The 72,089-nt window shown below is 38.3% G+C and overlaps 2 protein-coding genes, 1 non-coding gene and 1 pseudogene across 3 annotated transcripts; 1 reads left to right on the top strand and 3 right to left on the bottom strand.

Moving 5' to 3' along the window:
* Positions 1-664, bottom strand: part of LOC131217529 (pyrophosphate-energized vacuolar membrane proton pump-like) — a 7,510-nt pseudogene extending 6,846 nt beyond the window's left edge.
* Positions 665-17,587: 16,923 nt separating this feature from the next.
* LOC131217844 (small nucleolar RNA R71) lies at positions 17,588-17,694 on the bottom strand. The gene has a single exon (XR_009157432.1). It is a non-coding gene; the product is annotated as a small nucleolar RNA R71 (small nucleolar RNA).
* A 10,203-nt stretch (positions 17,695-27,897) lies between these two features.
* LOC131258393 (jasmonate-induced oxygenase 4-like) lies at positions 27,898-44,986 on the top strand. The gene is made up of 4 exons (XM_058259708.1): positions 27,898-28,179; positions 42,394-42,638; positions 44,044-44,371; positions 44,608-44,986. The coding sequence occupies exons 1-4, from the start codon at positions 27,946-27,948 to the stop codon at positions 44,854-44,856; spliced, it is 1,056 nt and encodes a 351-aa protein (XP_058115691.1). The 5' UTR covers positions 27,898-27,945; the 3' UTR covers positions 44,857-44,986.
* A 1,974-nt stretch (positions 44,987-46,960) lies between these two features.
* Positions 46,961-56,185, bottom strand: LOC131258391 (pyrophosphate-energized vacuolar membrane proton pump-like). Its single transcript, XM_058259706.1, has 8 exons — positions 55,802-56,185; positions 52,837-53,411; positions 52,366-52,745; positions 52,204-52,290; positions 51,782-52,112; positions 50,293-50,703; positions 50,076-50,135; positions 46,961-47,405 (listed from the first exon to the last, which is right to left on the bottom strand). Exons 1-8 carry the CDS (start codon positions 56,052-56,054, stop codon positions 47,199-47,201), a joined length of 2,304 nt encoding a protein of 767 aa, XP_058115689.1. The 5' UTR covers positions 56,055-56,185; the 3' UTR covers positions 46,961-47,198.
* Positions 56,186-72,089: the final 15,904 nt, after the last annotated feature.

The raw sequence follows: 72,089 nt of genomic DNA, 5'->3' as shown, positions 1-72,089 counted from the left end.
ATTAACTCACACATGAAATCCATAATCAGATAGCTATGAATTATTGAATGAGAAACATCAGCATAATCCACCACAGGTGTGTGGTAATGATCACATGGTAATGCCAACACCACAATTGTGGCAGTAACGACCTGTGTGGACCACACCAAGATGTGTTCATTATGTTGAGTCCGACCATCAGTTGCTCCCCCCTGACGTTTGACTAGGGGCACAAAAATCATCACAATGGTCACTATTCGTTGCGCTGGGCCCCATCTGAGTTTCCAAAATGGCCTGGCTTTCTTTTGAGGCGTCCCTTCAACTAGGATGGATGCATCAGATGAATGGAATGGATGGAATATACACCACACATTAGTTGCTCTCCATGTGACCAGTGGTCAGTGTCCCCTCCCATCTGTTCCCCATTCTATGGCCAACCTGAGCCGTGGATTGCCCTAATTTTAGTGCTCAAGGCCCAATAGGGGAGGGTATTGCTGATGGTTGGAATGGATGTCTATGAACACAGCACGATGGGGCCCACACATGTCACCTCACAATTATGGTGGTACCATTACCATGTGATTATTACCTGTGTGTGTGTATGCAGATGACCAAACTAAGGGAGAACTAATATAATCAGCTAATTCTGAACAATAGTTACAATAAAAACACATGTACATTAAAAGTTGTTGAATAGTGTAAAACTGGCTATGAGAAACCAATCTTTTGAGACTTAGAAAAGAAAAAAAACGGTACAGATATGAGCTTAATGCATTCGTCGAAGTTAACAAGCACTCTTAACTCCATACATCTTGTACATCTGGTATATGTACAAGATCCTAAGAAACCAATCTTTTGCAACTTAGAAAAAAAGTCAACAAGCACTCTAGCTCCATACATCTGGCACATGTACAAGATCCACTGTTCATCCCTTTTTCAATAAATATTTGGACTAAAGAGGAAAGAGGATATGCAAAACGGTCAGCCTATCAGGCCTACCATAGAAGAGCCATACCCCAAAGTCGCACCACTCAGTCAATCCTAGCAGCTGGCTGGAGGTCTTTGGCTGATTTAACACTGACATTTGCCAGACTCTCCTAACTATCCATTTGTAATCATCAAAAGTCTAATACAATCAGTGTGATTTTCATGGCACAACTCATCCATGGTAGGGTTGTGTAAATGAACAGTCAGTCCTATCCGCATAGCAACAACACAAATCTTGGACACGAATGCCATAAGCATGAATATACTGTTAATCGCTTGATAAGAAATTTGGATACAAGATTACTTATCTAAAATAAAACATGGGTACATGATTCCACAACCCAACAGAGCAGAGCTCAAAATAAAATAAAATAATCATTTAAACAATATTGAAGCTAACAGCTCAGTATGGTGGTGGCCCTTTTTTTTAAGTAACATGGTAGCGGCGATCATTACAATTGCTAGTACTGCTACCATCCTTTAGGGATTCCCCAAAGACCAACAATCCACTGTTTGAAACTTGTGGCTCCACAGAGGTTGGGCTTAGATAATGATAACGGCAAGCAAAATACATTTGGCTATGTAGGCCTCACATCGCATGGCCTTGGTATGGCCAATAGCATTCATGCCTTGCATCGTATAGCCTTGGTACGGCTGATAGTATTCATGGACTTACCAACATATTTCTACATTACTTTGATACTGCATACTTGGAACTTGCCCTACGCATACACTTACACTACCCTCTAAGCTTTTGTAAGGTTATGCATGACCATTGCGTGCAGGTGACGTTGGATCGTAGCAGCGCTGAGGCAGGAGCGCGCATCAGATTATTTTGGAGTCTTTTAATCACCTTGTATTTCCCTTTCAGCATTGTACTTAAAGTTTTTGATATAGTGGATATGTGGTGATGTTGTTTTGTGACTTGGTTATGCTTGTGGTTATGCTCCATTAAATAAATCATACTGAAAATCCTCCTTGAAGGATCCCAGGATCAGAATCTGGCATATGAGTACTGGGAGTCAAGAATTGGGCACTACGGAGGCTGTCGGTGCCGGATTCGGCGATCGAAAATTTTGTGAGCCCATTTTCCGAGTTTGGGGCGTGACACTTAGTTTAAGAGATAAAGAAACCATCAAGTTGCTGTTTTAATTCCAACCCTATGAAATAATTCAATTCCCTAACCATGCTCATTTTGAACTTAGACTTCATAAGATCTGTAAACTCAACAGTCATGTTAGCACAGGTAGATCCATATATAATATCATCAATATATATTTGCACTATTAAAATGTGATCATTATGTTTCTTTACAAACAATGTCTTATCAACACTTCTCATTATAAAGTTATGACTTAGTAAAAACTTAGTCAACTTTTCGTATCATACCCTGGGAGCTTGTAACCATAAAGGGCCTTTTTTAGGCGGTATACATGATCAGCATTCTTAGGGTCTTTAAAACCCGTTGGTTGATCAACATACACTTCTTCATGTAAATCGTCATTTAAAAAAGCACTCTTTACATCCATTTGATATATTTTGAACTTTCTAAAGCATGCAATGGATTTTAATATTCTAATTGATTCAAGACGAGCTACTGGAGCAAAGGTTTCATCATAAATTGATGCCTTCAAGTTGAGTATACCCCTATACAACCAGCCTAACCATATTTCTAATAATATTACCAAGTTCATCAGACTTATTTTAAAAAATCTATTTTGTTTCGATAATGTGTTTATCTTTAGGTGTAGGAACTAAGTACCAAACATCATTTCTAACAAATTGATTGAGCTCTTCTTGCATCACAACTATCCAATTTTCGTCAGTAAGAGTTTCTTTTATGTTAGCCGGTTCTATCTAAGATGTAAAGCATACGTAATTACACATATCTTCCAGTTGTTTATGAGTGCGCATACCAGTGAGAGGGTTTTCAAGAATCTGATAAGTTGGATGGTCTTTAAAAGTCCCCAATTCAGAGTTATTTTGACTTGATGAAGAGTCTGGTTTATCAATTAGAAGAACTTCATCATTTTCTGAACTTGAGACATGTGTATTTAAGTGATCGTCAATAATCACATTAATAGACTCTTGAATTACACCAGTCCTCTTGTTAAGAACTCAACATGCTCGACTATTCAGAACATACCCTAAAAATATTCCTTCATCACTTTTGGTGTCAAACTTACCTAGATTTTCTCGGTCACGGAAAATGTAGCACTTGCTACCAAAAACTCGAAAGTATTTGACAGTAGGCTTTTTATCAAAACATATTTCATAAGCCGTTTTACCATTTGATTTTCTAATATAAACACGATTAATTATATAACAAGCAGTATTTACGGCTTTGGCCCAAAGATTTTTAGGGAGCTTCATACTATTTAACATTACATTTGTCATTTCTTGAAGTACTCTATTTTTTCTTTCTACTATACCATTTTGTTGTGGTGTTTTGGGTGCAAAGAATTCATGTAATATTCCCTGATCACTGCAAAACTTATCAAAACTGCTATTCTCAAATTCTGATCCATGATCATTACAGATCTTACAGAGTTGAGATCCTTTTTTCGTTTAGATATGTTTAAGTACCCTTTTTACTTCATCGAGAGTTTCTGATTTGTCCCTTAAGAAGACTACCCACGTAATCTGGTAAAGTCATCAACAATTACCAGTATGTACTTCTTGCCTCCTCGACTCTCCGTTCTGGTTGGTTTAATAAGATTCATGTGGAGAAGTTCCAGTGGTTTAGATGTGGCATTAGAGTTCACCTTTTTGTGAGTACTCCTGGTTTGTTTGTTGATCTGGCATTCACCACATATTTTGTCTATTTTCTGTATTTTGGGTAAGCCTCTTACCAACTCTCTTTTGCTCAATCTATACAAGTTGCAGTAATGAACATGTCCAAGGTGTTTATGTCATAACTCAGTTTCATCGGTATGGACCATGTAGCACGATAGATTAGATGAGCTTGAATCACTCATAATGTTAGTAATTTTCAGACATTCTACGACCAGTTAATATTACAGAACAATTTTTATTTAGAATTTCATACCCTTGGTTAGTAAATTTTACACTATGATTATTATCGCATATTTGGGAGATGCTTAATAAGTTGTGTTTAACCCTTCTACATATAAAACATTCTCAAACAAAGGAAGGTTAAAGAGTTGAACCATACCTTGGCCAACAATTTTGCAGTTGCTACCATCACCAAATGTGATTGAACCATCAGTCATATCTTTAAGATTGGTGAATAAACCTTTGTCACCAGTCATGTGTCTAGAGCATCCACTATCTAGGTACCACTTTGAATGGCTTGTAGGTTTGAAAGTAGTGTGGGCAACAAAACAAGTAACGTTAGGAACCCATTTCATCACAATCTTGGGTTTAAGAGTATAGTTGGTCTTCTTATGTTTGTAATTATTATAAGACTGACCTACTAAGTTAGATTTTAAGAGCTCCTTAAGTAAATCAATAATTTTCTCAGCTAAAGGATTCCGATTCCGATTTTTATAGTTGATATGGTTGCTTTTAGGTTTTAAGGTTTGAAAAGTCTTATCATTTTTAGAATAGTTTTTATTCAGACTTTTTTCTTTTGAGTTTGAAGACTCCCTTTTCACAAATTTAGGTGGAGTATTCTTATATTTGGGAGGAATACTTTTATCGTAGCCCAATCTAGATCGATCGCCACATTTTCTGGATCCGGATAAGAGTTTTTCTAACTTAGGATCACCTTGGGCATACCTCCAAGTGTCTTTTAAACTCAAAAGTGAAGAGACTTCAAGTTTTAGCTTTTCATTTTCAGATTTTAAGTTTTCAACTTGAGAGGTTTTGAAATCTAAAGTCACACTTAGTTTTTTCAAAACAATCTGAAATGTGAGATTTTTCTAAAATAAGATTATCAAAATTTTCTTTAAGTTTTAAAAACTTTTCTTTCTAAAGTTTTAGTTTTATAGCAATTTTGCAACTTTCCTTGTATAGGGCATTATAAGCATCTTGAAGGTTTTCTTCATTTTCATGATCATTATTTAGATTTTCTTCACTAGTTAAATCATCATTATCTGAAAAAGTGAACTTGGCTAGAGTCATAAAGGCTTTTACTTCATTATCCGACTCGGTTTTAGAATCTTCTGACTCAAAAGAGGCTTCAGAGCAGGAAGATTCATCCCAAGTAGCCAACATACCTTTCTTTTTCGGTTTGTCCTTTTTAGGACACTTGTTTGCTAAATGCCCATATTCATGGCATTTGTAACATTGACTGTCTTTTAAAGATTTCCAGGTTTTAGATTTAGATCTTTTCTTTTCATTAGGTTTTTGTAAATCAACCCTCTTTTTACTTTTAAAAAACTTATAAAACTTTTTACCTAAAAGGGCCATATCATATTCAGAATTTTCTAAATCAGAATTACTACTATTTTCTTGAGAAATACATTTAGAAGATTTAAGAGCGATGGATTTACCATTAGGAGCTTTAAAGTTTAACTCATAGGTCTGTAATGAGCCAACTAATTCTTCTACCCTCATATTATCCGTATCACAAAGTTCCTGAATCGCAGTCACCTTTGAATTAAACCGTTCAGGCAGTGAGCGTAGTATCTTTACACAGACTTTACTTTCTGGGATTCTATCACCGAGTCTCCACATAGAGTTAACAATGTCATTCAATCTTGTATAGAAGTCCATGAAAGTTTCACTTTCTTCCATATGTATTTTCTCAAATTTGGTTGTGAGGATTTGAACTTTAGATTTTTTGACAATTGTTGTTCCCTTGTGTGTCATTTCTAAAATATCACAGGCTTGCTTTACAGTATCACAGGATATAACTTTTTTGAATTCATTCAGTGATAGTGCGCAAGTAATTGCATTTAGAGCCTTTGCATTGGCACTACTCTCACTTTTCTAAAGAGTGGTCCAAGATAAATAAGGTGTGACTTTCATAGTTTTGGATCTGTCAGTACCAGTTACTTTTGTGATAGGAGGGGTCCAATTAGTCACTATCGCTTGCCACATACTCTTATCCATAAATTTTAAGAAAATCCCCATCCTAGCTTTCCAATAGGCATAATTGGAGTCATCAAATGGTTGAAGCCTAGTGACTAAAAGGCTATCAAAATTTGACATCTTACAAAGCTCAAATCGATTAACTCAAGAAATTAATTCAAAAGAAATATAATTAAAACGAGCTATTAGGATATGATACCACTTGAAAAGGCCGAGCTAAGAGTCCTAGAGGGGGGGTGAATAGGACTATGCCAAATTAAAAATTAAATACTAAATTTAAACAAATACAAATAAAGATAGCAATTAAACAATCCACAATGCAGAAACATAAAACAACCTCAAGTGTACAAGTATTGAGAGGCTGATACAGATGTTGTTCTAAGGACAACCTTACACCAAAAACTAATGGCTTATGGTAGGACAACTTGATTCCAAGAACGGTCTGTGTATCAAAATCTCAAACCGATACAGAGGAATAAAGAAATAAATAGCAAAGGAAATAACTAAGCTATTACAACATTCCCACACTTGTATAAAAGAAATTACAACATTCTCCACAAATGCATAAAGGGAAATTACAACATCCATAAAATGAAATATTTAATCAATCACCACAAGACCAAAAAATATAGTAGTTCGCTTGTGTGTACACCAACTATTTAGAAAAATAGCCACACAACTACCCACTCCTAATATCCTCACACAGTGGATATTAGCGTTCACTATGAAAATAGGTTTTTCAAGGTTTACCTAAAACCCTCACAATTGTGTCTTTCAAGTGGGCTTACACAATTCAAAAACCCCACACTCTGAGTTTTCTGGATCACCTCAGATAAACCAAAACAGAGATTTTTCTAGCACAGTCTCAAAAACCAAAACAGAAATTTACAAAAAAGTAAATAGACTTATCTGGATATTCTCCTTTGATGCAACCCCGTAGAACCAAATCGGAGTTGAAGTGTAGCATAGAAGTTCAATGTCCACACTCAATTATGAAATGGTTCTAAGTTCTAAATGATTTTTAAATTAAATCAAGTTGGGCTAGCTCGATTTGATTTTAATTCCAAGAAATGGGAATACTTCAATCCCTCTTTTAAATATAATTGGAATGCAGATTACAAAATCAAATACAAAAAGCTAATTAAAGAGAATATGAAATGAGTATTAAATAGCTTAAGAATATCACTAACTTATCTCTCAGAGTGGTGTATTGATTTTGCTTGAATTGGATATCAAACTCTGAATTTCGTGCTCTATTTATAAGTACAGAAATTGCATCTACAAATGGTCCTGAGGTCGGCACGACTGGTCGAAGGACTAACAAACTTTTAAAAATTTGGGCGCAATCAGATCACACCGTTACACAACTGGTCGAAGGACCTGCTTGACCGGTCGAGCGGCCTCTACGATCGGTCGAGTCCTGTCCATGACTGGTCATGTGGAACTCAAATTAGTTGCTGGACTTTGAGTCGAGCCTGCAGGACTGGTCGAGCACTGTTCACACGACCGGTCGAGCAGTCTCCAGGACTGGTCGAGGCAATAACAAAAAATCTTGAAAATAAGTATCAGTCTTAGGACTGGTCGAGGATTTTTTGGACTGGTCGAGCCAGTGCTAGGACTAGTCGAACTTAGTCTAAGACTAGTTGAAAAACAAACTATGCACTTATAAAATGACCCAATTAAATTATGTATTCAAAATGACCTATCTTATGGTCAATCTAGGGTCATTCATACCTTATAAGTAATGTATGAACATTGAATCTTCTTTTGCTTCGGTTGATAGTCGTTCTTTAAAGTTCACGATGCTTGACATGAAGCTTGAACTTGAGACTTTTGAAGCTTGAATATGACTAACATTGAAGCTTGAGCTTGAGGTTCAAAGTAAAGAACTTTGTCTTGACTTGGACGAAGCTTTTAAAACTTGAACTATTGAAGCTTGAAAGATTGAATTCACACTTGGTGTCGTACTTGAACATGAACATGTAATCTTGCATTTGAAGTTCTTGAAGTAAAGACCTTTGATCTTGTACATGAGATGCAATGTCTTAAACTTGTAGATGAGCTACACAAGACATAGATTCCAAGAGGTATTGGCACTACAAGATTTGACAATCAAAGGAGCTAGAAAATATAACACTTACAACTCCAAACACCATTTTCTCCAAAGCTGAGAACCGCTTATCATGCTTTTCTAGCTTATCCTCTATTCAAGTCATTCACGCAATGTCGCCCCAACCCTATCTTGATGAAATTTGAATCGTTGGGTCTGTGCGGAATCTGTTGGAGTTGGAACTGGTTGAGGCTCTTGTGGATCTCCTCCTGTTGGCATTGCTCCTTCTTCTATCTCTTCTTCTCCATGAATTTCTTCCTAAGGTTGGCCTTCCGTATATGGATGAAACTTAAGGTCCTTCTTTCAAATATTGACCTTGTTGAAATGTTGTAGTGGACGGTCAGGATCATCTGTTGTGGGAAGACCGATTTTATCGCATAACATGTGAATGATGTGAGGAAAAGGCAGGTGGACTTCTCTAGACATGTGGATGACACTCGCCAACTAGTGAAGAATTAAAGTAGGCAAACATAACTTGATACCAGTTGCAACACAGTACATGACCATGACCATGAACCCAGTAAGATCGGATCTATTCGTTCCTCTAGGGTATGCATTTGTGGAGAAAATTTTGTGAATGACTCGGTACTTAGAGATCATATATTTGGGTTTTAATGCATTCCCTTGGTACCACGAGATATCTCTTTCCTGGCATAAGAATTTTTTTTTATCCTAGAGCAAGTGATTGGGTCCTCAAAATCAAGATCAGACATGCCGACTGGAGACAAGGTAAGACTGAAAATATTGGCAATGGATTCCGTAGTAATTTCAACGCTATCATCCCCGACAGTGACAGTAATGGATGGTGGATCTAGAACTGGAGAATGACAATATGCAAGAAAATGGTAGGTCCTGTCATCATGACACAGACCTCCGAAGTCTAAAATGGGCAGTCAATCGATCGCATCCAATAGGGGTCCAAATTGAAGGGTTTGATGCACTCCCTGTTAACCCTTCATTCAAGCACCAGGCACCTTCCAATGTATTTTTTAAGAATATGTGGTGGAGGCCCTACAACAGCAGGTGGGGATGCTGGTGCAGCAACCGGAGCCTCACCACGTGACATTTATCGAGTAGTGGTGCTCCGTTGGCATGTTGAGGACATCTGAACCGATGCCTTAGCCCTATCCTTTGGGGTTAGGGATTTCTACCTGGTAGTTCTAGAGGATTTCCCTATGACAGGTGCTTTTCCTTTGTCTTTACTCATTTGGACAACCAACGACTAAAAAGGAATGATAGAGGAAAGGATTTTGATAAAAGATTGAAAGCTATGAGCACCCACAAGAGATTTCCCAACTAAAATTTGTCAACCAATCTAGAAAGACACAAAATACTAAAGTATACCTTGAGGGATCAAGAGGATGTGTAAGAAATTACTGGTTTTAAGTGATGATAAACTGCTTACTACGGAAAGGGGATAAGAATGACTGGAGAAGATGAACCATAAAGAGAGAAGTAAAACGTAGATTTTTCCCGCTCACCCACTTTTTTATCGGGCGAAAAACTTCGATATCATCAAAGTTGGATTTGATGATATCGACATGTCTCATTCAATTTTATCGAAAAGGAGTTAGATAACTGACAATTCGGACCGATGTTTCTGATTCTGAGAGGTCGTCGATGATATCGATTTGTTTTCGATAATAACGACAACTCATTTGATATGACGACTAACTTATCGAGGATAAGAGTAAGCCATTTTATCTCCAGACTTCGATATGCATATCATAAAGCATTTTCATATCAGCTTATATACACAACAAAATTTGTACAAAAAGTTGTGACACTAAAATTATAAACATCAGCCATGCTTATATACAAAAAGAGTTTTTGAGGTATAGAAACCTCAGATATGTCATGATAATTGTTATGAATGCATCATTTCACACATCCACCTAGGTCTAGATGCCATGACTGGGACTTGTTTTTCATACTCAATTGTTACTGGGCATATAGATCAACCTTTCCATTACCTTTAATGACATAGCAGTGGTCATTGGTGTGAAAACCCTCCATAACTGGTTTTTCTGATAAGTCCAGGATCTTGCACTTTAGCTTGTCAAATGTAACCACATGCTTGTTGTCACATATTTGAGAAATGCTTAGAAGGTTATGTGTTAGACCTTTTACATTTAGGCATTCTCATTTTTTAGCATCTCTAATCCAACGATATTTCCATGCCCTAATACTTTAGCGGTGTTTCCATCTCCAAAGGTGACTACCCCATTTTGTGGCAAGTTTTCGTGAGGATGGTTCTTTTATTTTGCAAGGAACTTGTTTGGGTATATTGGGTAACTGAATCACTTTTCCTTGTTTCATCAATTCATTTGTTTTCTGATTCAATTAAGCCACCTGACTTAGTAGTTCCCCCATTTTCTTGGTCATTTAAGGTGGAGATGGAAATGTCTTACTTTGGGTATGAACCTTGGTGGACTTTTAACATTTTGCACAGTTCTTCCGGTTAGTTTATATTTACAGTTTAAACTGGAATCAGGATGAGTCCAATCAAAGGTATGACATTAAAATTTGTAATGTCCTGAATCTCCACATAAGTGACAAATAGGAGTAACCCTCATATTACTTCCTGAAGCAGCTGTTTTCTTAGTTGTTGTTGCTACAGAGGTGGGAATTGGTTTGAAGTTTTCATATCCGAATTCCTTTTTGTCCTTTTGTGGTCTCCCCATTCCCAGAAGTTTTTCTAATTTTTCACTGCTTTGGGAGAATTTCTAACTCAACTCAACAGATTTTTTGGATTTTTCTGCATCAAACATGAGTGTGTGATTTTCATTCTTAAGACGCATGTTTTCATCTTTCAATAACTCAATCTGTTTGTTTAGTTTCACTGATCAGATTTCAGAAATGAATTAATTCTTTCAAGCTTATCATTATCTGAGTGGTATTGCTGGAGATCATTAATTATGTGTGTATTGGTCTCTAAAGTTTTATCTAGATCCATTTGCAGTACTTTATTCTGATTTTCACTAATCCCAAGTCTTTTAAGAATGTTGATGCTATGTATGTAAAGTTGATTATAGGCATCCTGTAATTTATCCTTTTCTTCTTCTTCTTTCTTTGTTTCCTCATCATCAGATGGAGAAGATCCCGTGGCTTGAGGTTCTTTGATTTTCTCAGTCTCTATGGGATTGTTGGAGGATGTAGAGGCCATAAGGATTTTCAAGGATTTTTTGTCTCCATCACTCTCTGAATCACTGAAGTCTGAGTTTAATTCTTCAGTGTCATCCCAAGTGCCAACCATGGCCTTTCCTTTAGTTTTTCTATTAGTGCATTCAGTGGACAAATGTCCAAATTTCCTACAATTGTTACACTGAGGTTCTCTAGACTTTTTGGAAGGTTTGCCTAGATTGTGCTTGTTGTCCATCTGTTTGCCTCTGTATGGCCGGCCACGATTTTTGTTGAAAATTTTTTTGAACCTTTAAGGTAAGAGAGCTACTTCATCATCCTTATTATCCTTTCACTTTCCTCTTCCTCACAAGTAGTGTGCTTTGAAGTTTTGAGGACAGTATTTTTGGGTTTAGGAGTTTGCTTGAAGTGTAGTTCAAATGTTTTTAGGGAACCTACTAGTTCTTCTACTTTCATTTCTTCCTTGTTTCTACACTCTTCAATGGTTGTAACTTTTGAGTTGAACTATTCCGGTAAGGATCTCAGAATTTTCCTATAGATTTTTGAGATTGGAACTTTTCTCCTAATCCACCCATGGAATTGTAAATAATGTTCAGTTTTGTGAAGAATTTCATGAAGGTCTCATGCTCTTCCATTCTGAGATTTTCAAACTAAGATGTTAGGAGCTGCAATTTGGATCTTTTTACTGTGCTGGTTACCTAATGAGTTGTTTCTAACAAGTCCCACGCTTCTTTAGAAGTTCCACACATACTGATCTGATTAAATACTTCTTGAGACATAGCACAGTAAATAACATTCATTGCTTTAGCTTCAGCGGTTTGCTTTTCTTTATCAAATGCAGTCCACATTTCTTTAGATTTTGGTTTGGAGATAGTTGTGCCATTTTCAAGTACCACTTGATTGATTGGGGCACATATCCATTTTCAACAATGTCTCAAACATCATGATCCAAAGATCTTAGAAAGTAATGCATCCTAGTCTTCCAGTAAGCATAGTTTGACCCATCAAATATAGGAGATCTAGTTACAGATGAGCCCTCTCCTTTGGCCATATTTCCAACTTCAGTCAAGATCACTCTCTAGGTGATTAAGCCCTTAAGAGAGACCCTCTCTGATACCAATTTAAATTACAGTAATGACCACTCTAGTAGAAGTAAAAATAGGTCAAAGTGTCCTAGAGGGGGGTGAATAGGACTTTATCAATTTTATGATGATTTAAAATCCCATTATCATAATCCTGATTGAACAAACAACTATCAAAATGACCCCAATTTAACTTTAATGGCTTCTAAGACAAATAGAGGATCCAAACATAGGATATCTAGTATTTAAACAGTATGCGATCTTAGTCTATGATGTATGAACGATGCGACTGTGTATGTGTGTGGGATGTGATTCTTATCAGTTTTAAATTATCATGTTAGCATGCTTTATATGAGTGTTCAAAGTAAATACAAATAGTAAAGTGAAAATTCAATCCCAAATATAATCGTTTATAGTGGTTCAGCTACGTGCCTATTCCACTTTCGATGGACACACTCAACCCTTGAGTATACCAGATCTCACTAATGGAGGTTTTAAATCAAGTTCACCTCTACCTTCACAACCTACACAAGGTCGACTCTAAGACCTACATAAGGAACCTAGACATGTCTCCACGACACACAAGTTTAAGCCCCATACAGGAGAAAGGGTCAATACACAGCACCCAGGTTTTATGCCCTAAATAATAACAAAGGCTCCACATAAGGAACCTACGGTATTAAGCCACACAAGCCAAGGATCCACACACGAACCCTAATGTTTATGCCCTACATAAGACCAAAGGTCAACACATAGTACCTAAGTTTTATGCCCTACACAAGAGTAAAGGATCCACATAATGAACCTAACTTTTACGCCACATAGGCCAAAGACTTACACTAAGGACCTAAGTTTATGCCCTATATAAGAGCAATGGTCAACACACAACACCCACACGTACTCTCCCATCGAAGGCATCCTATGTGGACTTGAAAGGGGTGAGAAGTACCTTTGACCCGAACCTACAAAAGGAATGATCAAAAGGGTCTCTGGACTCTAATGACTAACAGATAAGTAGGTGAGCCTCGTTCAGCACGTTGATGAAGATCTTCTCCTTGTTGATGAAGATTTTTCAGCCCTCTTGATCCACAACACTCAAAGATGTACCAATAAAGGTGACGGGTTGGGTCAAGGTTATCTCGGAATCTACTCTAATAAATATTACCTATTAAAGCAATGGAGAGATTCCAAGGTCTTAGGCATTCAAGGGATCCCAGCTCAATGATTTTCCATTAAGGCGGTAGCTGGATGATCCTTGAGTACGGAAGTTCATTCCCTAATCCACTCTAAATAATATCAATGATGAGGGTGGATTGAAGCATGAACTCTCATGAGAAAAAGGCTGAGGGAAGATGATATGTAGTTAGTCTCTCAAAGCTCTCTCTCTTTTTCTCAATACATCAACTAAGAACTAGCTCTCCTTAAATTGATAAAAAGATCCAACGATAATAAAGATGTCAGATTCTGACAGAGTTTGATATCATCGGGCCTGCTTTGATGTCATCGAAAGTATACTTTCGATTATATCGAAACAAGGTTCGATGATACGAACTCCACTAAAGAATATCCCTGGAACTTTCTACGAGGATCGCTGCAATCGAGTGTGCATCGATGTCATTGGAGTTTGAATTCTGATTTCATCGACAGTCTATTCGATACATCGATCATTTCCACATGATTTTCAGAAGAGCTTACTGAACAAAAATTGATCAATTTCGATGATATCGAACATATATCGATTTCATCGATTTTTTAGTTACGATCATATCGAGACATCATCGATTCCTCAGTCATTCCCATATGGTTTACCTTATAAGATTGTTGGAATAGTTTTGTCGAGATTCGATCGTATCAATATACTTTCGACATCATTGAGATTTGAAATTCGATGATATCGATTAGCGTTTCGAGTCCTCGATCTTTCTAGGTGATTTTCCTTTTAGGCTTACTGGACAAAACCTAACCAAATTCGATGATATCGAACTCATCTCGATATCATCGAAGTTTGAATTCAGATGATATCGAAGATGGTTCGATTACTTGAGAAATGTCAGGACATTTTCAAAAAGTTGTTGGACAAAGCTCAAGGTAATTCGATATTATCGATTCTCATTCGATTTTATCGATATTTGAATGTCGATATCATCAAAATGTTTTTCAAATTATCAAACATATTATCCAAAATACTTTATGGTTGCTAGACATAGAACGGCCTAATTCGATGATATTGAGTAGTTGTCGATATCATCAATCCTGAGTGTTCGATGCCATTGTTGAGTACTCGATATCATCGAATACAATCTGTAACACTTGGAAGATTTTCCTATTTTGAAATTTAAGTTTACAAACATATGATCCTAGGTTGTTTTAATGTTTTTAAACGCTTCATATACCTGAGTGTTTTGGGCCATGGGATGTGAGCCTTAATTTACCTTTGACAAGTTCGGAGTGTACATCCAGTTGAAGTAGACGTTTGATGATCTTCACATGGGGCCCACTTGTCTTACAGACTCAATCCTCACACTAATTAACTAACCAGGGCACTTTCACTCAAGGCATCAGGGAGATATTCCTTCTCCGCCTCAGCCTCAGCCCAGAAAGCCTCTTGAACCTTTATGACCGCCTACAGCTTGTAGGCCTTGATAGTATGGTCGGTCTTAGCTGTGCACAGTTGACATTTGGCCTCCTTGACCTAACCCATTAGGTCGATCACAAGTTGACGGACCATAAGGGCGCCAAGGGCCTCCTACAATAGAAAAAAATTCGAGGACTGAGGAGGAAAATAAGAAAAGAAGAAATTGTGTGACATACCAATGATAGATATACCTTGATAGCGGTGGTTGTCATCATCCTAAGGAGGCGGTCTGGACACATCCCTAACAGGGCGCTCACCTCCTCTTCAGACACTAAGCCCGACTATTGAATGTCAAATATTATATATTTTTCCTTGTACCTCTTGGTTTTATGAACATGATAATGCTTAATTATATATTTTATATATGTTTGTATTGCGAGGTGATTCTGATAAGCATGGATTTGATGCTCAAGAATTACCAAAGCAAAGGATGGATCTTAGTAGACCAAGAATGAAGAATTCACATACCAGAGATCCAAGGAAACTAAGTACAAAGGATGAAGAAAGGGCTCAAAAGATTTCAAAATCCAGAGCAGAAAACAAGACAATTCGGTCCGACCGAGCCCAAGTTCGGTCCAACCGAAATCACACAAAATAGTCCATCAACTAACGATGAAATTCAGAGCTAATTCAGTTCGACCGAAGGATAATTCAGTCAGACTGAACCCAAGTTTGGTCCAATCGAATGAAGGATTCGGTGTGACCGAAAGTACACAAAAAGCTCTAGTGAATAACCATGAATTTTGGAGTTAATTCAGTTCAATCGAGAATTAATTCGGTCCGACTGAATCCAAGCTCAGTGTGACTGAAATCGGGCAAATACTAAGACCGAATCTTATCATGATTCGAACTTGACTTCGGTTCGACCAAAGGTGACTTTGGTCTGACCGATGCATAACGTGATTGCGTAAATTCGAGGCGATTTTAAGGTCGGTTTGCAGAAATTCCAAGGCAGTGCGAAAGATAGTGTTTCACAACTATAAATAAGAGTCCCTAAGATAACCCAAACCATCTTCTAGGGTTTGGAAAGGGAGAGAAAGCCTAGGTGGAGCGCTGACAACGTTCTTCCACTTCGATTTCTTCATGGTTCTAGTAGATCTTTATAGTTTTTTTTTTGTTTTTCTTCTAGGATGTTAGTTTTCTCAGGCTAATCTCTTAATTAAAGCTAAGGGATGAAACCTATAGTTTATTTTGATGTTTAGTTCACTTTGATTTAACTATATGTTGAACTTCCTTTAAGTTTTGGTTTGAATTAAGATATATTTCCAGTTTTCTTTGATTTTTTATAACTAAAATTGTAGTAGATGTTGTGAAAGCTCTTAATATCATCTTATTGACTTTAGAATTGTGTGATGTGTAGAAGTCGTTGTTCACCATCATCTCCTAGGCATGGTAGGATATTGAATCTCATACCATCATTGCAATTAGATGGATATTTACGAACCAAATTAATGAAAAGTTCAGATTGTGTTTTAACTACTCCATCATTCAATAGCATATGATAGGACTTCGATTTCAATTGAGTTATTATTGAATCAAGTAAATTAATGTTGAGATTACTATAGGTGGATTCCTGGATCCTTAGACTTTTTATCTTTATTTTTTAAAACATTTTTCTAAATCACTGGATTAAAAACATATACCAACGAAATTAGATTTAAATTAGTTCTAAACCGTGTTCTCCATTCCCTGTGGATTTGACCTCGTTCTCATCGAGTTATTATTACATCGCGACCCTGCACTTGGGGTTGTCAACAAGTTTTTAGCGCCGTTGCCGGGGAGTGGCGTTGAACATGATTAGGTTTAGGTTTTCTAGCTTTGATTTTTATTTTAGGTTAGATTTTTCTTGTTTTCTAGAATTTTCTAATCTAGGTTATTTTTTAGGATTTTTTAGTTTTTAAAATTTGTTTATAGGATTCGTCTAATTTTTTCTCCTCTCTTTCCTCTTCTAACATTACTAACATAGTTTGATTGTTATCTTGTAAGATCCTTAATTTTAGTTATTCTCTTTTGGTAACTTCTTCCCTCTACTTGCCTTTCATACTTGTTGTAGGAATTAGGAAATAAAATTAAAATTTGGGGTGGTTCATGCCCAAGTAGGTAAGGGACCATACTTTAAGACTTTTGACAGAAGGAGGTTTGGTTGAAAAATCCATCGACGAGTTAGAAAACCCCCAAATATTCCTAAAATATCAGCTAAGAGCATAGCTCAAGAACATTATGTTGATGAAGATCATGTGCATCACACACTACCTTTTAGGACGTTGCGTGATGAGAATAAAGTGCATCAAGTTCCACCAGTTCGAACTTTACAAGATTATTTACAGCTGGTGAGAACAAGTACACCTTCCCGCATAATTCTCCCAATCAATACAAGAAACGTGGACTTCAAACCTGAGATGATCCAATTACTTCCTAAGCTTCATGTACTTGATTCAGAAAATCTATATATGCATATTAAAGAATTTGAAGAGATCGTTACAACCATACATTTTAATGATGTTCTTTCTGATACAATTAGCCTTAAATTATTTCCATTCTCTCTAAAAAAATGTCAAATCATGGTTTCATTCATTAAGGCTTAGATCCATTGGCACATGGGCAAAGATGAGCTAAGAGTTTCTTAAAAAGTTCTTCCCGGCTTATAAAACCAACGCTCTTAGAAGGGAAATAATGAACTTCTCCCAAAAAAACAATGAGACCTTCTTTGAATGTTGAGAACGGTTCAAAGACTTACTTCTCACTTGCCCACACCATGGTTACGAAACTTGGCGAATAATTGATCTTTTTTATGACAGACTTAGTCTGAACATATGCCAATTCGTACAAATGATGTGTAATAGAGAGTTCATGGATAAGAAACCAGAAGATGCCTGGGATTACTTTAATATGCTAGCTAAAAATGCCCAATCATGAGACACATCAAATCAAGCTAGTAATCCCAAGGAAGTGTCACTAGAGATAGGAGTACATGTACTCAAGGAGGAGGATTATATTAATGTACGGTTGGCAATTCTCATACAAAAAATTGAGGATTTTGAATCTAGGAAGGAATCAACTCAGTCCAAAACAGTCATTGAAACCATATGTGAAAATTATGAGAGCGTTGTACACCTAATTAAAGATTGACCTACAATCCCAACTTTTCAAGAGGTGTTTCACATTCAAGCAGATACTACAAATGTGTATCAATGACTACTTAATGCACCAAATTCTGACACGCACACTCTTGATCGGTGGAACTTTAGTTGGAGAAGTGAACCAACTACAAATGTAACCAATTATCCACAAGGGCCATCTAGTGGACCTCCACCCATGAGAACCCTTGAGGGTACATTAGATGCATTTAGGCAAGGGCAACTACAGGCTATGAATGAACTTAAAACTTCGATTGAAAGACTTGAGACACAACTAAATGTTCGGGAGATCGGGACCTTTCCGACCTAGCCTCAACCTAATCCAAAAGGACAATTTGAGATAAGTGATCTCAACTCTTCAACTCAACATGTGGAACATGTTAAAGCCATCACTACCCTAAGAAGTGAAAATGAAATAGATAAGGAGATTCCGAAGAAGGTTGAGAAAACTAAGGAGTCTAAAAATTCAAAGGATGGTGGTGAATCTAGAAATGCTCCATATAACAAAGAGCCATCGCAGGGATATAAACTCGTGGTCTCATTTCCCCAACGTTTCATCACATCAAAAAGGTCAAGTGAGAATCAGGATATTTTAAAGGTTTTTCAACAAGTCAAGATCAACATCCCCTTGTTGGATGCAATTAAACAGTTCCAATCTTACGTTAAATTCTTAAAAGATCTGTGTGTAACAAAGCAAAAGATGAACGTACACAAGAAGCATTTTTTACTAAACAGGTGAGCGTCATAATCAATCAAAACACTCCCCTAAAATATAAGGATCTTGGAAGCCCCATGATCTCATGTGTGATAGAAAACTTCAAGGTTAATAGAGCACTTCTAAACCTTGGGGCAAGTGTTAACCTAATACTATACTTGGTATATGAACAGTTAGGCCTTTGTAAGTTAAAACCCACCAAAACAACATTACAACTAGCTGACCGCTCGACTATAATACTGAGAGGTATGATAGAAGATGTGTTGGTCCAAGTTGATAGATTCTACTATCAGGTAGATTTCATCATCTAGGACACACACTCAGTTCTAAATGTGGGCACTCAAATTCCTATAATATTAGGCCGTCCATTCCTGGCCATTACCAATGCCATCATAAATTGCCCGAATGGAATAATGAAAATATCTTTTGGGAATATGACTATAAAATTCAATGTATTTCATTTACACAAACCACAAGAGGATGAAGACCTGATCCATGAGATAAACTTGATTGATACATTTGAAGATGATGAGCCTCTTTCAACAGAAACTCCTGAATCTCTGGAAGTCTACTTGGCACACTTTACGGATTCAAACAATCTTATGATACAAGACATATTGAATGCCTTGTGAGATTATGTCATGATGCCTAATATTGGCTAGGAAGTTGATAACACTCATTCCACTAACATTGAATTCTTACCATTTCATGTGGAGGAGATGCTTTCTGAATTGAAGTCTATGACTTCAGATTTTAAAGAGACAACTGCAAACAAATTTTCTGTTATTCAATTGTTTATGGTCTCTTATTCACTGCAGCTTACTAACATTGAATATTTTTCTACTACAGGTGAAACATACACTATTTGGACACTTAAAGACGTAAAGAATAAATTCTTTAATGCGGTGCTTAGATTTCTCTAGCCGATGACAGTCCAGGACATCCAAACTTACTCTAAAGTAGGTTCCTGGATGATCTTGTTGAAAACTTTGTTAAGAAATCTATTGAGATATTTGCCAGAGGAAGAACCGTTGCCTTTGGATAATCGTTAGATTAGGATTAGATTTCTTACTTTCCTAGGATTAAGATAATTATTTTAATTTTTGTTTAGTCCTCTTGCTAACCTATTTACATGTTGAGAACTTTGAAAAAGCTTCAATTCTACTTCTTCAGGTATTATCTTCCCGTCACTTCCTTTTTTTTTTCATTGTCTCATGTGCATTGCATGCTCATATCTTTTACATTAAGGACAATGTAGATTTTAGGCTTGGGGTGTGGATTAGGTAAACTAATCAATATTTTCTTAGTCTTTGAGCAAAAATTTTAAAATTTTTTAATTTTTCAAATCAAAAACCTATTCGGTAAACAAAAGTTAGAGTAGTTAAGAATGTATTAAGTATGATGATAAGACAAAGATTGAATTTTGAATTATTGGAGTTTGATCAACCAAATAGACTATCGTCTAAGTTCTTACATTTAAATTGATTAGGAGGATGTTTGAATATCATGTTAATTTAAATCACAAGACATGAAGAATTTGCTTTCTTGGATGATGCTAGAATTGCTAAGTGTTAGTATGAGTATCATTGATAGATGTTGAGAATTAAGTCTGAAGAATTTTATCCACCTTAAAAGATGAAAAGAACCAGTTAAAAAATAACGAGATGGACAAAAGGTCATGTATGATGAAAAGATTGGAAAAGTTTGAAAAAAAAATGAAAATTCTAAAAAGAATAAAGATGAAAAAAATCTGAAAAGAATGAATGAATAAAAGTGACCGTCGAAATAAAATCAAAAACTGAAAAAAGAAGAAGAGGGGGATAAATTTGGAATCAATACTTGGTATTTCAATTAGTCTTGAGATGATAAGCATGGCTAACATTATGAAATAATAGTATGTTATGGAAAGTAAATGGAACTCACTAAGTACAATGGAAAAACTTGATATATGAACTTATGCTCTTAAAGGATTGATAAAGAACCTTTTTGATTGATTTCTCAGGTAATTCAGCTCCAGGTTTTCAATGTTTCACTCTCACATCTTTGGATTGTACTCATTCATACTTGATTGCATAAAATATTATTTTCTGAAAATAATTTGAACATTGATATTGAGGATTCCTTCACGCATGTTTTGCTCGAGACTAGCAAAATGCCGGTTGGGGAGTGTGTTGAGTGTCAAATATTATATATTTTTCCTCATTTACCTCTTGGTTTTATGGACAAGATAATGCTTAATAGTATATTTTATATATGTTTGTATTATAAGGTGAGTCTAAGAGCTTGGAATGAAAAGAATGTTAAAAGCATGGATTTGGTGGTCAAGAATAACCAAAGTAAAGAATGGATCTTTGGAGACTAAGATTGGAGATTTTAAGACCCTTAGATTAAAAAAAAAAACCAAGTTGATAAGGAAGTGTAGAAATTCACAGAATCTGAGCTTCCATGTCATCGAAGGTTGTTCAAAGACACTGAAACTAGTCTTCGATGACATCGAACACTGTTAGATGACGTCAAAGAAATATAGGAAAATGAGTTTAGTTGCCGAAAAAAATTGGATACATTCTTTGATGACATCGAAGAATTACGCAGAATTTACGCAGAGTGCGTAAATTTGAGGCGGTTTTGTGAATCCGTGCGGACAAGGCTATAAATATGGGTTTCCTAAGGACTTCTAAGGATATCTAGGGTTTCAAGAAGTAGAGCAAAAGAGTTGAGCAACCTCCTAAGAGTTTTTCTTACTTTATTTCCTATTTTTAATACTTTCTTTTAGGGTTTTAGATCCAATCACGTCTATGGTTGGCTAAACCTCTTAGCTAGGGCTAAGAAGTGAAGCTTGTAGCGTGTTTGGATGACTTTCTTGCTTTAATTCTTGTTCTTAATGAACCTCATTGATTTCTAATTTGATTTTAAAGGAATATTTTCAGTTTTTTATGATTTATTGTGACTCAAATTACAATAGATGTTATGATAGCTTTGGATATCTTCTTTTCCTGTGTTGAGATTGTGAGATTGGTAAATCTTGTTGTTCACCATCGTCTCCTAGGCATGGTAGGGTGATGAAATCCATTCTAATCCTCACAATTATCCTCCATTGAGAATTAGGTCAATGAAAGTTTAAATTTGATTTAAATTAGAATATCTTCCAATTGGAAAGCATAATATTCTAATTCCAATTGCGTTCCTTGAGTCAAGTAAGGCAACATCCTGATATCGATAAGTGGATCCTTGGCACCCTAGTTCCCACCTTTGAATCCTTAAGTTTTAATCAACAACATTCATAATTACCCCCTCTTATTCTAGATTTAGGTTTAGATCTTCTTCTAATTCTAGTTCCAATTGTTTTCAGAATATGTACAAGTTTAGTCCCGATGGATTTGACCTCAATCTCACCGAGATTATTACTACATCGTAACCCTACACTTGGGGTTATGAATAAGTTGTTGGCATCATTGCCGGGGACTAAGGATACGTTTTTCTGAAATTGATTATTTTTTGAATTAGTTAAAGATTAGAGTTAACTTTTTGTTCTGCTTCTAGGATAGGATTTTTTTCTGAAATTGTTTTTAGAAACTAATATTGTTTTTTGTTTTGTAGGATTGTAACATAGCAACTCTTATTCGGTAATTTTTTTCCAACTCTCTCTCTCTCTCTCTCTTATTTATTTTAGTTTTTCTGGTTTTCTTTTTAGGTTTAGTTGGTTAGTTACTTAAAGGCTGAGAGTGTTTCATGCTCAAGTGGGTTTGTAATAAAAGCATGGATTCGATACTCAAGAATTACCAAGGTAAATGACGGATCTTAGGAGACCAAGAATGAAGAATTCACATGCCAAAGATTTGAGGAAACCAAATACAAAGGATGAAAAAATGGCTCGAAAGATTTGAAAATCTATAGCAGAAAATAAGACAATTAAACATTTACGGGAGCCGTTAAAAGTTTTTAATAGTGCAATGCTTAATCTCCACTGATTTCTACAGTATGGTCCACTTGATAGTTGGGTTTTTTTTTTAATTATTTACCAAATCCACTAAAATGATGTAGAAAAATGGATGGAGAGTGGATGCAGAATACATACATCAAGGTGGGCCCTATGGTAAGGGGCAGGATCGTCCTCGGCTTGGTAGTGGGTGCACCAAAATTCGGGGTCGAGCATAACTCACTCCCGAGTTCCAAAACATCACTTATGCAACATATTTAATGATGGATGTATGTTGTCAGTATTAGTGCATAAAACATGGAATAGATTAAGCCAAAGTGCAGATATAATTCATGGATAAGTGAAGAAAGCAAGCGGAAGACTTAAAGAAATATATGTGTGTACATGTGCAAATCCTTGAAATACACATACCAGGTTGAAATGTAAGTGTTGCTATCAAAATTACAAGTATCAATTTACATCATTTAATTCCCAAAAGAAATCCCAGAATCCGCGCATTCGAACAAGGCTCACTAGAACCCATGCATAAAAGAGAAAGCACCTCATCATCATCCATCTCTGCTCTACCTTAGAAGTCGCATCAACATCGAGTCGGTGGGTGTTTAAACACCGCCAACGTGGGAGTGAGTGATCAACTCGGTGGAACAATAAAGCACAGTTAACATGTTATCAATTCAATCAAGCGGTAATGATAAAGCGAACAATCAAACATGTCCTAAGTACTCTTGTTAATGCAAGGATGTATGTAAAATGATGCGTGCCCTCACACGTACACCCTCAGCGTCTTCATCTTATGTTACGCATGACATCGCCTCAAAGTGCGCCACATCTTTAAAGCACATGCAAATGCGTGCATGAACATGATTACCAAGTTGTTATTAGTCCTTTTCATATAAGATTGGGAAGCTAAGATACCTTCCTCATATCATCATGATCTATTCTAGGGTCGTCACCCTAGACATCTTATACGATCATATGGTTGAAAGGGCTCATCACCAATCAATGCACGCCTATCATACCTTCGCTACTACACTAAGGCTTGTCACCTCAATGCGGTATCCAGGCATGCTGTCTCATACCACCATGTCCGGCTCATGAGTCTTAGCGGATCAAGGTACCATGGTTATCAGGATGTCATCGGTAAGTTCGGTGTCCATACATGGTGAACATACATCGGACAATGTTACTTGACGAACTCGACTCACGTTGGGTTGAACAACATAGTGCGCAAACACTCCTCGTGGCCAAACCACCGCCGACAACTCTAATACGACTCAAGGTTCGTCTAATACGCCCTACGTGGCGAAAACAACCTCAGCCACAAGTAAATTACCGATTTCCTGGACTAATGCATAGTCCCACACACATTCCACTACAACAGATATTCATATCTACAATTTAGAATAGTAATAGAACAACGACTCAAATCATATGGTATGTAAGCATTTGAAGAATATTAACTTAACTTCGATTTAAGCATAAGTAAGACTTGAAATTAAACAACAAGGAATGTAACTTGCATGAAGGAAATCATACACACTAGTGGGAGAGTTGAGAATCGCTTCTCAACGCCCATACTAGGTTGATATATCACACTTTAGATCATTTAGACATTTCTACAAACACTTAGAATACATAACACAACATACATAACGTATGTTGAAATACACACATTTGGACAATTCCTTTTACCAAGGAGTTACCGCACATACAATAAGCATAAGTACACGACAATTAATCATGGCAATCACATGTTCATATTTTATACGCATACGGTACTTCATACATACACATAGAATACACAAATCTCAATAAATCACATGCATATCAGGAACGCAACATAAACATAACATTTGGCATGTGAAATCTCATCCATAGCAAGAATAAACCATTAACTGGCATTGAAAGCCTTGAAAACCATAACCTATACACTTAAAGTCCGCACCTTAAGCCAGAAAAGAACCGCCGAGCTGATTTAGACGAGTTGTCTTCGTCAACGGCGACAGAATAACCTAAAACAGGAAGAGAAATGAGCTACAACAACACAAAGACTATTCTAAGCTCTAACACAGATTAGGGTTAGGTTAACTTACCCAAGGATGAACTCAGAATCGCCGGAATAATGATTCTAAAGTGGAGGTTTAAGGATGAAGAAGAACAGGAAAGAATCTAAGACGATTCACCAACTTCTCTCTCACTTTCTCTCTCTTTTCCTCTCTCTTTCTTAGCTAGGGTTAGGAAATTCGTATGGAAAAGAGAGCTAGGGTTTTAAGGTCTATAAATAGGCCTAACATTGATGAAAATAACCCCAGGGCCAAGGTATACTTAGGGTATAACCAAACCGGCCTCTCACGATCCAACGAAGCACTTAGGTGGGCTTATTACCACGAAAGGTAGGACTTAAGCTCACTAACCCTATGGCGGACCACACCCAATTCAGAATCTCGATCAGTCCACAAGCACAAGGACATGATTGGGCCATGGCTCGCAAGTGACACGACTTAGATTTCATAAAATCTTATTAAATTTTCAACCGTTCTCACACTCTTCACTCCGAACTCAATCAAATCGACCGAGAACATCACCGGACTTGATTTTTGAGGTGATTGACCGCAACAACCCTCCAATCCGTGGATTTAGCGATGAATTTTTAACATCGTTAACTAATCTACAACTTTAGAGCCATGATCGAATTTAAAGTGATTGATGCGAATTTCACAAGCAATCGAGTATAGCGCTAATTACCCCAAAAACAACTACTAGGGAAAGAAAAGCACAAAATTTTTAGGGTAGTGGGTGCACCAAACTCGTTCCTGTACTCATGCAGCAATACTCAACTAGGGCACTTATACGTGGGAAGATAAGTACAAGCCATTATTTTTTATTTTCATGATCCATTCCATCTATTGAAATTTACTGTTAATATTATGAAATTCTTAAAAAATCGAGGTGGATCAAAAGATCAATTGGACCAAACCGGCCATATTACTTTTAATGATCTGAAAATTACACACTGTTAAGACTTAGTATCACTCAAATCCGCCGCATTTTTATATCTATATCCTAAAAGAAGATGAGAAAATGGATAGACGGTGCCGATCACTCAAATTAATGAAGATGGGCCCATTTCAAACTTCAAAGTGGAACAGAGATTCCAGGGGTATGCCTGTAACTTGATAACATAACGAGGTATTTTACTCTCTGAATTGCAGTTCTTAACCGTATGATTTTCTGGGTGAAAAGACAATAATGGCCTTTGTATTTTAACGTAAACTTACCAACACCTGTATTTGTATCCCGTTGTGCAAGGTTAAATGTGAAAATTGAGGCTGCCGAACTTAGGGCAGAAAGTCCCGCGGTTTGGGTTAGGTTGGGTTGGGTTGGGTTGGGTTGGTGCTCAACCCTAGCCCAACCCAAGGTTCCTATACCTCAACCCTAACCCAACCCAATCCAACCCAACCATGGGTTGGGAATTCTCAACCCAACCTTGGGTTGGGACCCCAACCCAAGCGGGCTTGGTCAGGTTAGCGGGGTAGATACATGCTAACATTTTTATTATTATAATAACTTATTTTATTTCAATACACATCTTATTTTTTGTACATATGATTTTATTAAGTATACATGTAGTAATGTAATAAGATAAAATATAAGACAACTACTCTTTTAAAAGTCATGTTGTGTAGTATGCAACCTATTTGGAAGAGAGAAATCTAGCATATCATGTTAGCTTGAGTCATCGGAAATGGGGTGGACCAATGAAACCCGAGGGCAGTGAAATTTTCCATGCCTTCAACACGGATGATCCACACTCAATTATAATTTATAAGAAACTCATTTATCGATCAGTTTGGGTTGGATCGGGCGACCTAATACACCTAAGCCCACGCAAACTTCATCATATTAGTGTTTTTTTTTTTGTTAGCTTGTTAGTACACCCACTGTCAATTCACACTTCACTATTAGCCACCCCCACTAGGGAATCGACACCAAGACCTCGGTGTTGAAACGGGTATCTTTCACTTCAGTCAGCCACTTGAGCTATAGATCAGGGTTTATATAGCCCAAGTATGAGACCAAATCCAGTAGATCCTGTCCGAGCCCAACCCAATGTCGGTTCGGTCATGGGTTAGCCAGGTTGAACCCGCCCGACTTTCAGCCCCCGGCAGAACTCTGCAAAGGCTGTTGATGACAATTTCATGCAATTAGCTAAGCATCCAAACCGTTCAACGGAGTCACCCCTACAATGAAAATCGGACACATCAAAAATAAGAAAGATCCAATGGACTCAGAGGCCAAACTGTAGAAATAACGGAGGGTTCTTCTGATTATTCGATTGGCCTGGATTTTATATTCTTGGAGTGTCTTATTTTCGTGGTGATGCAACGCTTCTGGACGGGTTTGGCACCAAACGCACACCATGACGGGGACACGGATCAGGTGCTGTTGCCAACACGAACCCCGGAATGGTGTGTCCATGTGTTGGGCACTGGAACCCAACTTTGTATATTTTTTTTATATCCACACCGTCCATCCACTTTCAGCCTTCATTTTAGGGCATAAATCCAAAAAATGAAGAACATCCAAAGCTCAAGTGAACCACACCACAGGAAAAAGTGGCGATTGAACGCCCACCATTAAGAACTTCACGGGGCTACAAAAGTTTTGGAACAATCTGATATTTAAATTTTTCCTTCATCCAGGTCTGAGTGACCTTATCAATAGATTCGATGAGAAATAAACATTACAGTGGGCCTTAGAAAGGTTTCAACGGTGGGTGTCATTTTCCCCACTGTTTCCTGTAATGTGGTAATCTTGCGCTTCAGATCTGCTTCATTTTTGGGTTCATATGGTAAAATGATCTGGAAAATTGGATGGACGGCATAGATATAAAACATATACATCACGTTGGGCCCCACAGCGCCCAACACATCAACACCACCGCTGGGGGTGGTGTTGGCAACACCACCTGATCCCCGTCACCATGGTGAGCCACTCACGTAACTAGTAGCACGAAATTCTCATCTAACAGCCGTCTACTAGGATGGCCCAATTCAAAGTGGGACGCTATATTTCTTTCATAAATGATAAGAAACTCACACCAACGTAACAATCCCATTGAAGTCAACAAAAGTATCTCTTGGAGCGAGCGACCGATGTTTCTTAGGTGCTTTTCTATTTAAGATAACTCTCCCTTATCCTTTATTTCTCTGATTCAACGGTCATGGCTTCTTACGGTGTTGTGGAGAATATGTTTGTCCAAGAGCTTGCCAGGAATGGACAAGATCCACCCCTTCCATACATCGCAAGGGAAGATGACAGACCAACGAATGTTTCTTCTCCGGCTTCTCCCATCCCAGCCGTAGATCTTGAGTTGCTTTTCTCCTCGGATGGTGATTCACAGACGAGTGAGATGTACAAGCTGAGATCTGCTCTCCATTCGTGGGGCTTGTTTCAGGTAAAAACACACACACACACAATTTTTTAACCTCATGTGCTTTGCTGGCCCCCACACTCAGCACACGTGCCAACCTAGGTGTTATGTGGAACATCTGGCCCGTCCATAACGTGGCCCACGCTTTGATCTACTCATCCGGTACCGAACACGTGTGCACGCAGTGAGTTTAGATCATGAGCAAGTCTTGTTGAAGTTGAACTGTTTATAGTCATCATAAGTGTCCTACGAGATTATCATAAGCCTGGTTTGTTAGTATGTCATCTTAGTGCGGTAGATGCAATCTTGCGCACGGTTCGGACCATGTCCTGCTGTGGGTCCGAACCTTATGCCAGGGGGGTGACATGGGCCTGGGTTTGGACTGGGCGTTGGACAGAATTGGGCTCTAATCATTTTAGTCTGACACATAAAGGCCCGAATTAATGTCTAGACAAGTTGTATTTTACAAATACCCGCTCCAATCATTGGTTAGGCAACAAATGCATGTTTCATGTAGATTGTTGGTTTCCATTTTTCTAAATCTCTATTTCTTTCTACTTGTGTGGCCCACTTGACCAACATACGGATTATGAGCATTCATCTCAAGAAATAGGGACTTGATTAATTTTTGGGCTAGGTTGGGTAGGGTCGGGTTGATTGGGGCCCAACCAATTTTTTGGGCTTGGGCTTCAGAGACGATTAGGTGAGACCCTGGCCTCACCCAAGACGGTGCGGCCCTTTCCGTGGGGCCCACCTTGATGTATTTATTATGTAACGACACCGTCGATCCGTCATTCCAGATCATTTTATGACATTGTCAGAAAAATGAAACAGATCCAATTATCAGGTGAACCATGCCATAAGAAACAGTATTATTGACCATTAATGAGCTACAAAAGTTTTGGATCAAGCTGATATTTGTTTTTTCCCTTCATCCAGACTTATGTGACCTTATCAACGGATTGGATGGTCAATCACGACTGTTTCTTAAGGTATGGTCCACCTAAAAATCGGATCTGCTTGGGTTTTGTATAGTTCCCTAAACTGATCTGGAAAAAAGGATGGACGGCATCAAAGTGGGCCCCACGGTCCTGGGTGAGGCGGGGTCTCACCTAATCTGCTCTCCGCGTCAGCTGATGGGTGATGCTGGGCGATGATTGGCTATTCACTAATCAGACCTCAAATTCATGTTCAGGCACAACCATATGCCATTCACTGGGCTGGACCAACGCCTTCAATGGCCTTAATTGAAATTATTATTAAACCTCACGCCGGATCATGTAAATCTATTCATCGGTCTGAAACTCAGCTCCAGGTCCAACCCATATCATTTAAAGGCCTGGACCATGGCCCATGGGTCATTCTGGCTCTTCTCAATGTAAAATGTGGTTTGATCTCAATCCAGGTCCAGGCAGCCTTATATCAATTGGACCACAACCCATGGAACCATATAAGCCGTCCAGCCCAGCTACGTTCCAGAGCTAACCTTGCCGAACAGTTCCCATGGGGTTTATGTAGCCAGAGGCATAAAAGATCTGCACCGCCCGCCAGCCACAGGCCCAACCAAAGGCCTCCTTTGCAGAAAATAGGTCAATTGGGTGGGTCCCAACAGCTCTATCAAACAGACTTAGAAGCGTATCTCTCCTAAATGATTGGTTAGGATCATCCTACTCATCTGACTTTTGAGCCATGAACCAATCACGCCAATCCGAATTTTCTGCCATCTGCTACGGTTGTTCATGTTCAACTAAAATGCTTCGATCTATATACCCATCCAATCTAAAGAGCTTATTTGAGTATGGTCCGTCCGTCATGGTAGCCACAAGCTAAACCGTGTGGATCACCAAATCATAGCCACACATGTTCGAAGTAAGTGGGGGCGTAGAGAAGTTCTTTGTACTAAGGGCCTGTTTGATAAGCCAGAATTTGTTTTTTTAATAATAATAAACAAGGAATTCGTAATCCTTATTTAGTAATTATTTTCGAAGGTACATTGAAAAATGAATTTAAGTATATTCCATTTTTCTTGTTATGTTTTATTTGCAAGTAAAAATTTATAAGTCATAAACAAATGTCATCTTGAATTTTGTGTCTGAGAATTGTAAAATTGAAAACTATAATGTTTATACTATAGAATTTATGATTTTCTTTACTAATCAAGCATGAAAAAAAAAAAAACATAGTAATGCAGAACTTCATCTTTTCTTTTCTTTTTCCATGGGTTCTCATTTATCAAATAGACGCCAAGAGAAAAGTCCATATCCAGTAGCTATAAATAAATTCACTTACAACACAATGCGAGAGATGAAGCTTCCTGGAATGGTAAATCCGCTTTCAGGAAGCAATGGAAAAGCTATTCTCCTTTGGTGATGAAGATGAGAGGAGAGTGTTGGCTAGAACTATACATCAAGCCGAGTCAAGCTATGTTTGGCTTAGCTTTATCCCATGACTACCTCAGCTTAACCTTGGCTCTCGACCCTTGAACTCAAAATGCTAGCTTAGCTCGGCTTAATTGTTCGAGCTAATTGAGCTAGGTTCGAGTCGAGCCAAGCGAGCTGTGTCGAGCTGAGGCAAGTGTGTGTGTTTGTGTCTATATATATATATATATATATATATATATATATATATATATATATATATATATATATATATATATATTCATTTTGGATGTAACTTCTTATTTCAACGTCCCCAACCTGACCCCCAAACCTTCCAATTTGCAAATCAAAACCACAAATCTCAATTTTGGAATTAAAAATTTTTCTATTTTCAAACAATTATATATATCAAAATGAGGAACTCGTTCGAGTTAAGCTGATAAATAGAGAGAGAGAGAGAGAGAGAGAGAGAGAGAGAGAGAGAGATTAAATCGGATTTACGTCTAGGTATACATACCTTTTTTATGGAGAATAAAAGACGGTCGGAACTCTCTCTCTCTCTCTCTCTCTCTCTCTCTCTCTCTCTATCCATCTATCTCTCTCTCTCTCTCTCTCTAACCAATTACCATAGGGTTTCTACTTTATGTATTAAGGAAGATTTCTTAGGATGTAAAACTCTGTAGGGTTTCATACGTTACTCATGTGCATTTATAAATGTAGAAACATTTGCCACCAAGCTTTCCTTATCATAGAGGAATCTTTCTGGGGTAATCTTTGTAGGTTACTTAAACTGCAGATAATATTCACAATATACTTTTCTAACCACACAAAAACTTTAACCAAATCAAACATGTACAAATTTGAATGTTTCCATATGTATACATATGGATACACAAGGATGTATTTGATCACCGTGTTTCATGCTACAATACACATATCCTTCTATGTACCACCTTGAGGCCCACTACATCCCACAACCATTATTCACAAGTCAAAAATAAATCTAATCATTGATTTTACAAATTAATGTATATAATGATTTCAAAATCAATTGTTTAATGAAAGTTATCTGTAAAAACTAGTTTGGGTAGCCATATTGATCAATCATTCAAATTCTTGATATAATGCTAAATTCATAGAGATCGTAAATCATTTAATGAGGATCTTAATCCCTATGAAAACATGATCAATCACCCAACTCACCATGATCCACCTAAGAAGTTCACATATTGGAGAATCAATGCAATTGATTAGATCTCCACTATAACTCTAGGTCCTCTTAAGTCTAAGAATAAGCGTAATAAGCACAAGAAGTGCAAGCTAATACCCAATAGTAAAATCCAAATTGACTCCAAAATCCAATTAAGTACACATGCACAAATTTACGCACGCGTTGGGACAATGTTACATGCCATACACACAACACTCACATTATATATAATTACTTGAGTTATCTGTTGGCCATGATAATATTTTAGGTCTACGAAGAATCGAACAAGTTAAGCATCATAATGTATTCCACATTAAACTTGTCATACTTCATTTCCTAAGAATATATAGTTCTCGATGAAGTCTCCTAATGAATATGTCTAAATAATTTTCATTCCATGTATACATAATGATATGAACAATAAATAAAACATTACTAAAGAAATATAATTTATTGCACCAAAAGGGCATACATTCCAACAATCCAACACTCGTACTTTAAGATGGTACTTTCATAAATGTATCATCTGTTCGACATATATGATTGCACATACCACACTTCCCGCACGTGGCTAGGTTGTATGGTTGGATGACCATGGTGAAGGGATTTGTCCCTTCAACTTGACCCATGTTAGGTGGCTATGTCTATATATGGGTATTCTTTAATATTGTTCTCTTTCTTAGTTAATATATATTGTTGCTTTCTTTGAGAGTTTGAGATAGGGCAAAGATCACCAATCTTAATTTTTATTATGTGTGGTGATTTCTCTTGGTTTTTTTCAAACTTATCATGTATCAGAGCGGATGATCTAAGAAGATCATATATGGTGTTATTCACGATTTGATCTTTATCTGTTGGTAAGTATTTTTTAAATTTCATAGTTCCCTTATAGGGTTCTTAGGTGCCGTATGTTCATATGGATCTAATCTGAAAATAAATTTTAACCATACGATTAATTGATTTCTATCGCATGGTGTTCAAAGCAAGATCAGATGCTAGTTGCGATATTCGAATCTTGGTCTGTTAAAAAAATCTTTTGTTTGGTTGTAAGTCATACCTATGCTAGAAAAAATCTGGTAGATTATTGAAGTTGTTATGTGTTTTGCAATCTATTCATTGGTGATTTCTATGCTGCAATTTTGCATCTTAATGTGTATATTTTTATGATTATAGAGAGAATTTTTTTTTTTTTTTTTTTACAGTAATGCTCCTTAGTGTATCTTTAATGGTACCAATTATGGCCTTTGAAGGGTCATGATTTTTGAAAGCTAATATATGTGTCTGTTCAGACTCCAAAATTGATATATGTTGAGAAATTGGTTGATTGGGAGATGAAGAATGATCAAATAACAACTTATCTTTTGGATTCGATTGAGAAATCTATTATTATTGGGTTGACTCCATAATTGAATGACTAAAGCTATCTAAGATCATTTATGGGTGATATACTAACAAAGCAATGAAGCCTGTCTATATTATTTAGGGTAGGATTTGGTATACATTTTCCAAAGTGATAAAAGTATTCAAGCATTCTACAATGATATTGTGGTCATCTAAATTGAGATGACAATGTTGGATCCAGAGTTTCCTAAATAATCTTCAAATTTATCAGGATTTGTAGGACTAGACATATATTTGGCATTTTTTTTATATTAAATTACTCCCAGAGTACAAGCATTGTCGGGTTGCTTTCTTGAACCGTGGTCATCTTCCATCCATGAATGTTGTGATCAATGATTTGTTGGTGGAACAACGGCTTAAGGTTCTTTCATTGATTTCTCAGTTTCATGGCTTCTCTGATACAGCTCTGGTAACTTCATCTAGTACTCATAATACTCGTACTATGACGTGCTTTGACTGCAACAATGTGGGACATCTGGTCTCATGGTGTAAGGAGCGGTGCTCTTACTGTTACTAAATTGGTCATGACATTTCTGAATATAAAGAAAAGATTTTGCTATTATTTTCTGATATCTAGTACATAGTGGTCGTACCCATGGACGTGGTCATGGTCGTGCCTTTGTTGATGCCCCTACTATTCTTGAGCTTAGAACTGTTTCTAGTGACTCTACTAGCTTTGTTTATTCCTCTCCTCTAACCCTTGAAATAGTTCAACAGATTATACAAGCCCTTTCTGTTGTAGGCCTCTCAGATATATCCTTGTCATCTCCTTGGTATATCGATTCCGGTGCATCAAATTATACTTACCTTTATAATATTAGTCCTTATACTAATAATCGAGTTATTCTACTGCTGATGGTGTACTACTGCACATTAAGTCAATTGGTACTTTATAATTATCATTTACTGTTAATCGGTTCTTTATTTTGAAAATTATATTTCATAATCCTAAATTATCTTCTAATTTGACTTATATATGTTAACTTATTGAAAATAATTATTTGGTTCTTTTACTTTGTAATTTTTTTGTTATATAGGATCCAACAACGAAAAAAGTAGTTGGGAGGGGTAGGAAGACTAGTCACATCTCCATGTTAGAGTTTCCTTCTGATGTTACTTTAACCTCTTGCTTTTTCACTCCATCTGCTTTGGATATTTTTCGTACTAATAAATTGTAATGACTTTAGCATTGTCATCTTAGAAATCCTCATTTTAATAAACTTTACAATTTTTTTCATCTAGTTTATTAAATAAATTAAACATCAATAAATCTACTTTGAATTTTTTTCTTATTTTTCATGTTATTTATCAAAAGAGTAAAGATGCTTCTTTTTCTTTTAAGTAACCCCCATACTTCTACTATATTTGATTTGGTACATACTGATATCTGGGATTCTTCTTCTATTTTATCTAAATATGGAATATTATGATATTATGTTATATTTATAGATTAATTTACATGGTTTATGTGAATTTATTTCATGCATTCCAAGTCACAAGTTCTAAAGATGTACTGGCAGTTTTCTTCTATGACTGATACTCAATTTGACAAGAAAATTAAAGTTTTACGTTCTGATTCATGGAGGAATATATTTATTTGAAATTTGTTACATATCTCCATGGTTGTGGGGTTATTTATCAAAAGACCTATTTTGACACCCCTAAGCAAAATGAGAAGGTTGAAAAGAAGAACCATTGTATTATAGAGACAACAAATATATTGATGCCTGATATATCGGTTCTCCGTGCATCTAGGTTGATGTTATATTGTATTCGCTATATGTCACGCTTCAGATTCGGTAACCGGACTCATAAGGAATCCGATGGCCGGTTCTGGCCGCAACAGCCTCCATAATACCCCATTCTCGGCTCCTGAGGCAGGTTCCAATCTTGGGATCCTATAAGGAGGATTTCTATAATAATATAATAATTTACAATGTAAGCATACCCAAGATCACTGCAAGTATATCTGAGAATAATAAGGTACACATCACAAAATTCATTAAGAATTTGAACTTTTACAAATATCTAAAATGTTCAAAAAGACATACATAAGATAATAGAAGAAGAAAGAAAAGTCAGGAACACTGAAGACAAATCTCAATGGTAATAAAATAGGCAGAAAAACTGTCATTGTCAATACTACGGAGCAGTCTTTGATAATATCGAAATTTGAATTTTGATGTTATCTAGACATACTCAATTGTATCAACTTCCTACACATAAGTATTTAAGTTTGTGTAGAACGGCTTCTGCTCGATTTTATCGAATACCATTCGATTCCATCGATGTGCACTTCGATGTTATCGAGGGTTAGTTCGATCCCACTTGGATTCTTCTTAAAGAATGTACCTTAGGTTGCTGGAAGATTTTGTCCAATAAATCGATATTATCGAACCACCTTCAATATTATTGAGATTTAAATTTCGATAATATCGATTGATCTTTGATGTCATTCGATAGAATAATCTGTATAGATAGCTTGTTGGACAAAATGTTCCAATTAATTGATGTTATCGAGCACCCTTCGATATTATCGAGAACTTACTCTTGATATAATCGAAGGTTACTTGATGTTATCGATGAATACTTTTTAAAATGTCTTTTATTTAAAGGAAGTCCCTTAGTCGATATAATCAAATGGGGTTCAATATCTATCGAAGTTTGAATCTCGATAGTATCGAACTGTATTCAATGTTATCGAGATTTCCAGCATATAGTTCATTTTGCTACTGGACAGAATGAGACTATTTTTCAATAGTATCGAACCATCTTCGATAATATCGAAGATGCCTTCAATTGCAAATCGATGTAATCGACTTGCCAGTATAATGCATTTTTCAATCCTGTAACATTCTAAGTATTTTTTTTCCTTACTTAAGCTTACCAAAGTATTTTCTAATGATTTTAGAGGTAAGTTTTAAGTTAGATAGGGATCATATACTTTAAAGTTTGGTTTAGGGAAGTGAGGCTTTATTACCTGTTTGGAGTAGTCGAGCTTCTCTATAGTTGAAGTCTTCATCTTGAAATCTTTATCTTGTGAGTCACTTAAGGACAGACTCAACATTCACGTAACTTGATAAATCAGGGCACTTTCACTCTTATAGGAAAAGAAAGCTTGAGGATGAGGGTATGATTTGTTACAATAACTCTCTCAAGATTCTTTCAATTCTTACTCTGTTTACTTAGAAACAACCCACTGATATATATAAAGAAGAAACCAACGGTAAAAAAAGGGTAGAAATCTATCATTGTCGATGTTATTGAGTAGTCTTCGATTCCATCGAAATTGGAACTTCGATGTTATTGTGCCTTATTCGATTGCATCGACTTCCTACACACATATATTCATTTTGTGTAGAACAAATTCTGTTCGATCTTATCAAGCACCCTTCGATTCCATCGACATGCACTTCAATGTAATCGAGAGGTGGTTCGATCCCATTAGATTCTCTTTAGAAAAATTAGCTCTGATTACTAGAAGATTTTTTCCAAATTTTCGATACAATCGATCATCATTCGAAGCTATCAAATTATGAAGTTCGATTATATCGAAGAGACCTCGAATGGTCTTCATTGTAATCGAAAAAGATGGATATACCTGGATGGCTTACTGGACAAAATATTCCTTATTTTTTATGTAATCGAATAGTCTTCGATTCCATCGAGAACTTACTCTCGATGTGATCGAAGGTGACTCGATCATGTCGATGAACACTTAGAGAATATTTTCTACATAAAGGGAGTGCCCTTAGTCGATGTCATCGAAGCGGGTTCGATGCTATTAAAATTTGAATTTCGATATCATCGAACTCTATTCGATATAATTGATATTTCTCAGCAGATAGTCATTTTATTGTTGAATAAAATGGGCCTATTTCTTGATGCAATTGAACCATATTCAATAGAATTGAAAATGTCTTTGATTTCAAATCAATGTAATCAATTGTCTGTATAGTTCATGTTTACTCCTCTACTATTCTGAGTGTTCAAAACTTAAGCTTACCAAAGATGATTTTTAAGGGTAAGACTAAGTTAAATGGGGTCATATACCTCAAGGGTTTGGTTAGGGAAGTGAAGCTTCATTTACTTATTTGGAGCAGTCGAACTTCTTCTTAGTTGAGTTCTTGATATTGTAATCTTCAGCTTGGGGCTCATTTGTAAGACTAACTCAACACTCACGTAATTTGACAAACCAAAGCACTTTTACATATTACATCAATAATGTAAGTAGTATAATGAATAATTTGTATTAATCAAATGAGCATAAGGTGCGGCCCATAGAAATGCGGTAAGTATGGTTATAATTTACACTTGAAGAGTGTTATAATAATTAAGGTATTGTAATAGCAACGGGTCTCATCATCTCTTCTGATAAGGAGAGGCTTCATAGTTATGAGATCAATGGTAGAATTCGATAACGAGTGAGGTTTTTCACTGACATTCAAATTATATATATTAGAAGATATGATCTTATGTCAACTAACTAAATTTTAAATGTGATAATCTCATCATATACTTGGTAAGACAGAGTGAAAGATCATGATTATTTATTATCTCGACAAAGCTTCAACTTCAGCAAAAATGATGAATCACAACATGTTGAAATACATAGCAAAATAACATGTAATATTAAAACTTAATATGATGACAACCATCTGAAATGAGATCTATCAATAGTGGAATGCATCCTAATATTTCTTCTCTCCGTTCTTTTAGCTGTAGTCATATTTGAATAGTGGAATGAATTTTAGGATTATGTTGAAAGAGATTCTCTAAAATATGAACAATTATTGGCTTGATATATTGGTTTGATATCTGAGCCTATACTCATTCATTTTAGGCATTAACATATCATGACTAACAACTAGTGTGATGTGGCATCTATCATTACCTTAAGTCTCATTTACTAGAACCTTTGAGCCACAACAATCATCCATCTCTGCCACTAAGGGCCAATGTACAAAGCCAAACCCATATCAAAATGTGGGTCCATTTACTCGTAGTTTATTTTAGGTACACTACCTCTAATGGGTAGTAATAAGTCCAATGATAAGTGCGCCCCACATGATTAAAAATATAAAATTCACATGATTGGCGTATAAAGTGATACGAAGGATAAATTAGTGGAGATGTTGATCTGGACCTAATCACTTGCTCGATTTAATCACGGATGAGGGCTGAATTTTATAAATCTAGTTTAGTTGCTTCCCATATTAATATTTTTGTTGGTTGGTATGTTCTTAGCTTAACATCGGACCATTGAATGATTTTAGTTTTGCTGCATAGTTAGAAAGAATTATCTTGGGGTTAGCTTTCATTGCGTTGATGGTTGACTTTTAATGTGAACTGATCACCAGGGTTGCTTAAAAAAAAGTATCATCGATATAAATTATGGTTTCAAAAGTATAAATATAAATATAAAACTCTTGTCTAGAAGAAAATTAAGTTCAATTAATAATATAAGTATTTATAATGCATTAATTCAATGTTAATGTTTATGTCTTAAATTTCATGATAAGCTAATAAAAAGTATTACATGATCATATAGGATGATAATAAATTAAAAAATTAATGCTAGAAACTTTAATTTTCTTTTAAAATATTGGAGTTATTATATTTTTCAACTTTATTAAAACATCTTTATAAGATTTTATCACATTACTTATTTATTTATTTATTTTAAAAAAAAAAAAAATTTATTTTTTATTTAAATATCGATTATACATGGAAATATAGATGTGAATGATAACATATAAATAGCAAATATGAATAAAAGTAATTAAAAAAATTATTAAGTTTCTAACTTTTCAAAAGTGATATATACAAATATATATGATTTGAATGAAAAAAAGTGATTACTTTTAAAAATTGTCATTTCCCTTATTACATTAGAGAAAATCATATAAATATCCATACAATATCATAACTCTTTAAGGATTTTAAAAAGCCATGATAAACACAATCTGAAAATCTTTCTGAGAAACAAAGAATGTTTTTATAATAAATAACTCTTTACTCAATTAATTAATATGAGAATATTGGGAGTTAATTTTAGTGTTGTGAAAAGTCATGCTTAAACTCGGTTAAATGAATCTATATAGTGAAAATATTTGTGAGATATAGTGAATCTAAGTGTGTATATACAAAAGGGTGACAAAGAATATGACATACATAATACAATTTAGATAATGTTGAATGCATCATTATTGTAAAGTTCACTTTTCATTTATTTTTTTTTCATAACATGGAAGACATTATAACCCTTAAAGCCATGGCAAAGTTGTTGGATTTGTTAAAAATAAATATTAACACCTACCTTGAAGTTAGGTATTGAGCATTGCAATACATTACTCTTCTTAATAACAACAATGATTTATATCGTTCAAAAGAGTAAGATTAAAGTTCATTGTCATATAATGAGATGATTAATAATTATTAAGTGTTTGTAGATTTTTATTAACTTGATAATCAAAGTGTTATCTTCTATATGATATTTTGGACCAGTAAGAATATACAGACATTATAATTACATATGATTAATTAAAGTTTAGTTGACCATTCAAGTTTTATAGTAATATGATTTCTATTCAATAACTCGTTATGTATATATGTTCACACGAGCTCAGTTCAAAAGCAAAACCAACATAAGAACTAATTAACCAGGTGTGTACAACCTATTCTTGCATGTAAGGGGTGCAAATTCTGACTCTGATAAGTTGGATAGGGTCCTTTCCTTGGAGGTTTTAAAAGAGATAGGTTTTGTAAAAATCTACATTGTATTTTTCTTTTTGTTAATACTGCTTTGAAAGCGTTTATGCACGAAGGAAGCGAAACAAATCAAATACCATTTACTTTTAAGTGTGAATTAATATGAACTTAAAATAAAGGATACATTTTATGGAGAATAGAAGACGATCGACACTTGCTCTCTCTCTCTCTCTTTTTTCTCTTAAACCAACCATTCTAGAGTTTCTACTCTGTGTTAAGAAAACTTTCTTGAGGCATAAAATTTTTGTAGAGCTTCATAAGCTGCTCTTATGTATTTATAGACTCATAAGCCTTTGTCATCAAGCTTTCCATGTTATATAGAGATCTCCCTACAACAATCCTTATAGGTTACTTAACCTATAAACAACATTCATAATATACTTACTTAACTACACAAGAACTTTGAACAAACCCATCCAAGTTTGGACGTTTCCACGTGTACATCGCATAAATGTATGTGATCACCATCTATTATGTTATCATATTCATATCCTTTTATGAACTGCCTTAAGAAGGTCCACTGTCTTAGGCCTACCATATCCCACAATAACGATTGACCATCTAAAAGTTTTGAACTGTTGATTTTATTAAAAAAAAATGCATATGATGATCTTGAAATTAATTGTTTAAGTAAAACAATTTGCACAAATGGTTTAGCTAGTCATGTTGATCAATCATTTTGATTCCTGATATAAGGATAATCCCATATTGGTTATTGATCATTTTTTGAAATTCTAATTCTTATGGGGATATGATCAACCATGAAATTTACCATAATTTACTAAGATGCTCGCATATTGGCGAATCAAAGCAATGAATTAAATTCTCACTAGGATCCTAAGTTCTCTCAAGTTTAAGGATAAGTGTATCAAGCATAAGAAGCACAAGCTAATATCAAACAATTAAGCCTAACTTCATAAATCAGTCATTATGTACACTACACACACCTATATGTGTGAACAATGTCCCATGGTAGAGAATCACCATACACAAAACACTCACACCATGTATAGTGGCCCAAAAATTAAGCTATTCCGACTTATTCATTTGCCATAACAATATTTTAAGTGTATGAAAAACTATACAAGTTAGGCCTCATAATGCATTTTATATTAAACTTGTTGCACTTCATTTACTAGGGATATAGAAATCTTGATGAAGTCTCCTAACAAATTCATCACAATCATATCCATTCCATATATACACAATAATAATGAGCGATAAACAAAACATTAAGGAAGAAAATGATATACATTGCAAAAAAAAAAAGGACTAAATGTGAGAGATGATTAAGGCCAGTGATCACCAGCTAAAGTCACCCACTTTGGAGTGAAGGCTAGAGGTGTACACGAGTCAAGCTTGGCACAGCTCGGCTCGGTCCTCAAGCTTGATTGGCCAGCTCGACTCGGTTTGGTCAGCAACTTGGGCCAGTTCGAGCCAAGATTGAGCCTATGCGACATTTTCACAAACACATGGAGTGCACTTTCAATTTCTTACTGTATGTAAAACAACAGCAGCTGTTTACAGGTATTTCATCAAACACCTTATAGACAACATCAAAATCAAGAAAAAAAAAAGATATTTGTTTCATATACGTACCTTCCTTGCCACTAGTCGACACTTCATTGTGTCATTTCATCAAACACTTGGTGAGCAACATCAATATCAAAGTAATCGAGTCACTAAATTGGTTTGATTCAAGCTGGGTTCGATTCGAGTCGAGATGGGGCCAGCTCGAACTCGGCTCAAACTCATTTTTGAGCTCAAGAAATCAGCTTGACACAGCTCGAAGTCATTTTCAAGCTCAAAAAATCAGCTTGACTCAGCTCGAACTCAGCTTCGAATCAAGCTTTTTCGAGTCGAGTTGAGCGAGTTAACTTGGTTCGTGTACAGCCCTAGCGAAGGCCATGGATCAAGTCCCACTATAGGGGTTTCATTAGTGATTAAGAATTTGTTAAAGGCTAATCGATGATTATTGGGGTGCATTTTCAACCATGGGACAAAAAATTCTTTATCAAGACAATGGGAATGCCTCTATAAGTACAAGAAAAAATTAACTGAATGTGAGACAACGACTAAGGCCAAAAATCACCTCTTGAAAATCTTTCTATCCACAATGATCACTAGCCCAATGGCACCAACCCTCAATGACCAAGGCTACTTTCTAATCAGATTCATAGATGGATGTTCCAATGGTTAAAGTTTACAGTTGTTACCCACTTCTAACCATTCAATCTGTAGACCCTTCTTTTAGAGCTTGTGATGGATCGAGTAGTTATAAATTTCCAATAGATGCATTCTCACGCTATGGTCTGAATACATTGCCAAATCGCACCATCAATAGTTTGTTGGGTTGGTACCAATTATTAAACGATATTTTTGACGACATCTATAACTTTTTATTTTTTATTTTTGTGAATTTCAAACATTGATCTCATAAGCACCTACAAAATAATGTATTGGGTTTTGGGCTTTCAGGCAATTGGTCATGGAATTCCGAGTTCATTAATCGATGATGTGGGTAAAATAGCAAGAGAATTCTTTCATCTTCCAACAGAGGAGAAAAGAAAGTACTCTAAAGCAGTTTGGCGTGAAGGAAATGAGACTGATGAAATTGCTATAGAAGGCCAAGTCATTGAATGGTGTGACCACCTTTACTTACAGGTACTACCAGAAGATGAGAGGGATTTGTCGTGTTGGCCTGAAAATCCAAGCTCTCTCAGGTATTTTTCTTACTTTTAGCCTTGAAAGATCAATGGAGAATGTACCAAGTATTAGAATCTTACTGTTGAAAGATTTCCAAGAAATAATAAGGCGATAAGTGCAAGGATAGATCGAAGAGGCAATTTTTATTGTGTTCTAACTTGGCACACATGTATTAGATTGGAGTTATTCATCGGGTGGAGATCCCATGGAAATGAACTGGCCCAAAAGTCAGGCCAGTCCACTTATCAGGTTGTGTGCATATGCATGAGAAATATGGACAATTAGAAAAGGATTATCAGAAATCTATATTTATTGTACACGTGTGGACTGGATTGATTTTTTTGAATCAGGACATGTTCGTGGTGGGCCTCACCTTATGAGTGAACTGGATCTTGCACAAGCGTGTGAATCTGATGCTTGTGCTGCGGACTGCCTCTTCAATCTCTCCTTAAATTTGTCTTATCATTTCACAAGTAATGTTTTACTAGAAGTATGATTTAGGTGGGAATGATGAAGAATGGGCACACATCAGAGATTCATGGTGAGTGTACTCTAGAAGGACCCGTTCATCATGTCCACTCATGCGTCTTCATTTGGAGAGCCCCGCCAATGTGTGCCAATCGAGCACGCTTCATTTGTATACAATGATATCATTTCTTGGCAATGAACCAGGCACATGCCTGCAAAGTATGATAATCTATTCACATGCACACAGTCATTGTAGACATGGCATTCCCTCAATTCAAACTATCGAAATCATTGGACCATTATCAATCGAGCATGGCTTCAAAATTAGATTGATTAAATGAGATTTTTTTTTTTTTTTGTCGAATTTGGAATGTAGACTTCCGTATGGTTGCAAATCCCTTCACGGTGCAAATCTCATAAATTTCTCTTGTGGGTGCCTCTGATTTCGATGGTTCAGACTAAGTTATAAGCATGACACATGCAATGGCCATGTACAAAGCGCATGGATGATCATACTCTACTACTGCATCAAGAGTAGTTTAGCCACTGTGATAATTGTATTTGTATATACATAACCTTTTTCTCTCTTCAATGAAGTCAGAGAAGAGATTATTCTCTCAACCCTTATTGCAAGTTTCATCCATTCCATGCATTAAAATGCAAGTTTGGTAAGCTATCTCAAGTGTTTTGTACCATTTATACACAAAATGCACTCACCAAAAGTTCAAAGACAGTGGCCCGCCTTCTTCTTACCATTTGATCTTTGATTAAACAGTGATAGCACTTGACAAGCACCTACCTGTTGGCACCCAAGAGATTAGTTTCGTCTTATGCCTGATTCTCTTTCTTTGTTTTTGGCCTTCTCTCTGTAGACCTATCAAGAGTGACCTTACTCATTCTCTTGATGATTAATGCTTTTTTACTTTTATTTACCAAACGAAAGAAATGTTTTAGGGAAATCTTGAATGAATATACAAAGAAGATAAAGGTGGTGATTGAGGTAACCCTTAAAGCCATGGCAAAGTTGTTGGATTTGGAAGAGGACTACTTTATAAAGCAGATCGGGGACAAGGCTACAACGTTCGCGAGGTTTAACTACTACCCACGTTGTTCGCGGCCTGATCTTGTTCTTGGTATCAAATCCCATTCGGATGGAAGCAGAATCACCATTCTTTTGCCGGATCAAATGGTGGACGGTCTTGAGGTCCTCAAAGATGGCCAGTGGGTCAACGTTCATGCCATTCCCTATGCTCTCATCATCAATGTAGGCGACCAAATGGAGGTACTCTCTTTTTTTGTGTACTGATCACCATATCACTCGCTGATGTGGAGGATGAGTCAGTTTGGTGGGCCCTATTGTCTGGTTGAAGGTTCATCATGATCAGAGTGATCATATTTTCTATATCCCTACGAAATAGCATCCTGGCCAATGATGCAATTATGTTTGCATTTTCTCAATCTTAATTTAAGAAGGAAATAATCAGTGATGGGGTTGTTTGTCATGGTTTCTGTTTGCAGATAATGAGCAATGGAATTTTCAAGAGCCCGGTGCATCGAGTGGTGACAAATTCAGAGAAGGAAAGGATCTCTTTGGTCATGTTTTTAGTAGTTGATGGGGAAAAAGAGATCGGCCCTGCAGATGGATTGATTGATGAGGACAAGGGGCAGCCGAGATTGTACAAGAAGTTGAAGGTGAAAGAATATCTTGAAGTCTTCTACCGAAACTCTTTGCAAGGAAAGAGATCAATCGATTGGGCCAAAGTTTGAAAAGTTTCAAAGTATGTGGTGTAATATATCGTAGAGATATGGTTGTTTCAGCAGTGAGTTGTGAGGTAGGATGGGTATTTTGAAGGGGAACAAAAGATAATGGAATACGATCTGATAAAAATTAGTTGTATGTTGAATGGTCCAGTGGTTAATCTGGGTTGTCCATTAATCTGGCATCACAACAGACTGGATTATCATAACAGATAAAGAGGACAAAATCAGATGTTAATATCATCTCATCAGTGTAATATTTTTTTTGCCATTGGGTCAGAGACATGCTGGATTGACATCCGACAAGCCCTTGCATAAGACTGAAGGTGCCACCACCATTCAAATGGTGGAGAACTATCATAGAAATCTAACAGCTCCATGTGTTTCAGTCATTCTAAAGTCCCCACTCTACTGTGGATGGAAGATCTGGCTTTCAACAATTTTCTCAGATGTATCTCTTTGAGAACCGTCACCTAAAGGTGCCAGCACCATTATTTGTGGTATTGTTCTTTTCTGGCCATAATATGCATGAAGGCATTCTAATGGAGGGGTTAGATTATTCCATTGAGGAGAGTCCCGGAACAAGATGAATCCATCGTGGGCTCATCACATCAATGTCTAATGACCCAACCATGATGAGCCTAAGACATTCCAATGGAAGGGTTAGATTGTTACTTTGAGGAGAATCCTTAAATAAGATGAAACCAGTGCAGGCTTATCACATCAATGTCTAATCACCCAACCATGATGAGCCTAAAGACATTCCAATAGAAGAAGGATTAGTTGTTCCTTTGAGGAGAGTCGATGAATCCAGTGCGGGCTCATCACATCAATATCTGGTTACCCAACCATGATGAGCTGAGCCTCACCACCTCCAAACTATACACGTCATCAGTTGGAGGATCCTGTAGCTCCTCTTATCCTCCTTACAAATGACCAGGCTTCAAAGCCTTCTTGTCCTCACGGATCCTATGGAGGTAGAAGCAAATCCAAGACTTGCTTCAGGCACCAGAATAGTAAAAGCCGATAAAAGCCATGCATTTTCTCCGTGGAGGTCATATAGCCAGAACAAGGCTACAGTAAAAGTTGTGGTGGTGAGTCCAAATCAGGTTGTGCAGACTCATGACTGGCAAAGGAAAGGACTCTGCCGATGGCTTTTACTACAGCAAGGGGTGCCCTGTCTAGGTGGTCTTGGTAATTATTGCTTTCTTTTTACTAGAAAGAGGAATAAGAACTCTTAATTTCTCCTTGTTAGTAAACGATGATTTTCTTTTTCTTTTTCCCATCACACATGATGCATGTCAGTTAAGTCGGGACTTCATGAATTCCTCATTTAGTTATGATGGATACCCATCACTCATCACGCCACAAAAGAAGAGAACTTATATGCTCCGTATGCTTTTGACCATGCACGGTTATCCTCCTGCCTTTTAACATGAAACACTGGTAGATTGTCCAGTATCTGGCTCTTTTTCCGTCCATGGTGGACCATTAATTGTTTTGCTGGAGTCCCATATCCATCGTCAAGACACTTGGGCATGGTCCCCACAGATGTGGATTCAAGACAACAGATTCAACCATGCACTCAATTTCCCCAAACATCAACAACACTAGGGGCCCGTTTGTATACACCACCAAATAAGTTACTTTTTCTACTTAACAGAAGTAGATAAGTGACTTAATTCAGATAATTAGTTATAACTTTCTTACTTAAAGTGCATAATCACTTCAGTTAAATTTTTTTTTAGCTTTTCTACTTTTCATAAGTTGCTGAAGAGAGGCATCAGGAGAGACCAAAGGGAGGAGAAGCTGATAAGTAGAAACTAAGATAAGCTACTTGTGGAATAAGTAGCTTATCTTAAGCTACTTAAGATCCAAACGCCCCCTAAATGACAGATGGTAATACCTTTAATATCATGGGGCCCACCTTTTCATCCTCCATCATTTTAACGTCCCATCTGCATCACTACCAATCTAACAAATACAAAAAGAAAGAGGCATCATCAGATATTTTCGGACAAGTTTCTCCATTTTTCAAGGGAAAGAGACCCACATAAACGGTTACAAAGAAAATGGACCCCATCCATTCTTTTAGAAAAAGACAGCCACTCCATTCAAGAATAATCACACATCATCTCCATCTATCTATTAAATGGAAAAAGAGATAAGGGAGGAAAATTTTTCTTGCTAATCTCAAAAGCAAGAAAGACATCATACACTGATGCTTGCAATTAGAGAACAAAATATCTAAATTATAAAGGATATAAAAGTGAAGACCTTGAGAGAGAAGTGCACATTTGTTGATAGGACAAAACTAAAAACTTGGTAGTCATTGTCTGCGTCACCTTGCTCTAGAAGATCTTGAAGAGCAAGCCTCCGTGCTTGGCAAAGAACGGAGCAAAAACAAGTGACTCCACTGCCATGAGCTTGATGAGGATGTTGAGGGATGGCCCGGATGTGTCCTTGAGCGGGTCCCCAATGGTGTCACCAATAACGGCAGCTTTGTGTGGGTCAGAACCTTTTGGGCCAAGGGTCCTAGCATGCTCTGAAGCACCAGCCTGACAGTGATTCCAAAACATCAGTAACAGGTTAAAAAAATTATAGAAGCAACCATGGATATAAAACATATACACTTCTCCTTTAACTGAGAAGTCTTCTGGAAATACATAAAGAGTAACCTCACATGGAAAGCTTATTGCAGAGATACACACAAGATGTGAAAAGGAATGCCTTGATTGAACAGACACAGGAAGCGAAAACATGTTGGTTACAAACCAGTCATAACCAATGTCTAGCCATTCTAAAGTCAAGATTCAGAAACAGTTTTGTGACCTCACGATAGTCAACAGAAGTTGCTGCAATTAATGTTTTTCTTTTTAAATAACAATAATAAAATAAATAAATAAACAGAAGTTGCTGCTATGCAACGTAGTAATAGCATCCCCCCCCCTCATAACCAATGTCTAGCCATTCCAAAGTCAAGGTTCAGAAACAGTTTTGTGACCTCACGATAGTCAACAGAAGTTACTGCAATTAATGTTTTTTGAAAATAAATAAATAAACAGAAGTTGCTGCTATGCAACGTAACAACCCACACCCCCCCCAAAAAAAAAAAAAAAAAAAAGGAAACACCAGGGTACCAGCAAAAAAGCATTATATTACACAATCCAACACTTTTGAATACCCTATGTAAAATGGGCTGGTATTTTGTTATATAAAGTCATTATGGAGCAAATTACAGTTGTTGTTTATCAGCACATTACAGCTGTTGTTTAACAGGCAATTACTGTTACATAACAGAGTGACAATCCGAGCATGAGGGCCCACTATGATGTAAAACATCCACTCCATTCATCAGTTGTCACACCTCATGTTAGGACCTAGGCCCAAAAAAATTGGGGCCAATCCAAAACTCAAGTTTGCCACACCATAAGGTACAGTTGGGACAGGATAACCCACCCCAGAAACCTTCCTAGAGCTCACCATGTTTTTGTACGCCATTCAAACATTTCATCTGGTGATCCCCAGGGTGTGCCGTAGTAGCCCTCTAATGTAAGGGGCCAATACAGGTTTTTTCAGTTTTTTGTAAATAAAAAGAAAAACAATAATGGCCATTACTGCCCATATTGTAACAGTAACAGTGGTGGCCGATTACGGCCACCATTACAATTACAGAATACCATGGGTGATCCCAAAATCCCAGAAAACAGCCTGATCAAAGACTCGGTGAGGCTGCACTGCATGAATTAAGGTGTTAAATTGTTGTATAGTATACCATATCGTTCACAACTGATACGGTCCTGTATCACCCTTATAGCCCCTGTATTAGGCTGTTTAAGGCCTGAAACAGAAATATAGCCATATCGTCCATCACTGACACAGCCCCGAATCACCCCATATCACCCCTGAATTGGGCTGTTTCAAGCCTGATACAGGCCAATACAGCCATATCATTCACTGGCGATACTGGTATGTATCAGGTACCAGTTTTGGATGATACTTTAAACTTTGGACTTGATAGGTGTTCGGTGTGATCTCACATTGTTCCTATGATGTGAGATGTGTTTTAGAGCAGCCTGAAAACATACAAAAGCACCATTCATGTAGCCAACCGCGTTTAGTTTGGATCATGCCAAGATAAGGATGATGCTTTTTTTTTTTTTTTAATGTCAAATTATGGCTAATATTACAGCTCAACAATAGACAACCACACCCTTATATGCTTAGGAAACAAAGAAGATATTCCCAGCTGATTTGCACCCATTATGGGACTTGCATGCAAGTGGGTGGGAACTGAGAAGAGAAATGAAGCCTTCTTCTCTTACAATAGAATCAATGAAGATGACTCAAATAGCCGGTACAAGGATTTGGTGTTTATAGAAAGAGGAACTCAATGAGAACGAACAATGTTCACAAGGAAACTCAAGTCTCCAAGAAAAAGAAAAAGCAAAGAAAGGAAGGAAGAAAGGAACTCAGAACATTAGCTTTCCAACGTATGGGAACTTGGACCAAGTTAGTTTTCTAACTACAGAGATCAACTTGGCAACACTCGACGTACTTCAATCACCAATTCCCATTTCCAACTTTGAATGCACCCATCACACAAATAAATTGGGTTTTACTTTATTTCTTTTGGAGGAGAAAAGGGGCTTTCAAATCTCAGAAGTACCGAGAAAGATGGCTCAAATGAGACACTTGGACCAGTTAGTTTTCTAATTGCAGAAAGATCAAATTGACAATACTCCACATACTTCAATCACCAATTCCCATTTCTAGCTTCGAATGCACCCATCACACAAATAAATTGGGTTTTACTTTATTTCTTTTGGGAAGAGAAAAAAGGCTTTCCAATCTCAGTACTGAGAAAGATGGCTCAAATGAGACACTCGGACCAGTTAGTTTTCTAATTGCAGAAAGATCAAATTGACAATACTCCATGTACTTCAATCACCAATTCCCATTTCCAACTTCGAATGCACCCATCGCACAAATAAATTGGGTTTTACTTTATTTCTTTTGAGAAAGAGGAAAAGGGCCTTCCAATCACAGAATTACTGAGAAGGATGGCTCAAATGAGATGGTTACCAAGTAAGAAATATATATATATATATATATATATATGAGTAAATATTAAATAATGATAAAGCAGGAATAAAAAATCCCATGCAACTTACTTCAATAGGATAAAACAGGAATACACACACACACACACACAGAAGAAAACTTACCTCAATATATTTTTTAGCATTATCCCATGCACCGCCAGTGTTGGATGCAGAAATTGCAATCTGTCAAACAGAGTGAAAAGGAGAAGGGGAAAAAAAGAAAAAAGAAAAAAGAAAAAAGGAAAAAGGAAAATAACTACTGAGAAGAGAATCCAAGAACCAAATCACAGCAAAATGCACAACACAAGATTGCAGGCACAATTTGTTCAATGGTTCTTACCTGTACGCCAGATACAAGGGAGCCTGCTAGGACACCAGACAGAGTTTCCACACCGAAAAACGTGCCAACAATGAGCGGTGTCAGCATAACCAGGGCACCAGGTGGGATCATTTCCTTGATCGATGCATCTGTGGAGATTTTGACGCATGTGGCATAGTCAGGTTTGGCAAGACCTTCCATAAGACCCGGTATAGTGTTGAACTGCCTGCGCACTTCCTCCACCATTTTCAGTGCGGCGCTACCCACACTCTTCATTGTCATGGCCGAGAACCAGTATGGGAGCATTGCACCCACAATCAACCCAATAAAGACTTTTGGGGTCAGAACATCTACTGTCGAAATTGCTGCACGACTCACAAAGGCACCGAAAAGTGCCAAAGACACCAAGGCTGCTGATCCAATAGCAAAGCCCTAGAAGAATCAGGAGGAAGTGAAACCAATTGTAGTTAATAGTCAGGAAATGATATGCAGGAGAATGAAACAGCAAAGAAATTCCAGCATTTATATCTGAAATAAAGATACTTTAAACTCAGCTTACCATTACTAAAAGCATGAAAGACTTGGAAAAATGACAAGGAAAATCAGCAAAACATCTTATGATATAATTATTTCAGTGTGTATGTGCTTTAGATTGATAGGATGAAAATATGTATAGGAAATAAGCAAACTTGAAGTCAATTTAAGGGGCAGCTGTCTTGATTGCATGGAAAAGAAAGGAAAAATACATAAGCGTAACTTTTCCAGCACTAACCAGTGGATTCCAAAATGAGGGATATGTTTGATTTGAAAGTGGAAATCCTACATTCATTAGACAACAGTCAACTTGAATCTTGTGGCAAAGAATTGTCATTGATGCTATTACTATGTGGATCCCATAGTTTTCCTTACATATCAAACAGAAGAAATGCACTATCAAGGAAAAAAACGTTTTCTTTTTCAGCAGATTCCACATACTCAAATAAGCCCCAAAGTGCAAGGACTAAGAAAAACTGACAATCCACAGCACTGTGCTTTATGCAAGGGGATCCTTAATTGTGATACTGCCATTTTCCCTAAAAAACTGGGTGCTTGTGCACCAACTTGTTCATGGCATCATATAACACCACTCACAGTTGTTAAAAATTTTATAAATAAAAAAAAAAAAATTCAGATAAATTCTCATTTTTCAAGAATGATGAGCCACAATACCTTCACATTGGCAAACCCAATGGATGTCTATGTGCATGTCACATGCACAAACATTATGTAGCAACCACAACAATACGATAATATAAAATTCCAACTACATCAATGATCAATGGCAAATTTGTCATATAGAATAAATGATTCAATAGCTTTCAGGAAAATCAATCATTAAAGAGAAAACAATACTTAAAATTTTCGGAGAATAAAAAAAAAACAAAAACAGATTACAGGCACATCACTACCAGATTACACAAGTCACACCGCAAGTGGAAGATTAATAATTCAAGATTATAACATACTATACCTTTCCAATTGCAGCAGTAGTATTTCCTGCAGCATCGAGGGCATCAGTTCTCTCACGGATCCTGTGGCTCATGCCCGCCATCTCTGCAATACCTCCAGCATTGTCACTGATGGGACCATATGCATCAATGGCCAAACCAGTAGCAATGGTGCTAAGCATTCCAAGGGCAGCTACTGCAATACCATACATGGCAGCGAGGCTAAAGCTCACAAAAATGCTGACTGCGATGGCAAAAATGGGAATAATGACAGATTTGTATCCCAGAGCAAGCCCAAAGATAACATTAGTTGCTGCTCCAGTCCTGCAGGAATCAGCAACATCTTGCACAGGGCTGCAGAAAAAAAAAAGGGATCATTCAAATTACAAAAGGAAATATTGTGCAAAAATACATGAGAAGAATACAGAATCCTTTAGATAATTACCTGTATGCATTGCTAGTGTAATATTCAGTTACAAACCCAATAACCAATCCAGCCCACAAACCAATGGCAACACAGAAGAACAGCTCCCTGCAAAATTTAACTCAAGGGACATTAATATCTGATTATCTTGCATAAACAGAAAGGATTATGTAGATGGCTTACCAGTTCTTCACAGACTTCTGGACTCCAAAATTGAAGATTGTGAACTTAGATGGGAGGCCAATCCAACTAACTATCGCAATCCCTATGGTCATCAGAGCAGTGGAGATGATAAGCTGCTTCTTCAATGCTGGCTCAATTTCCTTCACTGCCTTGATTTCGAAGAAATCAGTCGCAAAAAGAGTTGTAATCAAGCAAACGATGATACCCATGGAGCTAATGAGCAACGGATAGCACATTGCTGTAAATTCATGGTTGATTCCAAAAGAGGAAATAGATGCAACAACAAGGGCTGCACAAGAAGACTCAGCATACGAGCCAAAGAGATCAGATCCCATACCAGCAATATCCCCAACGTTATCACCAACATTGTCAGCAATCACCTGAAAGAAGATAAGAAGATTAGTGCGATTTCAAACACGACATTAACAGCTAACAAACACAAATGTTCAGAGAAGAACTAAAGTTTCTCACAGCTGGGTTTCTTGGATCATCCTCCGGAATGTTCCTCTCAACCTTACCCACAAGATCAGCACCAACATCTGCGGCCTTCGTGTAGATACCACCACCAACTCTCCCAAACAGAGCCATAGAAGATCCACCAAGGCCATAACCAGTAATGGACTCAAAAAGGCCTTCCCAATCATCACCATAGTACAGCTTGAAGAGGTTGATGGTAATGTAAAGCACCAAAAGGCCACTGGCAGCAAGCAAAAAGCCCATAACCGCACCAGATCTGAAGGCAGTGATAAATGCTTTCCCAACACCCTTCCTTGCCTCCAGAGTCGTTCGAGCATTTGCATAGGTAGCAATTTTCATCCCAAGGAAACCAGAGACCACCGAAGTGATCGCACCAAGCAAGAAGGCTATGGTGCTGAAGATGGCATTGGCGAGAGCAGATTTGCACATCTTGTCCTTGCTATATGTGCATGGCTGGCTCTTCGTGCTGAAGGTCTCCACAGAGCCAAGGAATAGGAAGATCAGAATGGCAAAAGCAACCATGAAGACCCCAACATACTGATATTCAGTGAAAAGGAAGGAAGTCGCTCCTGTTACATCCATATTCCCATACACACAGAGATCAGAGAATCATACACTTCTGTTAATAACTTGCAAAAATTCATGCAGTGAGTATTAACTCACACATGAAATCCATAATCAGATAGCTATGAATTATTGAATGAGAAACATCAGCATAATCCACCACAGGTGTGTGGTAATGATCACATGGTAATGCCAACACCACAATTGTGGCAGTAACGACCTGTGTGGACCACACCAAGATGTGTTCATTATGTTGAGTCCGACCATCAGTTGCTCCCCCCTGACGTTTGACTAGGGGCACAAAAATCATCACAATGGTCACTATTCGTTGCGCTGGGCCCCATCTGAGTTTCCAAAATGGCCTGGCTTTCTTTTGAGGCGTCCCTTCAACTAGGATGGATGCATCAGATGAATGGAATGGATGGAATATACACCACACATTAGTTGCTCTCCATGTGACCAGTGGTCAGTGTCCCCTCCCATCTGTTCCCCATTCTATGGCCAACCTGAGCCGTGGATTGCCCTAATTTTAGTGCTCAAGGCCCAATAGGGGAGGGTATTGCTGATGGTTGGAATGAATGTCTATGAACACAGCACGATGGGGCCCACACATGTCACTTCACAATTATGGTGGTACCATTACCATGTGATTATTACCTGTGTGTGTGTATGCAGATGACCAAACTAAGGGAGAACTAATATAATCAGCTAATTCTGAACAATAGTTACAAGAAAAACACATGTACATTAAAAGTTGTTGAATAGTATAAAACTGGCTATGAGAAACCAATCTTTTGCGACTTAGAATAGAAAAAAAGGTACAGATATGAGCTTAATGCATTCGTCGAAGTTAACAAGCACTCTTAACTCCATACATCTTGTACATCTGATATATGTACAAGATCCTGAGAAACCAATCTTTTGCAACTTAGAAAAAAAGTTAACAAGCACTCTAGCTCCATACATCTGGCACATGTACAAGATCCACTGTTCATCCCTTTTTCCATAAATATTTGCACTAAAGAGAAAAGAGGATATGCAAAACAGTCAGCCTATCAGGCCTACCATAGAAGAGCCATACCCCAAAGTCGCACCACTCAGTCAATCCTAGCAGCTGGCTGGAGGTCTTTGGCTGATTTAACACTGACATTTGCCAGACTCTCCTAACTATCCATTTGTAATCATCAAAAGTCTAATACAATCAGTGTGATTTTCATGGCACAACTCATCCATGGTAGGGTTGTGCAGATGAACAGTCAGTCCTATCCACATAGCAACAACACAGATCTTGTACACGAATGCCATAAGCATGAATATACTGTTAATCGCTTGATAAGAAATTTGGATACAAGATCACTTATCTAAAATAAAACATGGGTACATGATTCCAGAACCAAACAGAGCAAAGCTCAAAATAAAATAAAATAATCATTTAAACAATAATGAAGCTAGCAGATCAGTATGGTGGTGGCCTTTTTTTTTTAAGTAACATGGTGGCGGCGATCATTACAATTGCTAGTACTGCTACCATCCTTTAGGGATTCCCCAAAGTCCAACAATCCACTGTTTGAAACTTGTGGCTCCACAGAGGCTGGGCTCGGCATCTAAAACAGTAATAACGATAACGGCAAGCAAAATACACAAAAGAGGACCCATTTTCTAACATGCTGTACAACCCAAAATGGTGGTTTGCACCTCCTCATGGTTCACTCAGAGGGCTACATAATGGACAGGCCAAGGCCTGAAAAACCCACCAACCTTCTCGAGAAAAACCCACCAACCTTCTGGAGAATCTTAACCATCAGATCAAAGGCCCACTACAGAACGTCGGACTAGCAACAGCCATCAGATCACATTCAGCAGCCAAAAGCCCTCAGACAGGAACAAATGTCCGATGAGTGGTAATGGGCCGTGGACCGTCACCTGTCCCAATAACGGCTTCAGTAAGCATAAACAGGGCATACATATGGAGAGTGTGGAGATTAGGACAGATGACCAATTCGCAAGAGCAGACTACCAATACTTTCCCCTAAAGTAGCTACAACAACAACAACCACAACAGTGAAATCACTTCTTCTGTTTTTTAGGATTTCAAATCCGCTAAAAAGCTTCTAACTCACTTAAGAGATGAAATTTCCAGTCCAAACAGCACCCGTAAGTGAATTACCTGTAACCCTTTACAACTTAATAAAACTCACGGACATCCAAATGCCCCCTCAATGCAGGAAACATGTCTACCACAACGAAGAACACCATACAGGAGAATATAAGTTAAAAAATAAAAATAAAAGACATATACAAGCAAGATCTACGATTAAAAAAACGATATCGAGCACTAACACTAGCAGATCTAGTAACAGTCAAAGAGAGATCTACAAAAACGACCACAACGAACCTTCGGAGATGGCATTCTGTATCTCGGCGCATTTAACCACAACGTTGTGGTCGTTGAGGCCTTCCTCCTCCTCGATGAGGTAGTCAGAGTAGCCGTTCTTGCTGTTGTTAGCGGGCGGTGGAGATTGGCGCTCCGGCGAGACCTTGACGCGGGACACTATTAGCCATTGGATGAGAGAGAAGGCGATGCCGATAATGGCAGCGACTGGAATCAGTATCTCCGTTAAGAGATCTGAAAGAATCACCGCTCCCATGGTGGGTTAGGGAGAGAGGGAAGGGAAGGGAAACGAAATGGACGGAGTTTCTCCGTCAGGTAACGTAACGGAACGGACGGCAGGGTTTGCGTTTTGGTGCTGTGCTTCCAATGCCTCGCTCCTCCTTATATACGCATACCAATCGCCGCTACTGGCTTTGAAGAGAAGAGACGTACAGGGGGATGCCGTGCTGTTATCGAAGGAATTCGCGCGAGTGAAATAAGTAAGAGGACTCGCCTCGTACGTGCCAAAACGCCACAAAGCGTGCCAGATCAGAGGACGTTCATTTTCTTGGCGACCATCCTGGAATAAGAATAGGTGCGTCTACTCGTCCATTTTAGCTTTAGAAAATTTGTGGATGGCCCACACGATGAGTGGGGAGAGGCGTTTGAGTTAGAGCGAGTCCCATTTCAGGTCCCTTTGGCATCAACACGGATACGGTGCTACCCAGTGTACTGAGCTTAGGGTAGCACCGTATTCGCACTATCCTGACGCATATTGGCACTATTCATATATCTGTAGAGATCATTTTTTGGATATTAGCAAAAAATTTCCTTTTTTAAAAAAGAGCAGATCCATAGCTCAAGTGGAACCCATCACAAAAAACCAATAGATACAATGACACCCACCTTAAAACATTCTTGGGCTCGTTATGATGTTTATTTGAGATCTAAGATGCTCATAGGTTAACACTAACCTGATGAATTAAGAACACAAATATCAGCATGATGGAACAAATCTTTTGCTCATAAGAGATGTTTAATTGTTGGCGTGCAATCTCCTCTTATCTCTTTTTTGTGATGGGTTTATATGAGCTTTGGACCTGTCTCATTCTTCAACTTATGCCCTAAAATAACATTGGTAAATGCATGGGCGGTGTAAACACAACACATACATTGTAGTGGGGCCCACAAAACTTGATAACATTACTTCATTGAGGTAACAAATTTGGTACCAACAATGTCATTAGCGAATCCCTGCTGGCAAGGCTGAGCCTCCAAGGGCATGAGTTTTATTCACGTTGATCATCCATTTTGCTATATTATTTTGGAGTATAAGATAAAAAATAAACAAATCTAAAGTTCTACTTAATCATCTAGTGTGAACTTATTGTTGAAAAGTTTTTAGAGTACCAAAGTTTTTAATTAAGTTGATATTTGTGTTTTTCTTCATTGAAGCTTTTGTGATTTTATCAACAAACTAGATAGTAAATAAATATTATAGTACACGCCTTAAGAAGATTTCAATCATGAGCTTTACCATCTCTGCTGGTTCATATGGTGTAGGCCACTTTAGCTTTGAATTTGTTTTTTTTTTGTTTATATCGTAAAATTACGTGGTAAAATTGATGGACACATATGTGGGCTTTATTTACGTGTTGATCTATTTTGGCTTATTATTTCAAGGCTATGAACTTTTATATATATATATATATATATATATATATATAAGGCTCAATTGGACTCCTCATCATTAAGAACTTATGAATAGACGAACTGATATTTATATTCCCATGGATGGCAAATAAAATCACCATAAGTTATAAAACATCGCAGTGGACCCCGGAAAAATCAAGAGTCACGCCCCAAATATATATATATATATATATATATATATATATATATATATATATATATATATATATATTTGGCTATACTTAAAATGAATTTTTTCTATTAACTGCATGATTAAAAGCCATACATCACGATGTACCCGTGAGAACCGCCACCTGCTTAAAACCCATACATCACGAGTTCGTCCAGGCAGGGGAGGACGCAATCCGCGAGGCTGCTTCTCGGGTCACTCGCGCGAGTCCTATCCCGAGGTTACAGATCCGTGTATGGGAAGAGGCTTGAAAAAGAAAATAGTCCGCTGGACCATTAAATCCTTTGGACCTCCGGCCTCCAAACTATGGGGCCCACCCACTTGTAACTATGGTCCTGTGAAATGGCTGACTGCGGGTCTGCATCCCTCCACTTTTGATTGAATAGTAATATTCCCATCCGCCGTACATGTGGCATGGACCTATGCCAACTGATACACCATGGGCCACAGAACTGTACCTTTATAATCGCATCAGACCATCCACGTTTTAACCATCCATTTGAGGTCACCAGTTAGACGGTGACGATCAGCGGATTAGTAATAATTTCGGCCTACAAAGAGGACGAGGGACTCTTGCATGCCATGTTGGGCCATGCGAGCGTGGGACACGGTACCTACGAGGTCTACCAAATGACTGGCTGGCATGATGCCGTCATCAATTAGTGTTACCCTATGTCTTACATATCCATATTTCATAAGGTCTCTGTCCTGACAAAAAACACAGCGGCTTACTCATTGAACGGTGATGATATGGCACCTACCTAACCGGTGGGCCATGTGACCGTATGACTGGGTAGGTAGGTGGACCACCAAAAGGAGGAGCGTGAAAAATACTCTCATCCGCTTTTTCCACCGGACGGGCGTATTGGATAACCATGAGGCGTATTTTAAACGCGATTTCGTGTCCGAATCGATCTTTTCATCTCCCCTCCTTTAAAAATTGCACTCGTGCACATCTCTTATATGCGCTACCTAGCACACGCATATAAGATCAGAACCGTTCATCACGTGTACTACAAAGTTTTATTTCTATTGATAAAATATTAGGCGGTTCGATTTATTTTATAAGAAACAATTAACAAATAATGAAGACTGATGGTTAAGATCTTTCAACCATCCATTTATTTTCTAAATATATGGCCGATCTGATGATCCCAACCACCTGATTTTAGCATCAAAATATCTATAATGTGGGTCACACCTGATGAACGGATTCTATCTTTAAATTCTACTGTCTACTATAGAGTCGAACGGTTCTATCTTCAATGGTTCGTCTCTTTCTTTTACTTCTGTTATCGTCTTTTTCTAAAGAATTTAATCGATGGGCGTCGCGATCTGTACAAACGGAATCGCACGATCGAGCGTGTGTCTACGTGGCTTGTTGCCGGAGATCTGGTCCGTTCATTTTTTTTTCTTTTGAAAAAAAAAAATGGACGACTAAAAAAATCTAATGGCTCACGGACAAAATATACTTGTGCACCTACTAAATATCATCATCTTTTCGTTGTTATATCTCCCATGATTCTGGGTGGAATGAGTGGGAGCTGATTGCCTGTGACCTTAAAAGACTAAAATAGATCAAAAAGCCTAAAATTCAGACGGATTCAAAACTCAGGTGGGCCATCCCACAAAAGAAAAAAGTGGGAAGGGAAAAATACACCGTTAAACCTTTCTAGAACTGACCATGATGTTTATTTTCCATCCAAACCGTTCATGGGGTTATTACCACTCCGATAAACTGTAAGCATAAATATTATCCTGATAGAAAACTTCAATCACTGTCAGACGTTCAATCTCTACTGTTTATTGTGGTATGGCTCACCTGAGTTTTGCTTCAGCCTGATTTATACGCTCCTATCCTATTGCAATCTTTTAAAATAGATGGATGGAGTGGATTTTGTAAAGAAAATCTCTTTTACCCCACACAGCCCCCGGCACAGAGATACATGACCCTTAATTACCGTGAATTGTGGAAGAGTACTGCACCACCCATCTGGCTTGTATGTTGACATCAGCGAGTCCTATGGTTTATCTGCTATATTCAAAATGTAAGTTCTGTGTGAGGTATTGGACCTCCACCGTTGAAATCCTTTTAGGGTGATAGATGTTTTGGACCAATATTAAGTGTTTATCCTCTTTGTCAAGGTTTATATGACCTTATGAGTCGATTGATGGAAAATAAATATCATGGTAGGATCTATTAATGTTTTAACTGTCAGAATTAGTATTCCTACTTTTTATGGTGATTATTCCCACTTCTGTTTACAGTAGATATGACTTATTTTTTGCCTCGTACTCTGAAATGATCCCTCTAAATGGATAAATAGCGCGGATGTAATAAATATATTGTTACGGGGCCACGTAACTTCGATCTCGTTTGAATCGTTTGAGCAGAGCTAGAGGAAGCAGATTAGCTGTCTACCATACACCACCGATCTGGCTGGTGTGGGCAGAAACTTTTGAGCTGTAAATTTTAGGAACGGTTCAAAAGAGATCAAGTTTATATGGGCTTCTAAACGATGTATTTACTAAATCCACACCATTCATTTATTTTGGGAAATCATTTTATGAAACAAACCTAAATTCGATTCTTATCTAAAGGTTAAGTGGACCACATCACAAATGGCAGTGTGATAATGATTCTCTATACTAAAACATCTGCAGGGCTCACAATAATATTTACTTTTCATACAATTGGTTAACAAGGTCACAAAGACCGAAATGAAGAAGAAAAATAGATAACGTATGGATCCAAAACTTCTATGACCCAGAAGGGTTTCATTGGTAGACGTTCATTTCCCCTGTTGCTTTTTGCCGTGTAGTCCACTTGTTCTTTGGGTCCCTCTTATTTGTATTGCTCAACCTAAAAACCAGCTTGCAAAATTAAAGGATGGATTGGTTGGTGAAGCGGACTGGCTGGTGAACCACACACCAAATATATATAGCTGCTGTAGGTACGGGCCGTGCAAAGACGAGCACGGACACTTCTCGGGCCCCGAGTTGTACAAACTATTCAAAGTAGATCAAAGTTATATAGCCCCAGAGGGGTGTATTTATTATATCTTCACCGTTCATATATTTTTATATATCGTTCTAAAGCATTATCCAAAAAATGAATCATATCCAAAGATCTTACAGACCACACCATAAAAATCAGCAGAAATAATGATTTCCACCGTTAAACAATTCATAGGCCCATCATAAGGTTTATTTTCCATCCAATCTGTTTATAAGGTCACAAAGACCTGAATTAAGAGAAAAAACAAATTTCATATCTATCCAAAACTTCCTTGACCCCAAAAAGGATTTCAATGGTAGATGTTCAATCTCCCACTACTTTTTTCAGTGTAGTCCAGTTGATAGTTAGATCTATTTATTTTTAGTCTCAAGCCTTAAGACTAACTCGCCAATTGAATGGATGGTTTAGATATAACACATACCTTATGATCAGACCCACAAAGATTGCTGACATTGACTAGCTGGTGTGAGGTATACTAGCCAACTCGCTTCCCCAAAGTTGGGTTAGAGCCAGCTAAGTTATGTCTAATTCTCGTCTGCAATTTTCGGACGCAGATTGTGTCATACCCCGGCCCGGATGCTAATCTGTTAGGGTAGGGCTCTGTGGGCCCACTATAATGTAAGTGTTTTATCCACTTCAACAATTTTCTCGAATCATTTTAAGATATGAACCAAAAAATGATGAAACTCCAAGGCTTAAGTGGATAACAAAGTAGGGATTTAACTTTCACCGTTAAAAACTTTTTGACCGTTGAAGAAGTTTCGGATCATGATGATATTTGTGCTTTCACTTCATCCACATGTACATGACCTTATGAATGGTTGGATGGTTAAAAAACCATCACGTTCGCCCTTAGAAAGGTTTCAACGGTGGGTGTCATTATCAGTGCAGCTTCCTTTAGCGTAGTCCACTAGAGCTCTATACCTGCCTTATTTTTAGTTTAGTAACTTAAAATGATACGAGAAAATATTGAACAGTGGGGATAAATTACTTATATCAAGGTAGGCCCCACAGAGCCCTGCCTGGCGGGATTATCGTCCGGGCGGGGGTAGGACGCAATCCGCGTCTGCATTTTTTAAAGCTTACTCAACCCTTACTTGGACCATAACGAGCAGCAATAGTTATGGTTGAAAACATGAGCAGCCCTTGAAAACCCCGATGAGCTGACTGAACGGGACTCAGGTCGGGCTGAAGGCGTGATGTACACGGTCCAAACAATTCTCGATTGAGCAACGAGTCTGAATTTTAAGCCCAAGCCCAATCCAAGGCAGGGCAGGCCAGAAAGTCCGTGAACCAGCCCAGTCCAACAGCCCTACTTGTGAATGGACCGGATCTATCAAAAGATTGCTGAGTTTCCACGTGTGCGTCGAATACCTTTCCCCGTGTCACTCGCGCGAGTTCCATTGCGTTTCTCTTTAGTTGCGGATATGAGGGAGATTTATCGAATGGCTTGCGAGGCTCCTGACGTCACGCTCGTGGAGCGAACCAATCTTTGGTTGGCGTGCATGTCTCTCCCAACGGATAATACTGTTTCTGCTACCGTCGGATTTTTTGTTTTAGTACACGTATTTCTAAATAAGATAACGTACACCGTCGATTCAAATATACATGTGGAAGGATGATCTGGGCCAGTATCTTCTGATTTTAAGAGGATTGTCGACAGTTCAAAAATGAACAGATAAAAAATCTCTTGAACGTTACATCACATGGATGAAATGTGGCCAGAGAATTTAATGGACGAGATTACATACGACTTTCGGTACAAACTCAAAGGGAATGAACATCTGATCCGTGTGGCTTCTGAAATTTAGGCCATCTAAGGCACGGAGCACTAGATGGACGGTCGGGATCTCCAGATCCATGCCAGACATGGAAGTTATGATGCGTCGGAAACTCGGTAGAGAACATAGCGCCGTCATTTCCTTATCTTTTCTGGACTTTTTCTGGACTTTGATTTCATTTGCTGGCTTGCATTTTGTGGGTTTTGTTGGGGCTGTCTTGAATGAGAAGAGGGCGTGGGAGGTTGAGACTCGACTCTCACGGATGGTTTTGTGGGGCCCACTTGGGTTAGACGAATGAAAACCGGCACACATCCACCAACCTAGGGTTGGGGAATACTGATGGTCAATTTAAGAGCTGTGTGTTGTTCTATCACGAGAAACTGAGACTGTATCCAACTTATCAACCACCGCTTTATGAGATGGAAAAGTGAGCTGTAGGTGTTTTGGAGAAATGCTAGATCTAGGCCGTTCATCAGGTGGGACCCACCGCGAACATTCCCTCGGCCAAGATCAGGCTGGTCGTCTCATCATGTTGCCATTGTTCGTGGTTTTGAGTCGACTGTCCATTTCTTATCGCTAATGAGTGGCCCATCTCATAGGCTGAATGGCCTGATCTCTTGGATCAAGCAATGCTCTTGGTTGGGCCGTCTGATGAATGGCCCAGATCTTTTTTGTACGTACTATGCTTGTATGTGTCGTCGATGCTCTTCACAGTGGACCCGGCTTCAGTAGAGATCCCTAACTGTGGGGGCCACTGTCATCGATGAGCCTTACATACACGCCGTCCATCCATGTTGATAGCTCATTTTAGGGCATGATCATGAAAACGAAGAATATCCATATATCAGGTTGCCGACGCAACTGGAAACAGTACTGATTGAATAGTCACATTTAAAAACTTTTTTGATGTTATTGTTAGATTTGGACATGTAGCCACACAAGTTACAAATGTCTCGTATTCAATTAACTGTGTGCAATTAAATATAATATTATACAATTAGAGTTGTGTTTAACTTGAATTGGTTGAACGCTTTTGAGTCATAATGCCGAACTAGTGGGATTAGGACCAAATATGTGAAGATTGTCCTAATTGTTTGGCCATCACTTGTTACAACGATCCGATGAATTTAAAATAAGAGGGCTAGTCTTTCAAAATTTGATCTATTTGCATTGGAATCAATGACTTTTCTTTTGACGATGATAGCTGTTGGGGAAAAATATGGTAAGTCCGGAGACCCAGTTATAGAATGGACCAACTCTATTTACACTGCCTGGGATTCCGAGGCAATCAGCACGACCGAGGGAAAAGAATACCTCAAGGAGAGACTTGGCTCGGACAGTGAGGAACAAACTCCGACCGAGGTCTACAGAGCCATGAGCCATAGGCAAAATATATAAGACGCATAAAGTTGACTTGGATAACGAGGCAGCAACGTCTAAAGGGACCGATTAAGGACCAAATGCTAGAAGTCTCCCGACCGACCATAAAACCGTCCCAAATTAGGTCGGTTACAGTGTTGGCTATTGGATTAAGAAAGGATATCGGTTATAGACTGACCCTATCTCATCCGACAGAAGGCAAAAAGCCCCATCCTTGCAGTCAGCCGAGACTCGGTTATTACCAAAGTCGGTTAAGGCCGAGCCGAGCAACGAAAAAATGGTGTAAACACAAATACCGTCTCGAAAATGTGTGAAAGGATTCTTAGCTCCAAAGATCTCGGGATCAGGTAAAATCCATAAACAGATTACAACTACATCAAATCTCCGAGATACTCGGAAGAGAATCCCTACACAACGGGACCCTCCCATTCCTATAAAAATAGGAAATCTCTACGGTAAAAGGTACGCAGAAAACTCTCTCAAAAACCCTTCTCTTACACAGTCTTATCGCTGACTTTAACATCGGAGGTTCCCCGGCTTGAGCTAGGGTCTCCCTTGTCTCCTTTTTGTGCAGGTGGTAGGACGTGGGAAGAGGACACAACAGTTTTTTGCATCAACAAATTAGCGCCGTCTGAGGGAAGCGATACGAAAAATCGTTTTCCAGACTCTATCCAGAAGATTTAAATGAGTTTTAATGGCGAGAACTAGAAGGACTATTCAATATGAACTAAATGAGGTCGCTGTCACTGGACCGCCTGCAACCGAAGGATCACCTGGTACGACGGAGCCCAAGGAGCTCATAATCAACCCAACAATCGCCAGGGTTCCGCTGCTCGTCCGGCAACCTCTGCTGCGACTAGGAATACCCAGAAGAACTGAAACAATGGACAGTTAGACAGGGAGGTTCAGGAACTCAGATTTGATATAAACGTCATGCAGCAAATGTTGGAACAAATTCATCCCCAGCAACTCCCGTTACCGTCGCGTACAGAAGGTCAGGTGACAAACGCTCCACAGTAATTCACCGATCCCCAGCCTGTTGCTCCGCAATCTACCCCTCAGCAAAGTCGGCACCATGGCCCGGCCGAGCTAGTACCCGCTCATTCCGTGACCGCCTCGCTGCTTGATAACGATCTTCGACATGAAATAGATCGAAGAAGACGTAACAGGCCTTAGGTTGAGGGGACTGCAGAAAGTGACGAGCCCTGGAAAGCCTGCCTCTAGGACTTCAAGAGGGAAGTACGAGAAGAGATTGCAGACATAAAACAAGGTCATGATGCACACCAGACGAGGCCCGAGGCAAAAGCGTCTCCATTCATAGAAAAAATGATGCAAGATCAGTTGCCCGAACGATTCCGTCTCCTGCGGATTATACCCTTCACCGGTAAGACCGATCCGACCGAGCACATTGAATCCTTCATAACATATATGGAACTGCATGACGCCTCAGATGCCGTGATGTGCTGAGCCTTCTCTCTTACTCTGGTCGACGTAGCTCTACTTTGGTTCAAACAATTAAAACCGAAGTCCATCAGCTCATTCGCGGAACTCAACAACGCCTTCCTCACTAATTTCATTGGTGGGAAAAAGAAACTGAATCCGCCTGCGCATCTGAACAACATAGTTTAGAAGGAGAGATAACTACTAAAAGATTTTATTAAGCGTTTCAAATTTGAGTCCGCTCTAAGTCTGGAAGCATTCAAATGAAACAGCCCTTAACTCGATCATGCAAGGCGTTAGGGACAAGCCGTTCTTAGCATCCCTGGACAAAAATTCGCCCGACTCTGGCTGAATTCATGGCCCGGTCAGATAAGTATATAGATGCCAAGGAAACCCGAATCATGCGCGAAGCTGCCCAGAACGCAAAAATTTCGACCAAAGAGTCAGCGAAAAATGAAGTTGACTCGGCCGGTGGAAAGAAGCATAAGGAAGATCGGGCACATGATGAGCGTAGGTTGGGTAAGCGACCCGATCACAAGTTTTCGACATACACTCCACTCAATAAACCATAAGAGCAGGTGTTGTTGGAAATTAAGAGTGAAGGATTCGTCAATTGGCCGAATAAACTCCGAAGTAATCCAAACCGACGGAGTAAGGACAAATATTGTCATTACCATCGCGATCATGGCCACAATACAAGTGATTGTTATCACTTAAAAGAAAAAATCGAGAGGCTCATCCAAGAAGGCCAACTCAGAGAGCATGTTAAGAGGACCGAGACAACGGACGAGCGTCGGGGTGATAATCGACCTACTGAGGAAATCCGAACAATTGTAGGTAGTCCCCAAGGTGGGGGCACTCAAACAATGCTCGGAAAAATCATGCTAGGAACATCAGTCGACCCGAGTCCAAAATCCTAATCCTGTCTCGGTCCCCGAATGAGAAGAAAAGGGAGAGATATTGCATATCCTTCACCAATGAAGGTGCCCGAGGCATCTATCATCCGCACGATGATGGATTGGTCATCACGCTGACTATAACAAACCGAAAGGTATTGCGCATTCTCGTCGATATAGGGTCATCTGCAGATGTACTGTTCACTCAAGCGTTCGACAAAATGGGAATCGAACGATCAGCTTTGCGGCCAGTTCACACCCCATTGATCAATTTCTCGGAAGGACGAACACTCCCTGAAGGAGTCATTTCGTTGCCTCTCACTGCGGGAAACCCTCCCCATCAAGCAACAGTAATGGTCAACTTTTTGATAGTCGATCAACTATCAATTTACAATGCAATACTTGGCCGACCCTCTCTATGCCTTCTCCAAGCTGTGGTGTCGACTTACCACCTTTCCATGAAATTTTCGATCGAGTCAGGAGTAGGAATCGTTAAAGGCGACCAACAGGACGCAAGACGCTGCTATACCACGGCCATGAAAGCTCCAGCCGAGGTATCCACGATTGAATCATTGGATCCTCGTACCGAGACCCACGAGCGAGGACAACTGGTAGAGGACCTTATCCTGGTGCCTTTAGTCGAGACAGACGAGTCCAAAACAGTACAGATTGGCTCGTCTTTGCAGTCTCCCTTGAAAGACAAGCTGATAGCTCTACTCCAACGATATACTGATGTATTTGCATGAAGCCATGAAGACATGCCGAGAATTAATCCTTTGGTGATGACTCATCGACTCAACATTGATCTGACCTACTGGTCGATCCCATAGAAGCGACGTCCCCTCGGCCCTGAAAGGTACACTATCATTGAAGAAGAGGTTAGCAAGCTCCTCAAGGCCAAATTCATAGATGAGATATACTATCCGGAATGGGTAGCTAATATCGTACTTGTGAAAAAAGCCAATGGAAAGTGGCGGGTCTGTATTGACTATACTGACCTAAACAAAGCCTGCCCAAAGGATAACTTCCTTCCTCCGAGAATCGATCAGCTGGTAGATAGCATGGCAAGGCATGAACTCCTTCGCTTTATGGATGCTTATTCTGGATACAATCAAATTGTAATGCATCAATCTAATAAATCTAAGACTACCTTTGTCACTAACAAATGACTTTATTGTTACCGTGTGATGCCATTTGGTTTAAAGAACGCTGTAGCGACCTATCAATGATTGGTGAATAAAATGTTTACTCGATAGATCGGTCGAACCATGAAAGTATACATTGATGACATGCTTGTCAACAGTATATACGTAGCCGATGATATAGCCGACCTAGAAGAGATGTTCTTAATCCTTTGCAAGTTCCAAATGAAGTTAAATCTGAGTAAGTGTGCCTTTGGCGAAGCTTGAGAAGCTTCCTTGAATTCCTTGTCAGTCAGCGAGGGATCGAGGTGAACCCAGAGAAAATCAAAGCACTGCTCGATATGGAGTCCCCGAGAACAATCAAAGACGTACAAAGGCTGACCGGACGGATAGCTGCACTCAACCGTTTCCTCTCCTGAGCTATCGACAAATGCCTCCTATTCTTCAAACAGTCGAAAGGACGGCAAATGTTAGATTGGACGGAAGAATGTAAAGTAGCGTTGCAACAATTGAAGTCTTATCTCGGATCCCCGCCTCTCTTGTCAAAACCCAAGCTAGGAGAAACTCTGCTACTATACCTGACCATATCCGACGCAGCTGTTAACTCGGCTTTGATACTACGTGAACACGAAGGAAAGCAACTACCGGTCTATTGCGTCAGCAAAGCATTGTTACCGGTAGAGACAAGATACCCGCCTTTGAAGAGGGTGGCCTTGGTCTTAGTCATCTCCTCGCGATGACTTCGGCCATACTTTCAAGCTCACACGATCACCATTAAGACCGACCTCCCACTGCGCCAGATCCATTAGAAACCAGAAGCGTCTGGCCGACTAACAAAGTGGGCGATCGAGCTCAACGAATTCGACATTTTATACAAGTCGAGAGTAGCTATTAAGGGACAGGCTGTAACCGACTTCATAGCCGAAGCGACACCACCGGTCAATCCACCTACCGAGCTTAGAGATGAATCAATTAATCAATCGACGGCAGCTTCTCCCGAATCCTCGCCCAACTCAAAACCCTGGAAGCTGTATGTCGATGGCTCTTCCAACTCTAAGGCAAGCGGGGCATGAGTTGTCTTAAAAACTCCTGATCAAGCCTACATGCAGTATGCCATAAGACTTGGATTTCAAGCATCAAACAATACAACAGAATACGAAGCCTTGTTGCTCGGCCTCCGACTCGCAGCCAGTTTGGGCGTGACTCATCTCAACGTCTTCAGCGATTCGCAATTGGTCGTCAATCAGGTCAATAGTGTGTATCAGACATGAAAAGAGCAGCTGAAAGCGTACATGAAGAAAGCCAAAAGTTGATCGAAGGCTTTCAGCTATGTATTGTTACTCGAATACCTTGAACAGAAGATGCTAAAGCTGACCTTTTGGCAAAACTTGCCTCTACTGACAAGGACGACATACCCAGGTGTAAGTGCTATGGTTTCCTGCTCCTTTAGTTTGTCAAATTTTATGGTACCAAAAACACAATCTATGTCTTGTGTAGCATCTTGATTTATATGTTCAAGACACTGCATCACAATGCTTCAAGTTAAGAATGGTAATCTACTTTAAGAAATGCAAGGTCAAATACTTTTTTCACTTTTGTAAGCTTCAATGTTCTGAGTTTTTAAAGCTACATCGAAAAGACGAGTGCTTGTTCAAGACTCAAGATAATGTTCAACTTAAGATCAAGTACAACTCAAGAACGACAAGATCTCAAGTTCAAGCTACGTCACGTAGACATCTCAAAGCTTCATAATCTTCAAAGGTCAACCATTATTTGAAGAAATGAAGATTTAATGTCCATCTTCACATTTAAGGTATAAATGACCTAGGGTATGTCATTTTGTATACATAAGTCAATTGAATCATTTTATTAGTGTTTGGTCTGTTCTAAGACTAGTCCTAGACCTTGTTCGACTAGTCCTAGAACTGCCTCGACCAGTCTAAGAATTTCTAAGACTAATCCTAAGTTTGTTGCAAATTTTCAAATTTTTTTGGTTGAGTTACGACTAGTCTTGGACTCTGTGCGACCGGTCATCTGAACAGTGCACGACTAGTCCTACGACTAGTCTAAGATCTACGAATCAAACTATAACGAACAAACCTGGTGCCTCACGACCAGTCGTAGGATGGCCACAACCAGTCATGGAGGTGTCATGACCGGTCGTGCAAGGCCTACAACCAGTTGTGGAATGATTTTATCCGATCGTGCTCAAAATTTCAAAATGCAGTTCGTTCTACGACCAGTCGTAATATCCTCAGGACCAGTCGTAGATGTAATTTCTGCAACTATAAATAGAACACGAATTTCAGAGTTTTATATCGAATTTAAGTAAAATTAAAGCATCACTCTGAGAGATAAGTTTGTGTTCGTTTTAAGCTACATTGTGTATATTTAATATTCTCTTTTGTTAGCTTTTCTTATTTGATTTTGTTTCTGCATTCCAATCTAATTTGAAAGAGGAATTAGGATATTTCACTTCTTGGAATCAAAATCAAATAGAACTAGCCCAACTTGATTTAATTTAAAATCAATTAGAACTTAGAACCATTTCAAAGTGAGTATTGGACATTGAACTTCTATATTCGAATTTCTACTCCGATTGGTTCTTCCGGGCTGTTACAAAAGGAGATATCCAGGTATTTTACGTTATTATAAATTTCCTTATTTTGGTTTCTTTTGAGATTAAGCCAGAAAAATCTCATTATGTTGGTTATCTGAGGAGAGCCAGAAAACTCAGAGGTTGGGGTTTTTGAATTGTGTAAGCCCATTTGAAAGACACAATTGTGAAGGTTTTAGGTGAACCTGAGAAACCTATTTTCATAGTGAATGCTAATATCCCCTGTGTGAGGATATTAGGAGTGGAGTAGCAAGCTGTGTGGCTGTTGTTTAACAGTTGGTGAACACACAGGCGAACCACTATAATTCTTTGTGTCTTGTGATTTGAATGTTTGTTTAATTTCTATTTCTTTTATCATTCAAATTTGTGGGATGTATGTGTGGATGTGAATGTTGTAATATTTACATTTCAAGCATTGTGGGGAATGTTGTAATAGTTTAGAATTTATTTCTTGCTATTTCCTTTATTTCCTTTCAGTTTGAGTTTTTGATATTCAAATTGTTCTAGTAAGGTTGTCCTGCCATAAACCCTTGGTTTTTATGGTGCAAGGTTGTCCTTAGAATAACATTGGTATCAATCTCTCTATTTGAGGTTGCTTTACATTTCCGTATTGTGATTTGTTTAAAGTGCTATCTTTACTTTATTCATTTATATTCCACTATTAAAGTTTTAATTTGGCATAGTCCTATTCACCCCCCCTCTAGGACATATAGCTAGGCCTTTTCACCAGGTCCGTCCCGATCGAGTACATTGTTAAACCGAGTATCGATGATCCGGTTAGCTTGTCCGTATATACAATCGATCGGGAACCTACTTGGCTCGACCCGACGTTCGATATCTCGGCAGTGGAGAGTTGCCTAAGGATTGTGCCGAGGCTCGACGATTGAAGATCCGAGCCTCTTGTTATACCATACTTAATGGAGTATTGTATGAAAAAAGATTTTTCGCTTCCTTGCTATGATGCTTAAATCCTAATAAGGCTGATTATGCATTGCGAGAGATTCACGAAGGTATTGCAGAAACCACTTAGGAGGACGATCACTCGTGCACAAGGTCCTACGTCAAGGATATTACTAGCCGACCATTTAGTATGACGTGCACAAACTCGTCCAGAGTTGCGATAGATGCCAATGATTCGCAGCCATTCCGAGACAACCTCCTGAAGAACTGACTCCCATGACCGGTCCTTAGCCATTCACACAGTGGGGAATCGACATCATCAGACCGCTCCCTTTGGGGAAAGGACAGACCAAGTTTGTCGTCGTTGTAGTAGACTACTTCACAAAATAGGCTGAGCCGAGCCATTGGCTAGGATAACCGAACAAAAGATCATAGACTTTGTCTGAAAAAACATCATCTACCGATTTGGAATACTTTAGACTATTATATCTGATAACGGAAAGCAGTTCGATAACAGGCAGTACCGAGAAATGCGTTGTAAGACCCGTATCCTAGTCCGTACTGTTCCGTCGACTCTCACGATCCTTCCGGTGAATTCCGGCAACCTGCGACGTATAATCAACGTTTGCGAGCGACCCTAAGTTGTATCCTGTAGAATTGAATTGGTTTAATTCGAGACTTATATCATTGCGACCGCACCGTCACCTCGGTTCCAACGTCGCGACTCATGTACCGATGCGATACCTTGGCCGAAAGATGTGGGTCGATGTTTATTTCGAAGAAAACACCGCATGTTTGTAATTCCGAGAGAATCTCTAATAAATGTCCCATCAATTGTAACGACCTTGGAATTTTCTGTGCTAATCTTTCCTTAAGTAGTTGTTTTGGGATAATTAGCACTTTACTCGATTGCTTGTGAAATTCGCATCAATCACTTTAAATTGTATCTGCATGGCTCTAACGTGTAGATTAGTGAGCGCTACGTTACTCTGAAATCTGGGATCCATCGCTAAATCCAGTTATTCTGGGGAATTTTAGGAGGATCTGGATCGGACCTGGACCGCGTGTCGAAAGTCCGATGGTGATGATCTTAGGCTGTTGCGGTCACCGAGTTGGGCTTGATCTTCACCTCGAAAATCAAGTCGATCCGATGTTCTGGGTCGATTTGCTTGAGTTCGGAGTGAAGAGTGTGAGAATGGTTGGAATTTATTAAGCTTTTATTGAAATCTGAGTCGCGTCGCTTGCGCGACGATTT

This window comes from Magnolia sinica, chromosome 10, assembly GCF_029962835.1.
Source record: "Magnolia sinica isolate HGM2019 chromosome 10, MsV1, whole genome shotgun sequence".
NCBI classification, from domain to species: Eukaryota; Viridiplantae; Streptophyta; class Magnoliopsida; order Magnoliales; family Magnoliaceae; genus Magnolia; species Magnolia sinica.
The sequence above is the reverse complement of the archived record's forward strand: the minus strand, read 5'-3'. Positions and strand labels throughout refer to the sequence as shown.

Coding starts and splice junctions, on each gene's coding strand:
- LOC131258391 (XM_058259706.1), bottom strand. CDS start 56,054: ATGGGAGCGGTGATTCTTTCAGATCTCTTAACGGAGATACTGATTCCA. Junction 53,412..55,801: donor ACAGAATGCCATCTCCGAAG/GTTCGTTGTGGT, acceptor TGGATGTAACAG/GAGCGACTTCCTTCCTTTTC. Junction 52,291..52,365: donor CAGAAGTCTGTGAAGAACTG/GTAAGCCATCTA, acceptor TAAATTTTGCAG/GGAGCTGTTCTTCTGTGTTG.
- LOC131258393 (XM_058259708.1), top strand. CDS start 27,946: ATGGCTTCTTACGGTGTTGTGGAGAATATGTTTGTCCAAGAGCTTGCC. Junction 28,180..42,393: donor ATTCGTGGGGCTTGTTTCAG/GTAAAAACACAC, acceptor TTGGGCTTTCAG/GCAATTGGTCATGGAATTCC. Junction 42,639..44,043: donor GAAAATCCAAGCTCTCTCAG/GTATTTTTCTTA, acceptor GAAATGTTTTAG/GGAAATCTTGAATGAATATA.